The following is a 72,089-nucleotide window of genomic DNA, read 5'->3' on the forward strand; positions in this document are numbered from 1 at the left end:
AGGGCCACGCTGATAATGCCTCGACTTACGCAAGCGCCGAATCCCTGGCGCCGGCACCGTGGAAAACAACTTGTTTTTCCCATCTACTTCAGCAGCACAGCTAGGCACTGCGTGGATCTCTCCAGCGTGGCAGAAGCTGAGCGACAGGCTCTATTAGTTTAATCCATAGCCAAAGCTCTGGTCAAGGGTATTGGCGAGCGGCTGTTACTATGCCCTTGTCAGACCGTGACTTACAAGCACTTAATAGTCACACGCTCCTCTGTTAGTGATTGTAATAGTTTCTGCTTTGATCAAAGTCAATACAATTAGGTTTTTGGTTTAGGCTATAGCAGTCATATATTTATTTTCTGAATTTAAAAACATTTAAAAGCCTTGACATTCAATTCGTCGTTTACAGTCTAATGTGTGTAAAGTTATTATTGGCGTCATAAGGTACTGTATGTTTATATAGAGTGTAAATATACGTAAATCAGCGATAAAATTTCGCACCAAGGTAAAAAAATAAAAGTACTGGAATTAGCTCGCTAATGAAAATTTATAATCGGTCAAACTTAGATGTGTCCATCTCCGGGTGGTAATCTTTTAACTTGTTTGTTTTGCTCCATCTCAAACCAGTTTACTATAATCAAGAAAAACAGTCTTCACTGACCCTGGATGCACAACTGTCAGCTGGCCCCATTCACAACAGGTACGGTACCTTAGATCCTCACTTTGGCTCGAATTCTGTCATATATATATTATAGAGAACTGTTCTGAGTAATCCAAGTTTACCCAAACAGAATATAGGTCGCATGTCACCTGAAGCACGCAGCGAATTCATTGTCTACAAAAAATTAATTATTGACGCCACTACGTCATTGCATTCAAGTAAAAGTTGTCTATCGTCATTCTGACGCTTGTTTATAAATATTGTATCGTTTAATATGCGTCACACAGGTCTATCAGGTCCACTAGAATGTATCTTTTCAATGAACTTGTTTCTCAGTTTTTCTGATTCTGGATACTGGACATTTTAAAATTCATAGACTCAGTCATTTAGTTTGTGTAAGTGCTCTGTTATTTAATATTTTTCCTTGGAGAATACAGCGTTTGGGATTTTCCCCACGATACCCGCAGTGGATAATTCTTAAACCAACGTCACAAGCTGCAACACAAATAGCCTGTACGGCAGCTACGTTTTTTCTTACAATGGTTATTTTTTTATCGTTATTATATCACTGCGTTTCTTGATACCTCAAATGGTTCAAATAGATCTGAGCACTATGAGACTTTACTTCTGAGGTCATCAGTCCCCTAACTAACCTAAGAACATCACACACATCCATGCCCGAGGCAGGATTCGAACTTGCGACCGTAGCGGTCGCCCGGTTCCAGACTGTTGCACCTAGAACCCCTCGGCTACTCTGGCCGGCTCTTGATACCATAGCCATTGATTATGTCAACGTTCCGCAAATTTTTCCTAACGAGAGTGCATATAGATGTTGAACACTTCACCATCATTGTCTACAAAATATTTATACACAGTGTAAATTATGGATTTTCTTTGGCTCCGAAAATCTGTTGCCCTTTTCAGTCGCGTTCTTACTACTGTCACCGTGTGTCATGTGGGAGTTGTTTGGAAACCCGACCCACATGGCACAGGGGAAATCTCTCTGATTTTCCATTTCCAAGTTACACAAACACAACCACTCAGTAAATAAACTGCACAAATAATACCACAAGATACATTTCCTTACTTCGAGGCAAACTGCCGAAAATAATAACTCAATAAGGAATGGTAAACGAGAACTGCGCAAAAATCTACTCACCATCTCGTTGCTGACGTTCTACTAGAGTTCCAATTAGACAACTACGGACGCTCAGTGTCGCCATTTTCGAATTTTGAAAGAGGGCGCTAGGCGAGACGAGGCACAAGTGCGGCAGCAGCGCGCATGCAGCCACCCGCCAGTACACGTGGCCAGTGCTGTAGTATGGTGAAGTTTTTGCTACACTCCTGCTGCGGTGGGCGCATCATGACCCCAGTTTTTTATTACAAAAGTAGGTGAATGAAACTAAAACAGACTCTTGTAATCGCAATAATTATTAACGTTTTGGTGTGAACATACATAAAAATGTCAAATGCAATGATTTGCTAACATTTTAATGTAAAATAAATATTTTAAAGTAACAAAAGTTCAGCAAATTTATAATTGGTGCGTTTTACTAAAGAAAGTTGACATTCAGAAATTATTTCTAGTTTATAATAACAGGAAACATAGCAATAAAAAAAGATAAATTATGAACTACTTGAGCCGGTCGGAGAGGGCATGCAGTTCTAGGCGCTACAGTCTGGAGCCGAGCGACCGCTACGGTCGCAGGTTCGAATCCTGCCTCGGGCATGGGTGTGTGTGATGTCCTTAGGTTAGTTAGGTTTAATTAGTTCTAAGTTCTAAGCGACTGATGACCTCAGAAGTTAAGTCGCATAGTGCTCAGAGCCATTTGAACCATTTTGAACCATGAACTACTTGAAACAGAAAGCAAAAAGTCACACAGTTTTATACACAGTCGTTACAAACACTGCTTATTGATGCAGTGTAACTAATACAGCAAAGTCTTGTATTCATGTCTTTTGATCTAGTAACTTTTCCACCCCATTTTCATCTTCTTTTTCTCTTTCTCACCTATGAACCATTGTCATGTTTGCTTCTACTCAATAATATGGATCAAGATTTGAGGCATCACTGAAGCTGAACACAATACAATCTCTTTGTTCAACAGCTCAGAGCACACTGCCTGAATGGGACTGAGACCTGCAGTGCTACAGTGTTACAAATACTGAAACTACAAAGAAAACAGAACCCCTGGGGTCCACATGATCCCACCATATCAGTTACCGTTTAACTTTGATTTACTTTATGTAAATTGAAGGCGGAGAGGTGGGCGGTGAAAGGAAAGGAAATGCGCTGTTGATGTCAGCTGCATCAGGTCTCCAGGTGGAACCAGCGGCGACGAGTGAAAATGTGTGCTGGGCCAGGATTGAAACACGGGTCTGGCGCTTACCAGGCGCTTGGCGTTAACCACTGCGCCACCCAGACACACTGTTTATCACAATTGCGCGAACCGACTGCGCACGCCTCCTGCCTGACCCACAGTCTCACCTAGCGCCACCAACCCACAGTCCCCACCCAAGCCCTCCACGCTCACTACCTGCAGGTTCCCGCAAGAGGTCGGACGTTATTATGCATCTGCACTGAAGATGGTGGATACGTTGCCGCTCGGAGTGAATCAATTATGTGAATGCATGGTGTCGCTCATTTGTATGATTGATTTACTTCGCTTTATTAATTTCATTTTAGTTGGGGTCATCTTCTAGATGGACTACTTACCTGCGAGTGCACTAGGTCGATATTTGTTCAGTTAATCAAAAATGGTTCAAATGACTCTGAGCACTATGCGACTTAACCTCTGTGGTCATTACTCCCCTAGAACTTAGAACTATTTAAACCTAAGGACATCACACCTAAGGACATGCCAGAGGCAGGATTCGAACCTGCCACCGTAGCGGTCGCTCGGCTGCAAACTGTAGCGCCTAGAACCGCACGCCTCTCCGGCCGGCTGCAGTTAATCAATGTGTATAAAAATGCCTCGTATGTGTGCATGAGGATGGCACTTGCATGGCGCTTTTTAAAATTCTAGTGCTAGTTCTCATTTTGGTTCCATTCCGTGTGAAATTTGGGCTCAGTAGGATGAGAATAAAGCGTGCCCCTTGGCTTTCAGAATCTGAAAACCGACAAAAAAGAAACGAAGGTTTCCAGAATAAAATTTTCACTCTGCAGCGGAGTGTGCGCTGACATGAAACTTCCTGGCGGATAAAACTGTATGTCAAACCGACACTCGAACTTCGGACTTTTACCTCTCGCAGGTAAGTGCTCTACCAACTTTTTTTATAAAGACGCTGACCTTTATAAAATAAAATATTTCTGGGAAACGTAAATAAGTGGACCTTGTTTTTACATAATGGTGTAACAATAACAAACATAAACTGCTTCTATCCTTTCTTTTAGGCTATGACCTTTATAAAATAAAATGTTTCTGAGAAACGTAAATAATTGGACTTGTTTTTTACACAGTAGTGAAAAAATTCCTGCTTCTGTCAGTACAAAACAATAACTGACCACGTTCCTCTTCTTGGGTGCGTACCTCGCTAATCCCGTTATACCTTGCGTTGGTGTCGGGTACGTCTTCACGTGTGGTGGTGGATCCTCTCCACTGTCCTGGTCCTTTCTTGTTCTGATGCTTATAGGCAGTAATTACATTCTCCTACCCGGGACACCCCAACTATGTGGGGGATCAAGCAAGGCACACCCTAAAAAATTAGCGAAATATACTCCTGGAAATTGAAATAAGAACACCGTGAATTCATTGTCCCAGGAAGGGGCAACTTTATTGACACATTCCTGGGGTCAGATACAACACATGATCACACTGACAGAACCACAGGCACATAGACATAGGCAACAGAGCATGCACAATGTCGGCACTAGTACAGTGTATATCCACCTTTCGCAGCAATGCAGGCTGCTATTCTCCCATGGAGACGATCGTAGAGATGCTGGATGTAGTCCTGTGGAACGGCTTACCATGCCATTTCCACCTGGCGCCTCAGATGGACCAGCGTTCGTGCTGGACGTGCAGACCGCGTGAGACGACGCTTCATCCAGTCCCAAACATGCTCAATGGGGGACAGATCCGGAGATCTTGCTGGCCAGGGTAGTTGACTTACACCTTCTAGAGCACGTTGGGTGGCACGGGATACATGCGGACGTGCATCGTCCTGTTGGAACAGCAAGATCCCTTGCCGGTCTAGGAATGGTAGAACGATGGGTTCGATGACGGTTTGGATGTACCGTGCACTATTCAGTGTCCCCTCGACGATCACCAGAGGTGTACGGCCAGTGTAGGAGATCGCTCCCCACACCATGATGCCGGGTGTTGGCCCTGTGTGCCTCGGTCGTATGCAGTCCTGATTATGGCGCTCACCTGCACGGCGCCAAACACGCATACGACCATCATTGGCACCAAGGCAGAAGCGACTCTCATTGCTGAAGACTACACGTCTCCATTCGTCCCTCCATTCACGTCTGTCGCGACACCACTGGAGGCGGGCTGCACGATGTTGGGGCGTGACCGGAAGACGGCCTAACGGTGTGCGGGACCGTAGCCTAGCCTCATGGAGACGATTGCGAATGGTCCTCGCCGATACCCCAGGAGCAACAGTGTCCCTAATTTGCTGGGAAGTGGCGGTGCGGTCCCCTACGGCACTGCGTAGGATCCTACGGACTTGGCGTGCATCCGTGCGTCGCTGCGGTCCGGTCCCAGGTCGACAGGCACGTGCACCTTCCGCCGACCATTGGCGACAACATCGATGTACTGTGGAGACCTCACGCCCCACGTGTTGAGCAATTCGGCGGTACGTCCACCCGGCCTCCCGCATGCCCACTATACGCCCACGCTCAAAGTCCGTCAACTGCACGTCCACGCTGTCGCGGCATGCTACCAGTGTTAAAGACTGCGATGGAGCTCCGTATGCCACGGCAAATTGGCTGACACTGACGGCGGCGGTGCACAAATGCCGCGCAGCTAGCGCCATTCGACGGCCAACACCGCTGTTCCTGGTGTGTCCGCTGTGCCGTGCGTGTGATCATTGCTTGTACAGCCCTCTCGCAGTGTCCGGAGCAAGTATGGTGGGTCTGACACACCGATGTCAATGTGTTCTTTTTTCCATTTCCAGGAGTGTATGTTCGATATCTCGGATGTCTCATAAGCTGTGAGTGATGTTCTTGTAGTAAGGCCCAAAAGTCGAGTACATTCTTACTGCCATCTCTGAAAAGATTACGCACAGTCAAACCTCGAATCCAAGTCACTGCGTTTGTCTTTGTTCGGGGTTAATAGGTCATATCTGGAGAAGTAGTATCCGTGGTTCTATTCCTTGCGGCACCACCCGAAGGAGGAAGGCAATCATTTTTTGGACCAAACACCTTGGTCCGCCGAAGATGCGCATATCAGGCGATGCTCCTCTGTGTCTATAACATTGCACTGTGGACACCCTGGCTCGACCGCCATATAAATTGTATGCAACCTGATACCACAGTGCGCGCGTTCCCGTATCAAGGTGTGGGTGGTGCACTGTACGCCATACCACTGACCACGTTACTGTTGATTGGCCGCGCTCTACAGTATTATTCGGCCGTCGTCGAGTCAAGATGTGATATATATCACGTGCCGTTACCGTCCTGTTAGTCGGCAGTTCCATATGACACCGCTACCGGAGCCGAACGAGAAGGTGTAGCGAGTTCGTCTATCAAGGTGCCCGTCAGACTTGTCCGGTGTCGTGTCCACATCTTTATCATCGTGCTTACAGAAATAGCCACTGCTCGGTCGCATGCATGGACTAGTCCAAGACCTCCACGATTACGAGGAAGGGTGAGGGTTTCGTATACGACCTTGAAAAGCAGACCTGTGCTCACAAAATATCATAATGCCGCCAGGATTCGGCGCGCCAACACCACTGGCATAGGAAGAACCTGCGCCAGACGGGGGATGCGAGAAGCTAGATAAGTGTTGGCAAAGGTGACCCATTGTATCACATTCAGTGACTTCGTACATTGGGACGAATTGTTTGCAGAAGATGTGTGTTCCTACTGAGCTACCCAAGCACGACGCAGACGCCGTTCTTACAGCTATACTACCGCCATCACCTCGTGTGCTACCTTCCAGGCTTCACGGAAGCCCTCCTGCGAATCTCGCAGAACTAGCACTCATGGAAGAAAGGATATTGCGGAGAAATGGCTTTGCCACAGGTTGGGCGATGTTTCCAGAATGAAATTTTCGCTCTGCAGCGTAGTGTGCGCTGATATGGTAGAGCCCATGCCCGCGAAAGGCTGAGGTACCGGTTTCGAGTCTCGGTCCGGCACACAGTTTTAATCAACCAGGGAGTTTGAAAGGTAAGATATTTACTCAACTTTCTCAGAATTTATGGCTGTGTGAAATATCTGTGCAGTAAAGTGCCACATTTGCTATATAGTAAGTCGTTATTCACTGCGAAAAGCACGAATACTGACACAGAATTTGAGAATCTGCATAAAAATTAGGAACTTGGCTGGGTTGATTGGTTTGGAAGAGGGCATCAAACTCTGACGTTATGGGTCCCATTGGATTGGGGAAGGAAATCGGCCGTGAATTTTCAAAAGAACCATTCCTGCATTTTCCTGAAGCGATCTAGGGAAATCACGAAAAACCTAAATCGGGATGGCCGGACGGAAGTTTGAATCGTCGTCTTCCCGAATGTGAGTCCTGTGTTCTAACCACTGCGCCACCTCGCTCGGCTAAAACTTTGCAACAACCACTAAAGTAACTACGGAAATATGTTACAATATCGTCACAGGTTAATAGGCGAAAAGAAACAACTTAAAAAAAAGTTGAAGACGTAAACATTCTAATCCTTTCAAGCTTATTGCATTAAATACACCACTTTCTGTCAAAACAACGGTTGAAACGTGCGAGGCGGCAGCCTGTTTTAGGCCTTTCGCCTAGCATTTTATCCTGTTTGTACACTGAATCTGCATGCAGAGTATCTTACTCCATTCACTTTCTGATTCGGTTTCTTGTCGACTTTTCACCCTTATTGCACGTTGGTAACATGAATAGTCTGGGCGGAGCTTGTAGCAATGTACCCGGTGGTTATAATTAAACATTCCCTGTTTAACACGTTGTAACGCGGACATAATTACCGTACGAGTACCAAACTTGGTAGCATTTCTGTCCAGAGTATGGGGTGCATGATTTCTATGCCTCACAGCGCCAACGTCCACTTCCAACTACGACCACCGGGTGCCGTGATCAGTCGTCCTGATTCACCGTCTCACACGCCTGACCAGTCGCAGCGCACTTGTAGACGTGTAACATGAGCTTGGGCAAAAGGAACAGGACATTATTGGTGAAGCTCTGTTATCAAAACAGCAGTAATGCTGCATCTGCACTTCGAGAATATCGCCTGCTGAAAGGATTATGGAAGGCACCTCTTTCTCCACATGCTATGCAGAGCTTATGGAGAAGTTCGAATCAGCTGGAGAACTGGGCGTCGCTCCGGGAAGAGGCCGACAACCGGTTGCAATACAGGTGGTTGATGAAATCGCTGTTCATCCCATGTAGGCTTTCACGGCCGGCGTCTTCATCAGTAAACACTTCCGGGCTAAATTGCCGTGGTCGATCTGTAAAACTTCTTCTCCCTGACGTTTCGTTCTCTACTACGGAGAACATCTTCCGAGGTGAGTCGACTCACCTCGGAAGATGTTCTCCGTAGTTGAGAACGAAACGTCAGGGAGAAGAAGTTCTACAGATCGACCACGGCAATTTAGCCTGGAAGTGTTTACCGATGAAATCGCTGTTGCTATGGCGGACAACGCTGCGCGCAGTTCCCCATTGTCAGGCAGGGCATGTACTGTGTCACGACAGTTGAACATCCCGTGGTACACTATACGGAAGGTACTTCGAACCATTGTCAAACGGTATCCATACAAGATCTCTATCGTAGAGCAGCTTGCACTACAGGACGCCCAACTATGTGTTGACTTCGTTCTCCACTTTTTCACAAGGATTGAAGTTGTCTATGGCTGGACCTGGACAATTCTATGGACATACGGAGCTCAGTTTTCTCTGATGGTTGGGATGAACACCCAGAATTGCCGAGTGAGGGGATCTTCACGTCGAGTCAGTGTGCATCAAGTTCTTCTGTATCATGAACGTGTCACCGTATGGTATGGTTTCACGGCTGCATTCATCATTGTGTAACGCCGAAAATGCATATCCTCCCATTTCCATCTATTGTACTAAAATTTTTTCCCTTATTTTGTCACCTGAAGATATGATATTTCTGTCTCCTTATTGTAATTGTTTTACTGTTTATATATATATTTATTTCGATGTATAATTGGTTTGTTTTGTCAATATTATTTGTATTTTTACACTGGGTCTGGCCTAGGGAAAACTATGCTATCGAACGAATACATCGATAGGTCGTGTGGAGAACCAAAGTGTTTAGGATCTTTGGTAGTGTTAACTCTGCCGCGTGGAGCGCGGGCAGAGCAGAGGGGAGTCTGGCTGGGCTAGGGCAGTGGAGCAGGTGTGTTGTGTGACGCTCCCGCGAGTTGCTGCGCTTTCGGGGTTTGGGAGCATGTAATTGCGCTCGACTTGCTATGATAGTTTCTGACACGGTGTCGCGGACGGGAAGCATTGGCTGGCGCACATCAAGAGCCCGTTTCGCCTGGTGACCGTGTCGAGAAGGCGCGCCAACATCCAGCTTCTGCAACAGCGACGGCCGACAATGAGTGACTGTCGCCACCTCCTCGATCGACGGCTTCAACCTTGAATCAACCAACAAGGAAGACTGGAAGCACGTAAAGTTTTAGAACTGTATGGCAGACCTCAGCTTTTCAAACTGTTCCATTTTCGTAACCATAATTACAGCAACTTAGAATGAACATTTGTTGCTTATTGTCCCAACTGCATTACCAAGCAGGGTCCCTTCCTTTTCCGGAATGAACCCGAGTGTCGTTGAAATTCAAACGCCAGCATTAAAGTAATATCATTCGATTTCACTGCTTTAATTTCAAAGTTCAGTTCAGGTATTCATAGCTGGTTCAAATGGCTCTGAGCACTATGGGACTTAACATCTTAGGTCATCAGTCCTCTATAACTTAGAACTACTTAAACCTAACTAACCTAAGGACATCACACAACACCCAGCTATCACGAGGCAGAGAAAATCCCTGACCCCACCGGGAATCGAACCCGGGAACCCGGGCGTGGGAAGCGAGAACACTACCGCACGACCACGAGATGCGGGATTCATAGTTGGCTACAATATTTAAATTACACAAGCACAAATTAAGAGTGCGACTTTTGTTACCATATTTTAGCTTACCTGTGACTGCAGCTCAGCTTGGTACGTACTAAATTTTACTATTGCTAATTGTTCAGAATCATTTAATTCAGGTTCAAAGTTAAATCTCTTATTTCTAAGTTGCATAGATTCAAGCAGCTTTTGAAATGATTGTTGAGGTAGCCCAAGACTAACCGTATTTGACTTAATTTCGATTTGCTTCAGAAACAAAGCTCACTATTAATTTCAGTCACTAAATTAACTTCCAATTTTCTGGTTTTATTAATTCTTTTACTAAATTAAGGTAAGGTATTTTAATTAGCTTTAGTATTCTGTGATGTATCATTCTTTTGTCTAAATATTAAGCTTAACATCGTCTGTTGTAGATACAGACCACCCAAGCTGGCGGGGTGTCGTCAATTGATCATCACAATCTCAGGGTTTGAAATAGCATTTAAATGAATTGAAAGTTTGTCGCTTGATATTTGATTTTCACCCCGGACGAAAGAGGGTACATTACAATTGTGTAGCGAAATTTACTACTTCTGACAAACTTTCAGTTTTCACACAACACGTGTCAACCTTCAGTTGCCACGCTTTCAGTGCTAATTATATGTGCAATAACCTTTCTTTTTCAGTTACTGTAGTAGTTGTCCATAGGACTGGTGACCGTAATTTCCCCCAAATCTCAAATATCTAATTACCGCAAGTTAATTGTTACCGTAACGGCCGCACATTTACTTTCTTTATTAACTTTACCCCTTTTCAAAATTAATTTCCACCAGTTTCATTTGCCTTTTTCCTTTCATTTAGATGTAACCCGTTCCTCCCTCTTTACCGACAGATTAAGTTCGGTGACGATTGCTTTTCCCAAATTTCCATTAGGTATACGCGGTTTAATTTTTCACTGTCATTAAAGTCGATAAGTGAAGGGGAGGTTACAATTGCTCCATTCGTTTTAGAACAGGTTGACGCTCAAGGACCAAAGACGTGCTGCGTGACTGGCCAGCGTTACTGCGATATGCTTCGCCAGCGTGACATACCCGCCCTACAGGAGAGAGACAGATTGAACGCAACAGTTTTCATGCAAGATGGGGCCCCACCGCAGATCACTCGTGAAGTTCACATGCTTCTTCGAAAAACATTTGCAAACGATCGAATTATCAGCCGATCGCTTTCAAATGTTTGGCTGGTACGATCACCTGATCTCACTCCGTGTGATTTCTGCTTGTGGGGCTACCTGAAAGACAGGGTTTACTAGGGGAACAGCCACACATGTGATGATCTGAAATGCAGCATAACATGAGAGGTAGCCAGCATACCGTCTAACATGCTTCTTTCTGCTGTGCAGAATGCAATCCTGTGCTTTCAAACTCTTCTGGTCACTGATAGGCGCCATATTCAGCCCCTTTTGTAGCAGTAATGGTGCCGATATGTAACGGTGGGATGTACCGTAGCAGCACATCAAAAGTGTTTTAATTGAACTGATTATGCATTATTTCTCTTCCCTATGTCCTTGACATTAATGCTACCATGCTTGGTCCTCATACGGTAATTAATTTCCGTGTTATAAATGGTTAAATAGAGAAAGTTTAATTATAACCACTCACCAGATAACTCATCTCTCTGTACCCAACCTGACATTTTATTGTTGTAGTAGCTTTTCCGTTTAATGCATCTGGTCTGGATCAAGGGTACTCCTTTTCGCTGGCGACAGAAAAAGGTTTCTGATGTTCTTGACTGGCTGCCTGTCACTCAACGTGCAGGTTTTCACGTTAGGGGACGCCATGGGCAACTGAGCAAGCCTTTCAGGGATTATCCTATAGGCACCTCACACAATGGGCGGTGGAACGGTCGACTGGCGTCCTCTTTAGCACAATGAGAAACCAGTAGTGGAAAGGGTGAGAACTCCGCTTGCTAGCAAGATTTTGGTGTGATCCTCAGCTGTCCATTTGCCGCTATCCCGCTGTGTCTTGGTGAGAAGACACCGCTGTCTGAAGCTACATATATGATCGTATGTGGGTTACGAAAATTTCAAACTCTGCTCTTTCCACTGGAACAGTCGGCGAAGCTCTCCAAAATCTGCAGAATTTTACGACAAACAAATCTGATCATTGGAAGAGGCGAGACTCGGTTCTCATTTCCGCAAACAGAAATTTCGTTGGGGGATACATCCTTTACGTGATGCAGGGAACTAGTGAACGGACTTCCATGACTCATTGGAGGAGTATTTAGGAACTTTCTGGGACTGGCTAGAAAAACTATGTTTGGCGCCTTTCCAAGGTCTGAAAGAAGTCTATCAAACTTTAGAGAGAATCGCACCGTGACACCAAACACTGCGATACTTTCACCTAACTCGCATCTTTAGCCGGTAATCGGAGAGATAATGAGATCCGTGATGCGCAATGAACATGACGTAGGCGCAGACCAGCAACAATTAGCAATCAGTGTAGCATAGGGCAGAGGGACTCGTCTGGAGCCAACTCATGCAATAATCTCGCACCTGCAGTGCGCACTTCCAACTTCTGCGTTTGCGAAACAACCTAGGGCGAGGAGATGAGGTTCAGTTTCCATAATTTGACATAAGCGCTTCATGTACGTTTTATGAAATCTAAGACTAGTTTGAAAGGATATCTTTTTCCGTATCCACCCGCGTATCGTTTCAGTATGAGTTAATTAATTGAAGTTTGCCCGCCGCATGATAATTCCTTCCTATATTTATTCATCTGTTGTGTGCGCTGTTCGGATTCATACTTTTCTTTTGAATAATTATAAAGTTTTAGAATAACAGTTAGAAACGACATTCGTGCCCTTTATGTGTCAGGGCACCATCTCAGCTGTAACTGTTCTGTATCGTGCTGCTGGCGAAGTTAAATCATTCACTTTTCTGATCGTTGTTTTGTTTTATTTATGTAAAATTCATTCTAGAGTTGTTGCTAATCTCGATGTTAATGCGTTTTGTGTAAATTTGACATTGTTTCAATAAATCTTATGTTTACCTGATCATTATTCAGCAACCATTGAAGTAAATTAACCAGTTGAAATGCCCAGATCCTCCAACCACATGCAATAGGCGAAGGCCCTGACGAATTCAGGACCTTATACTATAACATTTCTTATATGCGGGCAGTTGATTTTTCAAGTAGCCTTTTATCTTCAGGGGGATAATCTATCATTTTACTTGGTCTGGGGTGATAGCGTCACCTAATCTGTGTACACTGGGGCACGTGATGAGCAAGTGCTCATGTTTACAGCACACCCTTCTTCTGGTATAATTTCCATGACGCTGCTAGTTCTTCCGTTTTAGTATTCCTTGAAGCGCTAATTTGGTGACACCTTGACATTTCTTAAAGTATTATGTTTCGGTTACATAAAACTGCAAGCCGTCGGCTATTGCGTTGTTCGTGGTGAGATGTACTGCCTGAAATTTGGTATTCTCGGCACACTCTTCATACTGTGAATCTTGGAATATTGAATTCCTGAACGACTCCCGAAATTAAATGTCTCGTGTGTGTGGCTCCAACTACCATTCCGCGTTCAAAGTCTGTTAATTCCTGTCACGCGTCCATAATCACGTCGGAAACCTTTTCACATGAATCACCCGACTACAAATGACAGCTCCACCGATGTACTGACCTTTCATACCTTGTGTACGTGACACTACAGCCATCTGTGTATGTGCATATCGCTATCTAATGAGATTCATCACCTCAATGTATACTAACGTCCCTCGTTTAAGCTGTCAGTAATCATACATGTCTTAGCGTTGCATGCGCTGACCGGCATTGTTTTACACTTTTTCCGACGAGTCAGCTGCTCATTTCAACGCAACTCTAAGGAAATATGTAGCTCACACGGAAAGATTTAGATGTTTAACATAAGCGTTTTTGCTTTGGCTGATATATATATACGCAGCAGTATCAGTACTGTGCGGTGTCAGTCCATCTGAGACCATATTTTATTCCAAAATGAGTGTCTAAGAGATTGAAATAGTGAAATATTAATGTAGTTCTCATTTCTTTTTCCTTTAACTTTTAGAAATTGCTGAGGTGCAGGATGTCATGGCATTATGGGTAGAAGTTTTGTTATTCTCCTTTGTTGCGAGTAAATGGGGAATGTTCGTAGCCCCTTGTGGGTGGGCTGACCATTGAGGAGAAGCCACCAAATGACAGACAGGTAGCCCCCCCCCCCTCCCCCCCCCCCCTATGGCAAGAGTGAGTCACGGCTTGTTTTCGCTATCATCGGCGTGTCGGATCGCCGCACTTAAGCGTCCGGCTTTGGAAGACACAAGAGTACAATGGAGCGCTGACCTCAAGATAAACACGCGGGGAGGGAAGGAGGATCCTAAATGCAGTAGGGCCAGCAGCCTGGCGCCAGTGTGCGAAGTCTCGCAAAAGATTTCATGGTCGAAGAATTCAGGAAAGAGGACTCCCGGTCGAGATAAAATCATTCCCAGCCTCGCTGGAGTAGGACACAACTTAGGGCTACATGTTCTGTTTCAGCTCCCAGTCTTGGGGAGGAGGTAATGGAAAACAAAAGTCGCACATCTTTCTCCTGCCCCCCCCCCCCCCCTCTCCCCCGCCTTCCCAATGCCGTAGCTGCACTGATGGGAGATCAAAAATTGTTTCAGAAATTTTGACTGGGCACTGTTTTTGACATCTCCCTGCTATTGGTAATGACGACGGGAATGACGCTATGCTCCGTGGCCACGAGAAGAGGCAGAGTTTCTTTTAGAGAACTTCATTCTCGGGCTCCGACTAGTGAACACTGTCGATTTGGGCTTCTAAAAGTCAACACTTCTCACGAATACTTCACGTTCATGCGTTTCTTTGCAGAACGGTGGTTTCTGGTCACCCATGACTGATCAAGTTTAATGTGATATACTTACGGAAAAAAATCGCAACATCAAGAAGGAGTTCTGTGACATAAATGAAAGTTGGAGGCGTGTTTTACATCTGAAAGATAGTGTCTATTAAAATTTGACTACAGTTGCATAAGAGTGGCCCTAGTAGTGCCTCCAAGAGGATGTAAATAAGATTAGCTTTAAATACACGCTGTAACGGTCGTGAGCGTAAGTTACCTTTGAGGTTGAACGCGGTGATTTGAAGTTATGGTTCAAATAGCTCTGAGCACTATGGGACTTAACATCTGCGGTCATCAGTCCCCTAGAACTTAGAACTACTTAAACCTAACTAACCTAAGGACATCACACACATCCATGCCCGAGGCAGGATTCGAACCTGCGACCATAGCGGTCACGCGGTTCCAGACTGAGATTTGAAGTTAGTCATGCACGCTTTTAAGGTGACATAGACCCAACTATCAACATCTCACTGAGTTTGAACGAGATCGTGTAGTAGGGCCACGGGAAGTTGGATGTTCCTTCTGCGATATTGCAGAAAGACAAGGCAGGAATGTATCCACTGTATACACTCCTGGAAATTGAAATAAGAACACCGTGAATTCATTGTCCCAGGAAGGGGAAACTTTATTGACACATTCCTGGGGTCAGATACATCACATGATCACACTGACAGAACCACAGGCACATAGACACAGGCAACAGAGCATGCACAATGTCGCCACTAGTACAGTGTATATCCACCTTTCGCAGCTATGCAGGCTGCTATCCTCCCATGGACCAGCGTTCGTGCTGGACGTGCAGACCGCGTGAGACGACGCTTCATCCAGTCCCAAACATGCTCAATGGGGGACAGATCCGGAGATCTTGCTGGCCAGGGTAGTTGACTTACACCTTCTAGAGCACGTTGGGTGGCACGGGATACAAGCGGATGTGCATTGTCCTGTTGGAACAGCAAGTTCCCTTCCCGGTCTAGGAATGGTAGAACGATGGGTTCGATGACGGTTTGGATGTACCGTGCACTATTCAGTGTACCCTCGACGATCACCAGAGGTGTACGGCTAGTGTAGGAGATCGCTCCCCACACCATGATGCCGGGTGTTGGCCCTGTGTGCCTCGGTCGTATGCAATCCTGACTGTGGCGCTCACCTGCACGGCGCCAAATACGGATACGACCATCATTGGCACCAAGGCAGAAGCGACTCTCATCGCTGAAGACGACACGTCTCCATTCGTCCCTCCATTCACGCCTGTCGCGACACCACTGGAGGCGGGCTGCACGATGTTGGGGCGTGAGCGGAAGACGGCCTAACGGTGTGCGGGACCGTAGCCCAGCTTCATGGAGACGGTTGCGAATGGTCCTCGCCGATACCCCAGGAGCAACAGTGTCCCTAATTTGCTGGGAAGTGGCGGTGCGGTCCCCTACGGCACTGCGTAGGATCCTACGGTCTTGGCGTGCATCCGTGCGTCGCTGCGGTCCGGTCCCAGGTCGACGGGCACGTGCACCTTCCGCCGACCACTGGCGACAATATCGATGTACTGTGGAGACCTCACGCCCCACGTGTTGAGCAATTCGGCGGTACGTCCACCCGGCCTCCCGCATGCCCACTATACGCCCTCGCTCAAAGTCCGTCAGCTGCACATACGGTTCACGTCCACGCTGTCGCGGCATGCTACTAGTGTTAAAGACTGCGATGGAGCTCCGTATGCCACGGCAAACTGGCTGACACTGACGGCGGCGGTGCACAAATGCTGCGCAGCTAGCGCCATTCGACGGCCAACACCGCGGTTCCTGGTGTGTCCGCTGTGCCGTGCGTGTGATCATTGCTTGTGCAGCCCTCTCGCAGTGTCCGGAGCAAGTATGGTGGGTCTGACACACCGGTGTCAATGTGTTCTTTTTTCCATTTCCAGGAGTGTATGATTGCTGGAAACAGTAATCACCAGTATGTACGGTCATACGCACGCCACATGGGGGAAGACCATCGTATTTGGGGTACAACCCTGTCGCATCGTACTGCATCTGGAGCAGCAATTTTAGCAGCATTTCGTATCACAGTGATACAACGGTTACTTCAAGAACAGGTCCGAGCCATGTCCCCTGTAACGTGCTTTCCACTGACCCAGTCTACCTAAAAAAAAATTAAACTCCTCCCGAAGAGGCCATGAAGGCCCAACGGTACCGACCGACCCTCAGCCCATAGGCGTCACTGGATGCGGATATAGAGGGGCATGTGGTCAGAACACCGCTCTCCCAGCCACAAGTCAGTTTCCGAGACCGGAGCCGCTACTTCTCAATCAAGTAGCTCCTCAGTTTGCCTCACAAGGGCTGAGTGCATCCCGCTTGCCAACAGCGCCCGGTAGACCGGATGGTCACCCACCCAAAGTACTAGCCCAGACCGACAGCTCTTAACTTCGGTGATCTGACGCGAACCGGTGTTACCACTGCGGCAAGACCATTGGCGATCCAATCTACCACCATTTGCGAATTCAGTGGTGTCAAGCGAGAGCTCATTGGTGGGCAGAGTGGAGGTCTGTTGTGTTTTCCGATTGACAGCTGGTTCTGCAACGGTGCCGGTGATGGTCGTGTATTGGTTAGAAGAAGTGCAGTTGAAGGCTATCCTGTATACTTGCTAGACGTATTGGACCTACAGCTGGAGTTACGGTGTAGGACAGCAGGAGCGCTCTCGTGGCTATCCCACGCACTCCGACTGCAAACTTATACGTCAATCTGGTGATTCGAACTGTTGTGTTGCCATTCATGAACAGCATTCCAGAGGGAGCATAACGCTCGCCCACATGCCGCCGTTATAACCAAACTTGCTCTACAGAGTGTCGACATGTTGCTTTGGATTCGATCACCACATCCGTCTCCAGTCGAACAGATATGGGATATCATCGAACGACAATTGTAGCGTCATCTACAAACAGCAGTAACTGCCCCTGTATTCAACGACCAAGTCTAAAAGGCATGGCACTCCATCCTACAAACTGACATCCGACACCTGTGCAACACAATGCATGAACGTTTGCATGCGAAGGTTACACCAGCTCGTGGTAGCCGCGTGGTCTTAGGCTCCTTGTCACGGTCCGCACGGCTCCCCCCGTCGGAGGTTCGAGTCCTCCCTCGGGCATGTGTGTGTGTGTTGTCCATAGCGTAAGTTAGTTTAAATTAGATTAAGTAGTGCGTAAGCTTAGGAAATGATGACCTCAGTAGTTTGGCCCCATAAGCCCTTACCACAAATTTCCAAATATTTACCAGTTATTAATGTACCAGCATTTCATTTCTGCGACGGCTTGTCTCACGGTTACTTCAACGTTTGGTCTCACAATGTTAATTAGTTAAATGTATTGCCTAGACAAATATATTCTCGAAATTTCATTACTTTGCATTAATTATTGTCTTAAGTTGCGATTTCTTTCCGTCAGTGTAGTTAGTCGTTGTCGCGGAGAAGACCTGCCAATTTCATCTGGCCGCACCGACGGCGTGCGGATGCAGACATCATTAGCAAGCGACTTCCACATGCTGCCTAATGACGCGCCTCTCAGCCGCAGTACGTCGGCTGCTGCATCAGCTGCAGTTTGTCACGGTAAGGACGCTGTGCTGTGCGGTGGATCGGATTCGGCTTTGGGAGAGACAATTATATTACAGTATAGTTATCGTGGTGTTAAGGGAGCAGTAAGATGTCTGTCGTGGAAGACGCAACTAGATCCTGTTGTGGTGAAACTACTCTTGGCTTCTCCTATAAATGTTACAATTCATCACTCACTGCTCGGTTAGAATTAATGTGCTTTTCGTTATCACATAACAGGAAACGTAGTGGGACTTGTTCCCTTTGTTCAAATTCTACCTTAATCTTGCCTCCTCATTTGGAATTACATGTCATAATGTACAGTTTTCTTAGGTTTAATTCTGTACTAATGCAACCTTATTTTGTCTCGGGCAGAACACTGACCAAAAGAAAATATATTTCCAGGCATGTAAGCCACTTGTGGCGACCAGAATTTTATGGTTGTACGTAATTAATAAAGCTTTCTACTGGATCCAGGTTATTAGAAAAATTGATATTGCAATGACCTAGCAATCGGAGTACAGCGTTACGGCTACTATTAATAGCAGTTTCATGTCGAAATAATCTGTGAGTAGTGCTTCCCTAACGCTCAAAGACTTACTTGTTAGTGAGCGCTAAGGTTCTTGGGAGCCCTGCATCACAGGGTACAGCATATCAGAACTGTTACGAACATAGGTTACATGCTGCTCGACTTACAGTAGCAGTAGTTTTATTCGTGTGTAGATCACCTATAAAAGGCTACTGTCAAGGTATTATAATTTAACAACAACAAAAATATTGTGACACACGTATAGAGACAGTTACGTATTCCAAGTCTAGTATGATGAGTGTGGGACAGAAGGTCGACTGGGTCCTTATGGCAGGAATGATCTTGGCACTTGCCTGAAGTAATTTAGGGAAACCACGGAAAACCTCAATCAGGATGGCTGGATGAAGACTGAAGCCTCCATCCCCCACAAATACAAGAACACTATTTGCTAGAGCGTTACCTCAATTCGTTTGTCTATAGAGGACAATACTATTTTACGAATAAATTATTTAATAACGCAAAAGGGTAATGCTAGTCTGTTCATTCATTTCTCACTCCCAGTAACTGCACACACCACACACACCATACACACATTGTTTCATAACACTACCCACTCTACACACACTATCAGACGACGTTAGTACCATTTCGTGTATCCCAGCAAAAAAGTCCAGGGCGTCTCCAAATAAGCTTTCGCCCTGGAGTTTCACTGACTGGAGCAGAATTGTCTTCAGTGATGAGTCCCGCTTCGAATAAAGATGGGATGACGTGTCTGGAGACGCCCAGGACAGCGGTGGTGTGCCAGCCCGACTGTCGCCCGCCGCATTGTATATTTCCACAATATATATAAATGACCTAGTAGATAGTGTCGGAAGTTCCGTGCGGCTTTTCGCGGATGCTGCTGTGGTATACAGAGAGGTTGCAGTATTAGAAAATTGTAGCGAAATGCAGGAAGATCTGCAGCGGATAGGCACTTGGTGCAGGGAGTGGCAACTGACCCTTAACAAAGACAAATGTAATGTAATGCGAATACATAGAAAGAAGGGTTCCTTATTGTATGATTATATGATAGCGGAACAAACACTGGTAGCAGTTACTTCTGTATAATATCTGGGAGTATGCGTACGGAACGATTTGAAGTGGAATGATCATACAAAATTAATTGTTGGTAAGGCGGGTAGCAGGTTGACGTTCATTGGGAGAGTCCTCAAAAAATGTAGTCCATCAACAAAGGAGATGGCTTACAAAACACTCGTTCGACCTATACTTGAGTATTGCTCATCAGTGTGGGATCGGTACCAGATCTTGTTGACGGAGGAGATAGAGAAGATCCAAAGAAGAGCGGCGCGTTTCGTCACAGGGTTATTTGGTAACCGTGATAGCGTTGCGGAGATGTTTAGCAAACTCAAGTTGCAGACTCTGCAAGAGAGGCGCTCTGCATCGCGGTGTAGCTTGCTCGCCAGGTTTCGAGAGGGTGCGTTTCTGGATGAGGTATCGAATATATTGCTTCCCCCTACTTATACCTCCCGAGGAGATCACGAATGTAAAATTAGAGAGATTAGAGCGCGCACGTAGGCTTTCAGACAGTCGTTCTTCCCGTGAACAATACGCGACTGGAACCGGATAGGGAGGTAATGACAGTGGCACGTAAAGTGCCCTCCGCCACACACCGTTGGGTGGCTTGCGGAGTATAAATGTAGATGTAGATGTAGATACGACAACAGGAATGACGGTCTCAGGTGTCATTTCATGTCATGGCAGGACCCATTTGGTTATCATCCTCGACACCCTTACAGCGCAGGGGGGGACGTAGAAGATATTATACTCCCTTCAAGGCAAGTCATCCTTGCTTACATTTCAGCAAGATAACGCCCGCTCCTAGACGGCGAGGGTTTCTGCTGCTTGTCTCCGTGCTTCCAAAACTCTACTTTGGCCAGTTAGGTTGCCAGATCTCTCCCACATCGAGAACGGGTGAAGCATTATCAGCAGGGCCCACCAACTGTCTCGCTATTCTGACCATCTAACTCCCCAATGGGACAGAATCTGATATGGTAACCCTCTGAAAAATCCAACGACACTCAGTGCCAAGCTGAATAAGTGCTTGCATAATGGACCATCGCGTTATTGACGTGCCCAGGTTGTGTAGCTCTTTCTCTTGAGTGAATCATTTTTTTCTGAAATTGTAATCATTGCCAGGCACTGTGGCCGACCGGTTCTAGGCGCTTCATTCCGGAACCCCGCTGCTGCTACGGTCGCAGGTTCGAATCCTGCCTCGGGTATGGATGTATGTGATGTCCTTAGGTTAGTTAGGTTTAAGTAATTCTACGTCTAGGGGACTGATGACCTCAGATGTTAAGTCCCATAGCGCTTAGAGCCATTTGAAACATTTGAACCATTTGTAATCATTTGTTTCTACGTACATGTACATCACTTCTACCGCTTTAAATGTCGAAATATGACATCACTTCCACATTGGAGCATAACAGCTATCAAATGGAACGATCATATTATCTCTAGGAAACAACAATTCTGGAGTATTGGTCCAGAGTTCAGAGCCCTAATCAAGAAGGTACGACGTTGGACATCGAATTCAGAATCGTGCTGCCAGGATCTTATCACATTGATAAAGCAGAAACGCTCATGGAAGTTAAATAGGATTCCATGAAGAAATACAACGTTCTTCTCCTGAAACTATATTGGATAAATATGGAGAAGACATTGTAACCATAGTGGTACCACTGTCATATATCTCTCATAGTGATCAAACAGAGATCATGGCACAATTTTTCCCTTGTTCGGTACGAAAACGTAATAGCTTGGGTAAAGTAATCTCTGGAGTGTAAGTTCTGATTGCATGTTAGCCGCAGACTTGGTCCTGTAGCTGCAATGTGTCTGCTATTTCTCCTACAAGGGAATGACAATGTGGCAGAAATGGGCATAATGGAAAAAAGTGGCAAGGAAGCACGGCTCACAACCAATAAATTTTGGTCAATGTCCACTTCAGCCCCTGGAAATATCTCATAGTCTAAAGCTTGGTTCCGAAATCTCTGTCTTACCATTATATAATCAATCTGAAGCCTTCCGGTGTCTCCAGGTCTCTTACATGTATACAGTCTTCTTTCATGATATTTAAACCAATGTTAGCTATGATTAAACTGTGCTCTGTGCAAAATTCTACCAGGCGGCTTCCTCTTTGTTTCATTTCCCCCCAGTCAATATTGACCTTCTACTTTTCCTTCTCTTCCTTTCTGGCTGTACTAATGGATGAACTGTCTGGGATATTGCAGCTGCTCTGTATAGACGACTACTAACTTATGGCCTTGGACGTAACGCATGATTTCGGTGGGATTTTTAACGAAATGGAGGAAATTAGTTTATTTGCAAATATTACATGTTCCTTTGTGGAAGTCCTTCTTCCATTTCAATGTACAGGATGTTGCATAATGGCCGACATATGGCTTTACTGTCCACATGCTACATTTTAAAAGTATACAGCATTTTACTCAGCATAAAATACTATATAAGAAGTATTAACAACATCTTTCAAAGAGCTTTAACATACTCTCTTGTGCAAAAATAACTTTCGGATGATGGATCACTGCCAAGTAACATATGTCGACCCCATTCCGTCTCGCACACACAAATGTGTTTATGTTTATGTCCTTGAAATATAGTAGGTATTTCATTGCCCAGGTCACAGCTGATACATATCTAAGTCACTAATTTCGGCAAAGTTATATTGCCATCTTCAGATAGTCGATACGTGAATTATAAAGCCACTTCGTATGCCACGCTCCGATCTGGCCATTGAAAACATGGAGGTAAACTCACAGAAAAGACACTACCATGCAATACTAAGTACAATGAAATAAAAGCCGTAACTGTTTGAGCAAGGCACAGAGGTGTCAAATACGTCAAATAGAGTACACACACACTGCTGTCAGATGCGTATATGTTCATAACCGGCTCAGTACTGCCGAAAGGTAGTCAAACGAACTGCATAATACTACTAGAGACACGTAACGTGTATCCACAGGACATGTGGCCTGTAGTTTAAGAAGTGTCACAATGATCTCTCCATTGGAAAAAGATTCCGGAATAGTCCCCCATTCGGATCTCCGGGTGGGGGCTGCCAAGGGGGAGGTTACCATGAGAAAAAGATTGAATAATCAACGAAAGGATAATGTTCTACGAGTTGGGGCGTGGAATGTCAGAAGCTTGAAAGGTAGGGAAGCTAGAAAATCTGAAAAGGGAAATGCAAAGTCTCAATCTAGATATAGTAGGGGTCAGTGAAGTGAAGTGGAAGGATGACAAGGATTTCTGGTCAGATGAGTATCGGGTAATACCAACAGCAGCAGAAAATGGTATAGCAGGTGTAGGATTCGTTATGAATAGGAAGGTAGGGCAGAGGGTTTGTTACTGTGAACAGTTCAGTGGCCGGGCTGTTCTAATCAGAATCGACAGCAGACCAACACCAACAACGATAGTTCAGGTATACATGCCGACGTCGCAAGCCGAAGATGAACAGATAGAGAAAGTGTATGCGGATATTGAAAGGGTAATGCAGTATGTAAAGGGCGACTGGAATGCAGTTGTAGAGGAAGGAGTAGAAGAAAAGGTTACAGGAGAATATGGGCTTGGGACAAGGAATGAAAAAGGAGAAAGACTAATTGAGTTCTGTAACAAGTTTCAGCTAGTAATAGCGAATACCCTGTTCAAGAATCACAAGAGGAGGAGGTGTACTTGGAAAAGGCCGGGAGATACGGGAAGATTTCAATTAGATTACATCATGGTCAGAGAGAGATTCCGAAATCAGATACTGGATTGTAAGGCGTACCCAGGAGCAGATCACAATATAGTAGTGATGAAGAGTAGGCTGAAGTTCAAGACAGTAGTCAAGAAGAATCAATACGCAAAGAAGTGGGATACGGAAGTTCTAAGGAATGACGAGATACGTTTGAAGTTCTCTAACGCTATAGATACAGCAATAAGGATTAGCGCAGTAGGCAGCACAGTTGAAGAGGAATGGACATCTCTAAAAAGGGCCATCACAGAAGTTGGGAAGGAAAACATAGGTACAAAGAAGGTAGCTGCGAAGAAACCATGGGTAACAGAAGAAATACACTCCTGGAAATGGAAAAAAGAACACATTGACACCGGTGTGTCAGACCCACCATACTTGCTCTGGACACTGCGAGAGGGCTGTACAAGCAATGATCACACGCACGGCACAGCGGACACACCAGGAACCGCGGTGTTGGCCGTCGAATGGCGCTAGCTGCGCAGCATTTGTGCACCGCCGCCGTCAGTGTCAGCCAGTTTGCCGTGGCATACGGAGCTCCATCGCAGTCCTTAACACTGGTAGCATGCCGCGACAGCGTGGACGTGAACCGTATGTGCAGTTGACGGACTTTGAGCGACGGCGTATAGTGGGCATGCGGGAGGCCGGGTGGACGTACCGCCGAATTGCTCAACACGTGGGGCGTGAGGTCTCCACAGTACATCGATGTTGTCGCCAGTGGTCGGCGGAAGGTGCACGTGCCCGTCGACCTGGGACCGGACCGCAGCGACGCACGGATGCACGCCAAGACCGTAGGATCCTACGCAGTGCCGTAGGGGACCGCACCGCCACTTCCCAGCAAATTAGGGACACTGTTGCTCCTGGGGTATCGGTGAGGACCATTCGCAACCGTCTCCATGAAGCTGGGCTACGGTCCCGCACACCGTTAGGCCGTCTTCCGCTCACGCCCCAACATCGTGCAGCCCGCCTCCAGTGGTGTCGCGACAGGCGTGAATGGAGGGACGAATGGAGACGTGTCGTCTTCAGCGATGAGAGTCGCTTCTGCCTTGGTGCCAATGATGGTCGTATGCGTGTTTGGCGCCGTGCAGGTGAGCGCCACAATCAGGACTGCATACGACCGAGGCACACAGGGCCAACACCTGGCATCATGGTGTGGGGAGCGATCTCCTACACTGGCCATACACCTCTGGTGATCGTCGAGGGGACAATGAATAGTGCACGGTACATCCAAACCGTCATCGAACCCATCGTTCTACCATTCCTAGACCGGGAAGGGAACTTGCTGTTCCAACAGGACAATGCACATCCGCTTGTATCCCGTGCCACCCAACGTGCTCTAGAAGGTGTAAGTCAACTACCTTGGCCAGCAAGATCTCCGGATCTGTCCCCCATTGAGCATGTTTGGGACTGGATGAAGCGTCGTCTCACGCGGTCTGCACGTCCAGCACGAACGCTGGTCCAACTGAGGCGCCAGGTGGAAATGGCATGGCAAGCCGTTCCAGAGGACTACATCCAGCATCTCTACTATCATCTCCATGGGAGAATAGCAGCCTGCATTGCTGCGAAAGGTGGATATACACTGTACTAGTGGCGACATTGTGCATGCTCTGTTGCCTGTGTCTATGTGCCTGTGGTTCTGTCAGTGTGATCATGTGATGTATCTGACCCCAGGAATGTGTCAATAAAGTTTCCCCTTCCTGGGACAATGAATTCACGGTGTTCTTATTTCAATTTCCAGAAGTGTACTTCAGTTGATTGATGAAAGGAGCAAGTACAAACATGTTCCGGGAAAATCAGGAATACAGGAATACAAGTCGCTGAGGAATGAAATAAATAGGAAGTGCAGGGGAGCTAAGACGAAATGGCTGCAGGAAAAATGTGAAGACATCGAAAAAGATATGATTGTCGGAAGGACAGACTCAGCATACAGGAATGCCAAAACAACCTTTGGTGACATTAAAAGCGACGGTGGTAACATTAAGAGTTAAATGCAGAGGAGAGAGCAGATAGGTGGAAAGAATACATTGAAAGATTTGTCTGATGTGATAGAAGAACAAACAGGAGTCGATTTAGAAGAGATAGGGGATCCAGTATTATAATCGGAATTTAAAAGAGCTTTGGAGTACTTACGGTCAAATAAGGCAGAAGGGATAGATAACATTCCATCAGAATTTCTAAAAGCGGAAGTGGCAACAAAACGACTATTCACGTTGGTGTGTAGAATATATGAGTCTGGCGACATACCATCTGACTTTCGGAAAAGCATCATCCACACAATTCCGAAGACGGCAAGAGCTGACAAGTGCGAGAATTATCGCACAATCAGCTTAACAGCTCATGCATCGAAGCTGCTTACAAGAATAATATTCAGAAGAATGGAAAAGAAAATTGATAATGCGCTAGGTGACGATCAGTTTGGCTTTAGGAAAAGTAGAGGCACGAGAGAGGGAATTCTGACGTTACGGCTAATAATGGAAGCAAGGCTAATGAAAAATCAAGACACGTTCATAGGATTTGTCGACCTGGAAAAAGCGTTCGACAATATAAAATGGTGCAAGCTGTTCGAGATTCTGAAAAAAGTAGGGGTAAGCTATAGGGAGAGACGGGTCATATACAATATGTATAACAACCAAGAGGGAATAATAGTAGTGGACGATCAAGAACGAAGTGCTCGTATTAAGAAGGGTGTAAGACAAGGCTGTAGCCTTTCGCCCCTACTCTTCAATCTGTACATCGAGGTAGCAATGATGGAAATAAAAGGAAGGTTCAGGAGTGGAATTAAAATACAAGGTGAAAGGATATCAATGATACGATTCGCTGATGACATTGCTATCCTGAGTGAAAGTGAAGAAGAATTAAATGATTTGCTGAACGGAATGAACAGTCTAATGAGTACACAGTATTGTTTGAGAGTAAATTGGAGAAAGACGAAGGTAATGAGAAGTAGTAGAAAAGAGAACAGCGAGAAACTTAACATCAGGATTGATGGTCACGAAGTCAATGAAGTTAAGGAATTCTGCTACCTAGGCAGTAAAATAACCAATGATGGACGGAGCAAGGAGGACATCAAAAGTAGACTCGCTATGGCAAAAAAGGCATTTCTGGCCAAGAGAAGTCTACTAATATCAAATTTCGGCCTTAACTTGAGGAAGAAATTTCTGAGGATGTACGTCTGGAGTACAGCATTGTATGGTAGTGAAACATGGACTGTGGGAAAACCGGAACAGAAGAGAATCGAAGTATTTGAGATGTGGTGCTATAGATGAATGTTGAAAATTAGGTGGACTGATAAGGTAAGGAATGAGGAGGTTCTACGCAGAATCGGAGAGGAAAGGAATATGTGGAAAACACTGATAAGGAGAAGGGACAGGATGATAGGACATCTGCTAAGACATGAGGGAATGACTTCCATGGTACTAGAGGGAGCTGTAGAGGGCAAAAACTGTAGAGGAAGACAGAGATTGAAATACGTCAAGCAAATAATTGAGGGCGTAGGTTGCAAGTGCTACTCTGAGATGAAGAGGTTAGCACAGGAAAGGAATTCGTGGCGGGCCGCATCAAACCAGTCAGTAGACTGATGACAAAAAAAAAAGAAGAGACAAAACCAGTTTCTGCTTCATATGACACAAACTATTAAGGAATCTTTGCGCCATCAAACATTGCAGATGCGACCAAAAACAGTTCAGAGTATGAGCAACAAATTCACAATCCAATTCAAAGAGTGCAATATGCACAAGAAGTCGTAATCAGGAACACAATGCGATGAAACCAGCTTCTTTGTCAGATTAGGTCAGATCATTCTGGGGCTTTGATTTTTTTCCAATTGATAATGGTCACGTAGTGGAGACTGTAATATGGAGTTTCAAAAATAAATAATTTTACAGTCAAAAGATGACAATGACGTCACAAAAATTTTCATGGCCGTAGCAATCTTTGTTTTTTGTTTTTCACTGAGATTTATCGAATATATTACTTTACAAGCTCACAAAAACCTTTTAGTTTCCAGGCATGTGGTTCAAAAACACCATTCACTTTCCAGGCACGCACTTTACTACTCGGCTTCTACGCCGATTTTTAAAGTACACTGCACAAAAATTTTAAGTTTCTTTAATAAAACTTAATTGTCTGCCATTGTGACGGATGTGTTTGAAATTTGGTTCAAAGTTGCCTACGATCTTCCTCTGTAATAGGGCAAAAGTGTGGTGTCCTACGCTTCACCTAAGGGGTCGGCAAAGCTTTAAACAGCAAGGTGTTGACATATGCGAAAACAACACCATAGCTCAGAAGTTCATGTGGGTTTTGAGGACCGTTAATGATGTCACATTAACACCAAATTCCATCACAATTCCTCCCTGTGCCTCCGTGGACGTGTCACACGATGGGAAGGTAGTCACGCCCCGTCTTATCCCACATTTCACCCCTTCTTTTGACTCCACTGCGATGGAGGGGAGAACCGCGACGCCGAGCGGTTGAAATCGCGAAGTTTTCTTATGGTTGGCGAAGGAAAACGTGTCGTACACGCCGCCGCTAAGAATCGACACGAGAAACCCTCAGGAGGTGGCCTAAAGGGTGTCTATGAAACCATCCCTTTCCCTGCGACACTGTTTTCCACACATTTAGCAGTCGAAAACGACAGTGCACTGTGCGTTCTTGACCGACATTCGACGTTACTGACCTCCCTCCCCCCCCCCCCCCCCCCCCCCCCAAGGACGATTCAACGCTACTCTAAGGACATCGTGGAGGTACAGCCCCCTAGATGTGATCTGACCGCTTTGAAGCGTATCACCCCTTTCCCTTTGAAGTCTAACATGGTGGCAATTTCTGCTCTGGTATACAGGGTGGAAACACTAGGGACTGTTCAAAAACATTCGATGCAATTTGAACCTGACCTACAGCCGCCAAGGTTGTTTATGCTTTTTCATCTTTTTTGCACGTTCCTATGTCGGTCCAACATTTTCAGGAACACTCTTGTTGCTACTTGACCAACTCTGTTAAGCACTTTAAAAATATACCTGTAAGGGTACACCAGTTTACCTGAGTGGTGCTTCGTTGCTGCTCTAGCGCCTGAAATCAGGCAACACAAAGCATATCGAAGGGACTGCCTGCCCTTAGGCGCTAAAGCAGTCATGAGGCACCAATCAGTCAAATGAGTGTTGAAGTTCCTGACAGGTCATTTTTCAAGCAACCAACAAAGGTGCAGGAATAGCAACGAAGGTACTGCCGCAGTGGTGGAAGTTAGAGGAACCATTTGCGCTTTATTCACTCACATGTCAATGTTGCACTCCTCCATGATCATGTCACAGAAGGGCGTGAAACAGAAGGACTGTATAACCATATACCATTTGCTGATCACCCAAAAATTTCCTCGAAGGGGTCAGATCATTCCAATGGGGCTGCTGGCTCACGATGCCCATAGAGAAGGGGTGAATCGTCCGTGGGGTGTCAGGAATATCAAACGTTGTCAATAATGTCGTCCTCACACTGTGAGCTCTCGTTTCTGACCGCGAAATGTGTGGGAATCAACGCCCCAAGCAAAGGGGTGGTTTAATTGACGCGCTTTATGCCCCCCTCCCCCCCCCCCCCCCCAAGGACCTTTTGTGTAGATCCTGAGCGCCAGACTGTCTAGAAATTTTTCCTTGGCCACTGATAGGAAAACCGCGTGATTTCAACATTGGGTCGCGCTTCTGATCCCATCTTAAGGGGCCAAAACAAGCGATGAAACGTGAAAAAGAGGAAATGTGATGATCTTCTCATTGTATGACACTTTCACAATGGCGTTGGGCAGGTTTGTGGCGAAATTTATGTCTCGCATGAGCTGACACCCGCTTCTGTGCTCTGGCCTTTTTCTGCATGTGTCGACACCTTGTCGTTTGAAGCGCCGCCAAGCCCTATGGTGACGTCACAGGCAGAACAGTTTTGCACCATTTCATAGTAAGACTGTAGGAACCAAATTTCATCGCAATGGGAGGCAATTACGAGGTTTGAAAAAGTGATTTTTTTCACATTGTTTGCTGGGTTTTATGGGTTGTATGCGACCTGCCGCACCTTCAAATAGCACGCTCATGATTTTCATGTTCTCTTGCTCACTGCGCGCAAACTATTAGTCCTACAGAAAAATTAACACGATCTTGTTATAGGAGATGTAATCAAATTTTGCACTGGGATACGTTTTCGCTAGATGCCGTGCTTTTCGAATTATTCAAGAAAAATATACAAAATTTAACTTCAAACGTGTTTTTCTTGAATAATCCGAAAACTGTGCACCAACAGAGACTTACTCTAGTACAAAATTTAACTACATTAAATTTCCTACAAAAAGTTCATGGTCATTTTTTCTGTAGGGCTAGTAGTTTGTGCGTAGGAAGCGAGGGAATACGAAAATCTCGCGCTTGGTGTTGGAAGGCTTTGTTGAGGCAGCCGATTACTCTGTACATCAAAACTATTGTCAAAGTCTCATATTACGAATTCAACATGTGGAATTTCGCGTCATATTTTCTTGTATTTCACTGCCAGGCCCCTAGGAGCGCTGTCGTCGTTATCTGCTTCCATATCGTAACACCACTTTTGTTTTGGTGTTCTGCGCTTGTGCCACTTCAGTGGCTCTGTAAGAATGGAGAGGCGGCACATGTCGGCACGTACACCCGCGCTCTCGCTGTCGATGCCGCTATGTCGGTAGCGGTGTGGAACGGTTTACCGTCGCGGTGAGTCACTGCAGGTTGGCGGTACGTCACCGTAGCTGCAGCGCTCGACTCTCACCTACCTGCCCGCCTCACGTGACGCTGAGTCGCCCGCCTGTTCGCAGAACTCGGGCGAGGCCGCAGCCGCCTCCGCCGCAGCCTCGAAACGCCTGTCGCTCCTTCCTCAAAACGCCAAGGTCACGACTACGGAGGATCTTGTTTGGTTTCAGAAGGGTGTGAAGTCACTCTTGAGCGAGAAGACGAGGGACAGAGAAGTTAAACGCGCTGTCAATGCGACCGTTGTTCTGTTTACGATAGTAACATTGATTTAATAACTTATTTAATAAACCCAGTCCCAGTCGTGATCGCATTTAAGTTGTTGCTGTTGTTGTCTTTTTTTTTTACGTGACCGGTTTTGATCGCCTAAGAGATTATCATCAGATCTACATTCCTTAATTGCAACGGCAACCGCTGGCGTGAAGCACTGCACAGACGGACCTTCTCCACGACAGCGATTCCTACTGTCATCGAGCAATGTATTTCTGATGATGGTCGCTTAGAAGATCGAAACCGGTCATAAAAAAATAAAAGTTTATTAAGAAAGTTATAATATTAATAAATCGCCGTTTTGCCTGGAACAATGTTGCAAAAAATGTTCCTCACATTGATTAGTTTGACTGTACCTTCTCTATATGTAAGATACAATTTTTAATGATATTTTCAAAAAACATTTTGTGAAAATAGCGTTCAGTTACACAATAGTACTTAGAAAAACAGTCTAGATCGCAAAAATCATGTTTATTGGTGGCCGATTTTAGTTCAAAGGCGGACCATCTTCAGACGGTGCTTCAAACTTGTTTGGAGACGAATCCACAGAGCAGGAAACGCAGAATTCTCCACATCAGAGAGATGTTGACAGCTTCTGGAGACTTCGGTCGTTCGTGCTCCGTGAATCTGTCTCCACACAAGTTTGGAGCACCGTCTGAAGATGGTCCGTCTTTGGACAGAAACTGGTCACCAAATAAATGTGATTGTGCGATCTGGACTGTTTTTCTATATACTGTTTTACACCGAAGAGCCGAAGACCGAAGAAAACTGTGCACCTGCCCAATATCGTGTAGCCGGCCGGAGTGTCCGAGCGGTTCAAGGCGCTTCAGTCTGGAACCGCCCGACCGCTACGGTCGCAGGTTCGAATCCTGCCTCGGGCATCGATGTGTGTGATGTCCTTAGGTTAGTTAGGTTTAAGTAGTTCTAAGTTCTAGGGGACTGATGACATCAGCTGTTAAGTCCCATAGTGCTCAGAGCCAATATCGTGTAGGGCACGCAGAAGTACCGTAACACGACTTGCATGGACTCGACTAATGTCCGAAGTATTGCTGGAGGGAAATGACACTATGAATCCTGCACGGCTGCCTATAAATCCCTAAGAATACAGGGGAGTCGAGATCTCCTCTGAACAGCACGATGCAAGGCATCCCTGATATGATCAATAAAGGTCATGACAGGGGAGTTCGGTGACCAGTGAAGTGTTTACACTCAGAAGAGTGTTCCTGAAGCCATTCTGTAGCAATTCTGAACCTGTGGGATGCCGCATTGTCCTACTGAAATTGCCCAAGTTCGTCGGAATGCACAATGGACATGAATGGATGCAGGTGGTCAGACAGGATGCTTCTATATGTGTCACCTGTCAGAGTCCTATCTAGACGTATCAGGGGTCCCATATCACTCTTAACTGAACACGCCCATTACAAAGCCTCCACCAGCTTGAACAATCCTCTGCTGACATGCAGGGTCCGAGGATTCATGAGGTTGTCTTCATACCCGTACACGTCCATCCGCTCGATACAATTTGAAACGAGACTCGTCAGACCAGGCAACGTGTTTCCAGTAATGAACAGTCCAATGTCTGTGTTGACGGGCCTAGGTGAGGCGTTAAGCTTTGGGTCGTGCAGTCATAAAGTGTACATGAGCGGGCCTTTGGCTCCAGAAGCCCATATCGATGATGTTTCGTTGATTGGTTCACACGCTGACATTTGTTGATGGCCCAGCAGTGAAAGATGCAGCAGTTTGCGGAAGGGTTGCATTTCTGTCACGATTGTCTTCAGTCGTCGTTGGTCCCGTTCTTACCGGATTTTTTTCTCGCAGTAGTGATGTCGGGGATCTGATGTCTTACCGGATTCGTGATATTCACGGTACACTCGTGAAATACTCGTACAGGAAAATCCCCAGTTTATCGCTACCTTGTAGATGCTGTGACCCATCACTCGTGCGCAACTATACTACCACGTTCAAACTCATTTAAATCTTGATAACCTGCCACGGTAGCAACAGTAACCGATCTAACAACTGCGCCAAGCACTTGTTGTCTTATATAGACATTGCCGACATCAGTGCCGTATTATGCCTATTAGAATATGCATAACTATACTAGTTTCTTTGGTGATAAACGGAAACGCAACGAAAAAATTGTACAGTGTCTCGGGGCGTCAAAAAACGTTCACAGAACCACTTAACAATTGAACTTAGAACTTTTCTCTCTTCATGAATTAAAAGAAAACGATGTAAAGACGTTTAGTTAGCACGAGTTGAGAAAATATCGTTCTTGTGAGACACAAGTGGCTCTTTGTTCGCATGAAGTAATGATTGCTATCGACATGGGATCTCAAGTTCAAACTATACTTCTAGATTTCCAAAAGGCTTTTGACAGCGTTCCTCGCAAGTGGCTTCGAATCAGAATGCGTGCTTCCGGAGTATCGTCCCAGTTGTGCGACTGGATTCGTAATTTCCTATCAAGAAAGGTCACAGTTGTAGTAACTGACGAACAATCATTGTGTGGAACACAAGGAAGTTTTGTAGGCTTTCAGCTATTGCTAATCATATACACGGATTAGGAGACAATCTGATCAGCCCTCTTCGACTGACTAAAGATGATGCTGTTGTTTACTGTCTACTAAAGTCAATAGATGATCAAGACCATTTGAAAAATGATTGAGACAACATATCTGAAAGGTGAAGGAAGTGGCAATTGGCTCTAAATAATGAAAATTTCAATATCGTCCACAAGAATACAAAAAGGGGTTAATTACATTTCCTTTAGACGATAAATCACTCAAATTTAAACTGTACTGTTGATCCAGCTAAATGTCTAGAGATTAGAATTACGAACTACTTAAATTGGAACCAGTCTACTAAAGAGACGCCTACACTACGCTCATACGATCTTTTCCGGAGTACTGCAGCACGGCAAGTGATTCTTACCAGTCAGCACTGGTGGAGGATATCGAAAAAGTTCAAAGACGACAGCACGTATCGAATTGTCATGATACATAAGTTGGGGCGATAATCATTAAAACAAAGGCCTTTTAGTTAAGGCGAGGTCTTTTCATGAAATTTTAATGACCAAGTTTATCTTGTTAATGTGAAACTGTTTTGTTGATACCTATCTACATAGAGAGAAATGGCCGTCCTAATAAAATAAGAGAAATTAGAGCTCGATCGGAAAGATTTAGGTTCTCATTTTCCCTACGTGCTATGCGAGATTGAATCGATACAGGAATTGTCTGAAGGCATCCACTCAAACTTGAATTGCAGAGTACAGTGCTCATGTAGATGCAGCAATTAGAAAACGACACGATACTGAAAAAATATCCAGGTAAGTACGAGCAGGAATCGTGCCATGAGGGCTCCGTGCAAACTTATTTACACATAAAGACACTTCATCCACCTTCAAAATCAGGAATTTCGACCAATTTTTCCTGTTACCGATACCTACAAATATGGTCAAAACTCTCGATTTATGGGTTGGATGAACTGTCTTTAAGTACGACTCCCGATCCCGTGCACCCGTGGCCTGTGGGCGTGACGTCCTTGACTAGTAATCAAAGTATCAACAGTCTTGGGTTCAAACCCCGTCAATGCATAAATTTTGAATAAAAATCGCCACCATTGCCAGCATAAGAAGCCACACTCTTTCTGCCAAAAGCCTAGTCAAAGAAGACGGAGGAGCGGAGAGAGATCCAGGGTAATAATCATCTACATGAATATGCAGAAGGCAATGAAAACCACTATATTAAAGACATAATGTGTATCCTTAGCACATGTGGCCTGTAACTGAAAAAGTTTCATGATGATCTATCCACTGGAAAAATATTCCGGAATCTTCCCCATTCTGATCTCCGGGAGGGGTCTACTAAGGAAGGTGAACATGAGAAAAAGTTGAATAATCAACTGACGGGTAATTCAGTACGTAAAGGGGGCTGAAATCTAATAGTCGTGGGCGACTGGAATGCGGTTTTCGGGGAGGAGTAGAATAGAGGGTTACAGTAGAATGTGGGCTTTGACTAGGAATGTGAGAGAAGAAAGACTAATTGAGTTCCGCAATAAATTCAACTAGTAATAGTGATTATTCTGTACAAGAGTCACAAGAGGGGGAGGTATATTTGGAAAAGAGAGGGAGATACAGGAAAATTCCATTTTAATTGCAGCGTGATCAGACAGAGATTCCGAAATCAGATACTGGATTGTAACGCGTACCCAGGAGCTGATACAGACTCAGGTCACAAATTAGAAATGACTAAGTGTAGGCTGAAGTTTAAGAGACTAGCCGGGAAGAACCAGTACGCAAGGAAGTGGTATACGGAAGTACTAAGGAAGGAAGAGATACGCTTGAAGTTTTCTAAGGCTACACATAATGCGACAGGGATTAGCTCAGGAGGTACTTCAGTTGAAAATGAACGGATATCTCTAAAAATGAAACTCTAACAAGTTGGAAAGAAGAATATAGGAAAAAAGAAGATAAGTGCAAAGAAACCATGAGTAACGGAAGAAATACTTCAGGTGGTCGATTAAAAAAGAGAGTACATAAATGGTCAGGGAAGTTCAGGAATACAGAAATAGAAGTCGCTCAGGAATGAAATGAACAGGAAGTGCAGGGTTGCATGAAAAATATGAAGAAATCGAAAAGGAAATGACTGTCGGAAAGACTGGCACAGAATATAGAAATGTCAAAACAACCTTCGGTGTAATTAAAAGCAAGGGTGGTAACGTTAAGTATGCAATGGGCACTGTTAAATGCAGAGGAGGGAGGGAATAGGTGGAAAGAGTACACTGAACAAGAGTACACTGAAGATATCTGTGAGAGGAAAGAATTGTCTGATCATGTGATGCAACAAGAAACAGGAGTCGCTATAAAATAGATGGGGAATTCAATATTACAGCCTGATTTTAAAAGAGCTTTGGAAGACTTAAAATTGAATAAGGCACAAGGGATAGATAATATTCCACCACAAACCTAAAATCGTTGGAGGAAGTGGCAACAAAACGACTATTCTAGTTGGTGTATAGAGTTTATGGGTCTGGCTATATACCATCTGACTTTCGGAAAAATGTCATCCACGCAATTCCGAAGGCTGCAATAACAGAAAAGTGCGGGACTTATCGCACAATCAGCGTAACAGTTCAGTCATCACAGTGCAACAACATTTATATACCGAAGACTAGAAAAGAAAATTGAGACTGTCTTAGATGACGATCAGTTTGGCTCTAGGGAAGTTAAAGCCACCAGAGACGCAGTTCTGACATTGCAGTTGATGATGGAAGCGAGACTAAACAAATATCAAGACATATTCATAGTATTTCTCGACATGGAAAAGGCGTTTAACAATGTCAAATGGTGCAAACGGTGCAAGATCGAATTTCTGAGAAAAGTAGCTATAGAAAAAGACTGATAATATACAACGTGTATAAGTGCCAAAAGGCAATAATAAGAGTGCAAGACCAAGAACGAAGTGCCCGAATTAAAAAGAGTGTAAGACAAGTATGTAGCCTTCCTCCTCTACTGTTCAATCTGCACATCGAAGAAACAATGACGGAAATAAAAGAAAGGTTAAAGAGTGGAATTAACGTTCAAGATGAAAGGATATCAATGACAAGATCCGCTGATGACGTCACTAACCTCAGTGAAAGCAAAGAAGAATTACAGAATCTGCTGAATGGAACGAACAGTGTAATGAGTACAGAATATGGACTGAGAGTAAACTGAAGAAAGGCGTAAGTAATAATAAGTAGCAGATATGAGAAAAGCGAGAAACTTAACATCAAGATTGACGGTCCCGAAGTATGTGATGTCAAGGAATTCAGCTATCTACGCAATAAAATAATCTGTGTCGGTCGGAAAAAGGAGGACATCAAAAGCAGACTAGCATTAGCAGAAAGGGCATTCTTGGCCAAGGTATGTCTGCTAGCACCACACATAGGCCTTAATTTGAGGAAGAGATTTCTGAAAATATACGTTTGAGAACGGCATTGTATGGTAGTGAAACATGGACTATTAAAAAACCGCCGGAACAGAAGTATTTGAGGTGTTGTGCTACAGATGAATATTGCAAATTAGGTAGACTGATAAGGTAAGGAATGAGGAGGTTCTGCGCCGAATTGGAGGGGAAAAGAATGTGTGGAAAACACTGACATGAAGAAGAGACAGAATGGTAGGACATCTGTTAAGACATTAGGGAATGACTTCCATGGTAGTAGAGAAAGCTATAGAAGGAGGAAAGTTCTAGAGGAAGACAGAGCTTGGAATACATCCAGCAAATAATTAAGTACATTGGTTGCAAGTGCTATTCTGAGATGATGAGGTTGCTACATGAGAGGAAAAAAAATGATATCGATAGCGGAAAGATACCAGAGTATGCGTATGACGCAAAGTAGGTAGTCGTATCTTTGGATTGCACTGACATGCACGCGTAAATTTTTATACTGCGAACTTGAGGTCTGTCGCCTTATATCGCTCCTGCCTAGAGCCTGTGTATCGGGAGAATGACTCATGAGTGCGTAGTGACAGATGGTCTGAAGCGGCTTCAGTCCTGTACATAGTTCTAATTTTCATCTGCTAGAGGACAGTGGTGCACAGAGAGATCAAGAAACAGTCATGAGAATGTTTTTGTGAATTGTTCTGTTTATTTCTTGAAGGCTTCTTCTGTTAATTTATGTTTGTACAGTTTTGTAGATGCTTTTAATAGTGTGAATGATGTGTGAATGTAGAGGAAAATATGTAGATCATTGTTCTACTGCTGAACGCTGTACGAAATAGTGTGAGAAAGTTTTAAGACAGTGTGAATGCAGACGACGGGGAATTTTGTATCATAATATGTTCAGTATGTTTATGGTAAAAGGAAAGCTAATTCGAGTGCAGATGAAAGTAGTTAATAGCATATAGTATAAATATCAGGATGTTAAATATTTATTTCGGGAAAAAGTGCAGTTCTAAAGTGTGTTATTTGTGGACTGGTTAGTCATGAAAAGCGCGGACTAACGCGGGACAATAATGTTTTTCGATTGGCCTTAAAGAAAACTGACCAATCAGATCGAGTATTCTTCGCGCGTCTTTTCTCTTGGAGATATAAAATGCTTTTAGCAGTCTAAAGTAGTCGGAGCCCAGTCTTACGATGGTACAGTATGTGTAGTATGAGCTCCGAAGAGAGTTATAATTTGCCGATTTTAGTTGTGATACATGTTTCAGAAGTGTTTTAAAGTGAAGGCATATTTATTCCGGTGTGCTTTTTAGAAAGGACGGAATTTTTAAAGTTTATGTGTATGAGAAAAGACAGTAATTACGGGTGGCATATTGATCAGATCGGTGACTAAAAACTTGATTACATTAGACACCCATAAACTACACAGTATGGCGAGCACTTTCATTTAAGAACAACCCGTGCTTAGTAGCTGTTCAGATTTTGGGAAATACGTTACCATAAACTTGCTAACGTGAATGAAAAAGTTTGTGTGTTACTGTGTTAGGATTAGCACGGGCTTGGCAGTGAACCTATACATTACCGAGGTTCAGAGTATACTGACGTTTTGCTAGCGTTTCCACTTTTCATCCAAAATTAAGACTTTTTTCCCGATTCTTGGAATAGTTACGTTGTATGCAGCCTGGTGCGAGTTGCAGTACAGTAGGTTTCTGCTCGGCTTTCCTGGCGGCGATCTGCTGCAACGAGTTCACAGGTGGGTGCCGTTAAAGGATGAAAGGGATCAGTCCCGCCGCAAAGGGACTGTAGACTGTAGTATATGATATAAATTTCAACTTGAAAGCCTACTCATTCCTGAGAAAAAGAAGTTTTCACAGACGGACGGATAGATGGATGGATAACAAATGACAATTTTTTTCGTATGATAAGATTACAAATTAACCATTTTCAGATTTTCCCCTTCCGCTTGCTGTGAAGCCATGCTTCTTGAAAAATTTCATGATTTGTGGTCAGTGGGAAATGCCCTATATATTTTGATGAGTTAGTTTGCAAGTATAAAAATATGCGACGGAAATGGCCGCATATTTTGAATGCATTGACTAGGAAGCTTAAATGTTTTACACCGGAAGTGACCGTAGCCCTTAGTGTGTGACATATATTTCAACTTCATTTATGTAACTCTTCTTAACGGTCGGACGGAAAGACACACAAACAACACAGTGATCCTCTAAAGCCTTTTACGGACTGAGGTTTGGAACCCTAAAAATGGAGAAAGATGAGAGAAGGTGCGAAGGTACTCTATTCAAATCTATTTGGTTGGAAGACGTGCAGAGAAGCGGTGTAGCTCGTTTTGCCCATTGTGTATGTTTGTTTGTGTGTGTAGGCTGGCAGTGAATGCCTGCGTAAGATATGCCACTATAATCCGGTTGTCTAATCATGGATGTCCCTCTTATTCCATTGTATATGTGAATAGATAGGCGACGTGTGTCCTCTTCAGCGGTGTCTTAGACAATTGGCTCCTAAACCCTAAATTCTCTAACTCTCCAGATAAAATAAACGAATATACTGAAGCAAATGAGGTAACGGAATTGTCAGCGGACTGAAAGAAAGAGAGAGTACTTCGGTCCGTTGGGCTCTGATTGAAGTTTCTCTTATGGAGAAAATGGAAGGAGCGATCTATATTTAACTTGAAAAACTTTTTGTAGCCAAAAACGAATTAATTATTATTTATTATTGACGGTCTGTTTCGACAGACCAAACTTCCATTCTCCGATCTTCAAAAAAATTTTCGGTTATGAATCGTGTTCCATTATGAACTCATCACTCGTGCCATGTCGACATTATGGCGGAGAATACACAGCACATCAAATATAGGTTTGTCTAAAGCAAAACCATATACAGATAAAGAGCGCCTTGTGCAAATGGGCATGTTAGCACACATAACGTTCAACAGAGCAAGGCGTTTTTATTTGTATACGGTTTTACTTTTGACAAACATGTGTATAATGTGATTTATATTCTCCACCATAATGAAATTGCGTGAGTGGTAAGCTTGTAACGGAACAGGATTTATAGCTCAAAATTTGTTAAAGATCAGAAGACGACAGTGTCAACAGTCGAAATCGGTCGTCAATAATAAATATTAATTAATGAGATCTTGGCTATAGAATATTTCTTCTCTCTGCTTATCTGTCAGACGCAAGTGTACTCGAGGTGGTGCTTTATCTGTATGTGTAAGGGGTGATTAAAAAGTTTCAGTTCGAATGCCACGCTGCAGTAACTCACTTGAAATCAAGTTTTACACACAGGTAAGGTGAGAGCATAATAGCAATTTTACAAAACTTATACTTCCTTTGCTATATCTGCGTTGAAATTTATACATAGGTAGTAGGCACAATCAAAACTAACAGTTGTTACTGATGTGTTTAACTGTGGTTGGTTGTATGGCCATGAAACCAAAAGCCAAATTAAATAAATAAAGGCCACACTGACCTTTTCCTTACATGTCGGTGCTTGTATAACAGCATCGGAACCGCACTAGGTTGCATTTACTCTGTAGCATCCTCCCCCTACCCCCCACCCCCACCCCTCCCAAACGGACACCTTTTGTTCGCCCCTTACACGGGTTTACTACCATAACCTTTATACTGATGTCCCTTCCCCCTAAATATTGTTGCCACTCAAGAATCTTTCTTGTCTTGCGTCATTGTTTCTTCGATGTTCAGACTGAGCAGTAGGAGCGAACGACTGCGTCCCTCTGTTATACGCTTCTCAATCCGAGAACTTCGTTCTTGTTCTTCCATTCTTGTTGTTCCCTCTTTGTATCTCGTACTGTGTATTCCTTATCTTTCCCTATAGCTTACCCCTATTCTTCCGAGAATTATGAGTTTTGAACATCTTGCTCCATTTTACATTCTCTAGTCGACAAATCCTACGAACGTATTCTGTTTTTTCTTAAACCTTGCTTCCATTAGCGCAACGTCAGATCTGCCAATCTGGTGCTTCTGCTTTTCCTAAGTCCAAACTGATCGTCATCTAACTGACCAATTTTCGTTTTTGTGAGGAGTACCAGCACAGAAAAAAATATAAGCACAGCGCAAGTAAGCGGTTAACTTGCCGCTCGAGGACTATTGAAAAGGAAAAAAAATAAAACCTCCGAACCACTGCTGACATAAATAGCCCAGTTTGATAGACTATGTGAGAAGGTGTAACTAATAAATGGCCCTTCGAAACTACCACAAGATTAAAGCAAATAAAATCTTCGAAACACAAATTAGTTTATTTCCAATTCATTGTCATTTCATTCCCTTCGCCCCGTATGGGCGAGAGATGGGCTGTCGGCGGGTACAAGTATCAGCTCTTCAGCCATATGGCAGTAAAAAGTTCAAAACATGTTGCAAAAGTGCACACAGCTGTTGACAAAATGAATGTTTGACAGAATAAACAGACATATGTTCAACTGCAAAGTTCAAAATGTAAAAGGCGGATTTGGGAATTAATGAAAAGATTGAAACAGACAGAATGACAAATGAATATTTCATACAAGATAAAAGACAGAGAGAAAGCTGCATAAATTAAAAAAGTAAAAGGCTGGTGTGCTGACTGATTAAGATAGAGAGAGATGAGTGAAGTGTGGATTGGGGCTAGACTGCAAGGAAGAGGGGTTTCATAGGAACGTTGCAGTTGGAGTAGTGCATAAGAGGGTGTTTGTCTGGGTAGGTGTTTGGAGGACGAAGTCTGGAGAGCGAAGAGGGATGCTGTTCCGAACAAACCCTTAAGATGTGGGTGCAGAGGAAGGGAGCCGTGAGCGGTGGAGGTAGTATCTTTTAGATCTGGCGGGATACGTAAATCTCAGGGCTTATTTCATGGTCGTGCAAGGGAAGGTGCTTAAAGTTTCGTTGAGAGAGGACGTGGAGAATGTGGAGGTGTAACGCTGGGGAAATGTGGTGGTATAGGCGATGCAGAGTACGTGGAGCAATTAGCACGGGGAAACTAGCAGGTGGGTAGTGTCGAGTTTACGGGTAACATAGGATATTCTGAGGTGCTCAGGACGGAAAAGGAAGGACGGGAATTTTATAAGGTAACAAGAGGATGCGGGTGGGGGAAGGTAAGCGGTCTGGAGATATTAGCCGTAGTGAAAGGCATTCGAGGATCTGTAGAGCATGATAAATAGATTGATGAGCGGAAACCCATGCCAAATTTGCATAACAGCACGAATTCCCCGCCGGTCGGTGTGGCCGAGAGGTTCCAGGCGCTTCAATCTGAAACCCCGCGACTGCCATGGTCGCAGGTTCGAATCCTGCCTCGGGCAGGGATGTGTGTGACGTCCTTAGGTTAGTAGGGTTTAAGTCGTTCTACGCTCTAGAGGACTGATGACCTCAGATGTTAAGTCTCATAGTGCTCAGAGCCATTTGATTTTTGAACGAATTCCTCTACGTGGCAATATTTTATCTTACTTGATTAGCTGACAGTATTACAGTGTAGGGGTTTGTTGAGAGGCAGACTTAGCTATTTTAGTCGCTATGAATTAGGTCTTGCACCAGCCGGAAATTTGAAGCCAACATCTGTGCGCTAAGTCTTGCTGTTGTCTGCACTTAGCGCAGACCTTTCCAAGGCTACGCGACACGTTGTGCAGATCTCGTACGCAGCACTGCTATCTGGCGTTTTTAATTACGCTATGTGGGTCACGCACGTCCTATAACGAGCGGCCGCAGATGGCGCCGTATCCGAGCTGATGTAAATGAAAGGTCGGGTGTCGCCGACTTGACGTGCCCCGTATCCGCAGTTGCCAAACATTCGGCGCATACGAGACGCAGCATTGTCGCACTGAATTCTATTTTGGGGCAGCTGTCGTCATGATATTCTGACACAGGACTGGATTTACGCGTAGGCCAGTGCCTTACCCGCCGAGTGAGTTGAATCGCCCTTGTATTTTCGTTAGACCTTATCAGAGAAAAGTGCTTGAAACTTGAAAAAGTGGAAGGAAAGGCAACACACAGAAGTACTGGCGATAGCGTAACTTTGCTTCATTGGTGAGCTTACACTGAGGTAACAAATGTCATGGGATACCTCCGAATATCTTGTCTGATCTCCTTTTTCCCGGCATAGTGTAGCAACTCGATATGACATGGACTTTTACAAGTCATTATAAGTCCACCGCAGAAACGTGAAGACATGTTGCCTCTGTAGCTATGCCATCCAGAATTGCGAAAGCGGTGCAGGATTTTGTGCACGAACTGACCTCTCGATCCATCATCATCATCATCATCATCATCATCATCATCATCATCTTGGACAGTTTCCAGTCTCTGGCTGGGTCTGTTTGGAGCACAGGCTTCTCCATCGGCTTCTGTCTTGCCACCGTCTCTCCGTCTTCACCTTGGTCCAGTCTTCTCCTTTCTTCTGGACGCATTCATCCAATCCTTTCAGCCATCTGTCTCTTCCTCTTGGTCTCTTTCCTTTCAGTTTCATTTCGTGTATCCTCCTGTGTATCCTCTTCTCCTCTATTCGCTTAACAAGCCCATCTCAGTGTTGATTTTTCTATCTATTCCTGTAATGGTTCATGGTTCAACCTTCAATAACTCTCTGATCCTCTCATTTCCTAATCTGTCTATCTTTGTCACTCAATACTGTTCCTCAAGAATTTCATCTCACTAGCTTGTACTTTGATCTTTTCTCTTCCTTTCATAACCGAGGTTTCGGGTGCATATGTCAGAATCGGCACATAGTATGACCGGTATAGAACTTTTTTTACTGATTTCTGACACATCCTTGCTCCCTATCAGACTTCTGACAATCTTCCGAAATGCTTCTGCTTTTCTGTCCCGCTCGTTTGTTTCTCTGTCGTTTTTTGCATCTTCCTATATCGGGCTTCCTAAGTACTTGAAACTCTCCACTTTCCTCAATCGTTCTCCATCAACTGTTATTCCAGTTGTTCCTCTCTCCTCCGTTCTTATTATGATAATCACGTCTCGATTATGTCCCATAAATGTTCACTGATTGGTCTAATCATCGCTCGAGCTGTCCAGAGTGTTCTTCAAATTAGTCACGAACAATCGTGGCCTGGTAACATGGCCTCTTGTCATCCATAAAAATTCTATCGTTGTTTCTGAAAAAATGGTCTGCAACCTACAGAACATAACCATTCCCAGTCAATGATCGGTTCCGTTGGACCAGAGGACCCAGTCCCTTTCATGCAAACAAAGTCACTACCAGCTTACGCAATGCCTTGTTGACTACTTGGGCCAATGGCTTCGCCACACTCAGACCCTACCATCAGCTCCTACCAACTGAAATCGGAACTCATCTGACCAGCCCGAAGGTTTTCAGTCGTCTGGGATCCAACCGATATGGTCACGATCGCAGGAGAGGCGCTGCAGTCAATGTCGTGCTGTTAGCAAAGACATTCGCATCGGTCGACTGCTTCCATAGTCAACTAAGGCCGAATTTCGCCTCACTATCCTAACGGATACGTTCGTTGTACGTCCCACGTTACAATCTACGGTTATTTCACGCATTGTTGCTTGTCTGTTAGCGCTGACAGCTCTACTCAAACACCGCTGGTCACGATCATTAAGCGAAGGCTACTGGCCACTGCATTATCCGTAGTGAGAGGTAATGCATATTCTGGGCGCACTCTTGACACTGTGCATCTCGGAATGTCCCATGCGTAAAGCTCCAATTACCATTCCGCGTTAAAAGTCTATTAATTACCGTCACGCTCGGAAATGTTTTCACATGAGTCACCTGAGTACAAATAGCTCCGCCAATACACTGCCCTTTTATACCTTGTGTACGCGATATTATCGGCATCCGTTATATGCATATCGCTATCCTATGACTTTTGTCACCTCAGTGAATACTTACGGTTCAAATGGTTCAAATGGCTGTGAGCACTATGGGACTTAACATCTATGGTCATCAGTCCCCTAGAACTTAGAACTACTTAAACTTAACTAACCTAAGAACATCACACAACACCCAGCCATCACGAGGCAGAGAAAATCCCTGACCCCGCCGGGAATCGAACCCAGGAACCCGGGCGTGGGAAGCGCACGACCACGAGATGCGGGCGTATACTTACGTTTCACATCGGTTCGTGTACAGGTTGACTGCTTTGGTTGAGTGTCATTGTCAGTATTAACTATTACTCTTGTTTGAAAAATAGCCTGTCCATCACGATGGTCGACATGAAGAATGTAAATGGTGCACAAAATATGAACTGAACTGTTCAATGAAAGAAAGGAGATTCCGATCAAGAGGAAATATTTGGCGGATCTTTTTTTTTAAGTTGTTGTTGTTGTGGTCTTCAGTCCAGAAAATGGTTTGATGCAGCTCTCCACCCTACTCTATCCTGTGCAAGCTTCTTGATCTCCCAGAACCTACTGCAACCTACACCCTTCTGAATCTGTTTAGTGTATTCATCTCTAGGTCTTCCTCTACGATTTTTACCTTCCACACTGCTCTCCAAAACTAAATTGGTGATCCCTTGATGCCTCAAGATATGCCCTACCAACTGATCCCATCTTCTAGTCAAGTTGTGCCACAAATTCTCTTCTCTTCAATTCTATTCAGTACCTCCTCATCAGTTATGTGATCTACCCATCTAATCTTCAGCATTCTTCTGTAGCACCACATTCCGAAAACTTCTATTCTCTTCTTGTCCAAACTATTTATCGTCCATGTTTCACTTCCATACAAGACTACACTCCATACAAATACTTTTAGAAACGACTTCCTGACACTTAAATCTATATTCGATGTTAACAAATTTCTCTTCTTCAGAAACGCTTTCCTTGCCATTGCCAGTCTACATTTTATATCCTCTCTACTTCGACCATCATCAGTTATTTTGCTCCCGAAATAGCAAAACTCCTTCACTACTTTAAGCGTCTCATTTCCTGATCTAATTCCCGCAACATCACCCGATTTAACTCAACTACATTCCATTAGCCTCGTTTTGCTTTTGTTGATGTTCATCTTATATCCTCCTTTCAAGACACTGTCTATTCCGTTCAGCTGCTCTTCCAGGTCCTTTGCTGTCTCTGACAGAGTTACAATGTCATCGGCGAACCTCAAAGTTTTTATTTCTTTTCCATGGATTTTAATTCCTACTCCGAATTTTTCTTTTGTTTCCTTTACTGCTTGCTCAATATACAGATTGAATAACATCGGGGATAGGCTACAGCTCTGTCTCACTCCCTTCCCAACCACTACTTCCCTTTCGTGCCCTTAGACTCTTATAACTGCCATCTGGTTTCTGTTTTAAATAGCCTTTCGCTCCCTGTAATGTACCCCTGCCAACTTCAGAATTTGAAAGCGGGTATTCCAGTCAACGTTGTCAAAAGCTTTCTTTAAGTCTACAAATGCCAGAAACGTAGGTTTGCCTTTCCTTAATCTATCTTCTACGATAAGCCGTAGGGTCAGTATTGCCTCTCGGGTCCCACCATTTCTACGGAATCCAAACTGATCTTCCCCGAGGTCGGCTTTTATCAGTTTTTCCATTCGTCTGTAAAGAATTTGTGTTAGTATTTTGCAGCCATGGCTTATTAAACTGATAGTTCGGCAATTTTCACATCTGTCAACACCTCCTGTCTTTGGGATTTGAATTATTATATTCTCCTTGAAGTGTGAGAGTATTTTGCCTGTCTCATACATCTTGCTTACTAGATGGCAGAGTTTTGTTAGGCCTGGCTCTCCCAAGGCCGTCAGTAGTTCTAATGGAATGTTGTCTACTCCCTGGGCCTTGTTTCGACTTATGTCTTTCACTACTCTGTGAAACTCTTCGCGTAGTATTATATCTTCCATTTCATCTTCATCTACGTTCTCTTTATTTAAGTGTGTAGATGCAAATCTGAACGTCTAGATTGGTAGTTGCAATACTAATAGTCAAAGTGAAATGTAAACACTTTTCACCGAACGTGTTGATGGTGGTGAAAGAGTTATTCTCCTTGTGGTATGTGATGTTAGAATATAAATAAAAAGGCGATGTCAGATTATTTCTTTCTTTTTCTAATCCTCAGTTTCTCTTTGTTTAATAGTTAGTGAAGATCGCAAAACATTCGGACGAGTTACACCATACACCTGCGCTGTGCAGAGTGTAACTGGGATAAGTGCTGATATTCTTATATGTGATACCTTAGTTTGTACACACATCAGTGTTTTGATTGTTTTTTCTGTGTCTAACAGTCTTCCAACAAACACGCAACAAACTTTACACCCTGAAATTTTTTGGGTGGCGGTAACTTGCACCACTATGTGGATTACACCTGTCGGTATAGACTAATCGTTTTGCGTCCTCGCATCCACATTTCAAAACTTGAGTTGCTGCCACGGAAAATAAGCATTAATAGCTTGTTCTTGCCGCACGTACTTGGAGGTATTAATGAACCTATAACTATTATTAGTCTTCAAATGACATAAATACTGTTGTAATATTGTTCAGTGCACAGCCCTCGGTCACCAATAGAAATTTCTGCTCTTATATCGGTTTCACCCTGCTTTACGAAAAATCTGGGCAAGTACGAAAGACTACCTCCACTGTCTTTTTGCTTTAAATCTTTCATTCCATAATTATCAGAGCCGCGCAAGCTGTTGTTCTTTTCAAGTAACCCATTAGGCTGTGCCTGGGACAGAGGTGTGGGCTGATGGTAATATTTAGGAGGTAATTTCCAGTTTCAGGATTTGCCTGATAACCAAGGGAAACCTCCTGAAAACCTTGGTTTACCTGCTGCAGGCTGGTCGCTACAAGGCCCTAAAACGTCGCGGGACGACATTAACCGCAGGAAACTGGACTGTACTGTGTGTGTGTGCGCTCTCTCTTCTTCCACGGTCGTTAGCAGTTTACTTAGCCTTCGCCGAGCGCAGAGATTGCGAAACGTGGGATTGAAAAGTCGGCTCGTTACCAACGATGAATCACCCGAGTGACTAACGCTAGTGTTATATACCTGCTGCGCGGAGTTGCACACCTGCAGGATAGCGGGAACAGTTTATACATTTGTCTCTTATCTATGTTTATCTTTGTTCCATATAAAGCGCCAAGGCTTTAAGCGTATAAGCTGGCATGATTCACTCTCCTAGAATGACACCTTCATGACCAATACTCGCAGGCTCTTACACAGGTTTTATCAAACACTCTCGGATGGAATTTCGCGGCATGATTCTCACTCTATAACAAGCAAGAAAATTTATCGGAAACGGTTCATGTTTAACTTGTCACTGAAAAGCACAAGCACCTACAGCATGTGCCCCACGCGAAAAAAGAAGCATTTAAAGAAACATTTGTTTTACAGAAGATATGGCTCCAGCAATTTAAGTCACACCGTATATCAGGTTTTTTATCTGAGAAACTCCTAAAAGTACAGGGTGTTTCAAAAATGACCGGTATATTTGAAACGGCAATACAAACTAAACGAGCAGCGATAGAAATACACCGTTTGTTGCAATATGCTAGGGACAACAGTACATTTTCAGGCAGTCAAACTTTCGAAATTACAGTAGTTACAATTGTCAACAACAGATGGCGCTGCGGTCTGGGAAACTCTATAGTACGATATTTTCCACATATCCACCATGCGTAGCAATAATATGGCGTAGTCTCTGAATGAAATTACCCGAAACCTTTGACAACGTGTCTGGCGGAATGGCTTCACATGCAGATGAGATGTACTGCTTCAGCTGTTCAATTGTTTCTGGATTTTGGTGGTACACCTGGTCTTTCAAGTGTCCCCACAGAAAGAAGTCACAGGGGTTCATGTCTGGCGAATAGGGAGGCCAATCCACGCCGCCTCCTGTATGTTTCGGATAGCCCAAAGCAATCACACGATCATCGAAATATTCATTCAGGAAATTAAAGACGTCGGCCGTGCGATGTGGCCGGGCACCATCTTGCATAAACCACGAGGTGTTCGCAGTGTCGTCTAAGGCAGTTTGTACCGCTACAAATTCACGAAGAATGTCCAGATAGCGTGATGCAGTAATCGTTTCGGATCTGAAAAATGGGCCAATGATTCCTTTTGAAGAAATGGCGCCCCAGACCAGTACTTTTAGAGGATGCAGGGACGATGGGATTGCAACATGGGGCTTTTCGGTTCCCCATATGCGCCAGTTCTGTTTATTGACGAAGCCGTCCAGGTGAAAATAAGCTTCGTCAGTAAACCAAATGCTGCCCACATGCATACCGCCGTCATCAATCCTGTGCACTATATCGTTAGCGAATGTCTCTCGTGCAGCAATGGTAGCGGCGCTGAGGGGTTGCCGCGTTTGAATTTTGTATGGATAGAGGTGTAAACTCTGGCGCATGAGACGATATGTGGACGTTGGCGTCATTTGGACCGCAGCTGCAACACGGTGAACGGAAACCTGAGGCCGCTGTTGGATCACCTGCTGCACTAGCTGCGCTTTGCCCTCTGTGGTTGCCATACGCGGTCGCCCTACCTTTCCAGCACGTTCATCCGTCACGTTCCCAGTCCGTTGAAATTTTTCAAACAGATCCTTTATTCTATCGCTTTTCGGTCCTTTGGTTACATTAAACCTCCGTTGAAAACTTCGTCTTGTTGCAACAACACTGTGTTCTAGGCGGTGGAATTCCAACACCAGAAAAATCCTCTGTTCTAAGGAATAAACCAAGTTGTCCACAGCACACTTGCACGTTGTGAACAGCACACGCTTACAGCAGAAAGACGACGTACAGAATGGCGCACCCACAGACTGCGTTGTCTTCTATATCTTTCACATCACTTGCAGCGCCATCTGTCGTTGAAAATTGTAACTACTGTAATTTCGAAAGTTTGTCCGTCTGAAAATGTACTGTTGTCCCAAGCATATTGCAACAAACGGTGTATTTCTATCGCTGCTCGTTTAGTTTTTATTGCCGTTCAGATATACCGGTCATTTTTGAAACACCCAGTATTAGTCTAATGTAACGGAAATATCATATCAAGAGACGCTTTACCAACTTCTGGTCATTGTCAAATTTACAATACAGTGATGCTTCACGTTGTGTCCTACCAAACAAACCCTTCTTTTAATAAAGCTTTGTTATTTTTTCTCCCCAAATCGATACAGTACCTCTTCATGAAAAGTTTATCGTCGAAGATTCACTTCCGTCCGAGGCGTCATTCCAAATAAATTAAGAAAAATATTCCTAATACTTAAATTTGTATTAGATAACAACACACGCTGCGGGAATTAGATTAGGAAATGAGACGCTTAAAGTAGTAAATGAGTTTTGCTATTTGGGGAGCAAAATAACTGATGATGGTCGAAGTAGAGAGGATATAAAATGTAGACTGGCAATGGCAAGGAAAGCGTTTCTGAAGAAGAGAAATTTGTTAACGTCGAGTATAGTTTTAAGTGTCGGGAAGTCGTTTCTGAAAGTATTTGTATGGAGTGTAGTCGTGTATGGAAGTGAAACGTGGACGATAAACAGTTTAGACAAGAATAGAATAGAAGCTTTCGAAATGTGGTGCTACAGAAGAATGGTGAAGATTAGATGGGTAGATCACATAACTAATGAAGAGGTATTTAATAGAATTGGGAAGAAGAGAAATTTGTGGCACAACTTGACTAGAAGAAGGGCATATTACGAGGCATCAAAGGATCACCAATTTAGTCTAGGAGGGCCACGTGCAGGGTAAAAATTGTAGAGAGAGACCAAGAGATTAATACACTAAACAGATTCAGAAGGATGTAGGTTGCAGTAAGTACTGGAAGATGAAGAAGCTTACACAGGATAGAGTAGTATGAGGAGCTGCATCAAACCAGTCTCTGGACTGCAGACCACAACAACAGCAACATCACATATACCTTTTGTCAGGGAAGATTTCCTTGCGAGTGTCATTCAGCCCTCTCTACTTCGTCCATCGTCTTCTATTTTGCTGCCCAGATAGCAGAACTAATGAGTTACTTTTAATGTCTAATTTCTTAATGTAATTCTTCATCTGACTGTACTGTTTTCCTCTACCCTCGTTTTTGTTTTATTGGTGTTCATTCTTTAACTTGTTTGTCAAGACACTAGCCGTGGATTGCGGTAACTTGGTCCAGTGCTCGATCTCCGCCAACGATTAGAATATGAACAAAAAATCATCAACTTTGGCTGCCGAAGACTTCTGGCATAAGAAGTCACCTTCATTCTGCTAACGGCTGTGTCAAAGAGGGAGTAGGGACGAACAGAGGTTCTGGGCGCTCTCTTGCCCTTTGGGTGGGAAACTGCCCCTAAAGGCGGAAGAATCAGCAATGATCAGTGGCATAAGGATGCAGAAAGCAATAGAAACCACTGCGTTAAAGACAAATAATGTGTATTGACAGGACATGTGGCCTGTAATTGAAAATGTGTCCTGATGATATCTCCATTGGCAAAAAATTCCGGAATAGTCCGCCTTTCGGATCCTTTCGAATGGGGACTGCCAAAGGGGAGCTGAGCACAAGAAAAAAGACTGAATAACCAACTAACGTGTAGCATTCCACGAGTCGGAGCATGGAATGTCAGAAAATTGAAACTGGTAGGGAAATTAGAAAATTTGAAAAGAGAAATGCAAAGGCTCTATGTAGATACAGTGGGGGTCAGCAATGTGAAACGCAAAGAAGGTAAGGATTTCTGTCAAAGGAGTGCAGTGTAAATCAAGAGCAGCAGAGAAAGGTATAATTGAAGTAGGATTCGTTATGAATAGCAAGAGAGTACACAGTGTGTCACTGTGAACAGTTCAATGGTAGGGTTGTTCTCATCAGAATCGGTAGCAAACCAACACCGACGGCAGTTGTTCAGATAAACGAACCAACGTCGAAAGCTGAAGATGACGAGTTACAGAAAGTACGTGAGGACATGAAACGCGTAGTTTGCGGGCTTTCAAATGTAAGCAGGCTGTTTAGGTTTTTATGTTGGTAACGCCTCGTAGCGCTCTGTATGAAAATCACTGGCTGTGCTGTGTGCACTCTGTGGCTGGTTTGCATTGTTGGAATTTTTGCTACTGTAGTACTGGGCAGATGGATGCGAACAGCGCGTAGCGTTGCGTAGTTGGAGGTGAGCCGCCAGCAGTGGTGGATGTGGGGAGAGAGATGGCGGAGTTTTGAGAGCGGACGATCTGGACCTATGTCCATCAGAAAGAGTAAGTTTGTAATAATGTATATCATGAACTGATGACTTGTGTATATTATTAAGGTAAATACATTGTTTGTTCTCTATCAAAATCTTTCATTTGCTAACTGTGCCTACCAGTAGTTAGTGCCTTCCGTAGTTAGAATCTTTTATTTAGCTGGCAGTATTGGCGCTCGATGTATTGCGGTAGTTCGAGTAACGAAGATTTTTGTGAGGTAAGTGATTCATGAAAGGTATGGGTTATTGTTAATCAGGGCTATTCTTTTGTAGGGATTATTGAAACTCAGATTGCGTTGCGCTAAAAATATTGTGTGTCAGTTTAGTGTTGGTCGGAATAAGTAAAGAGAGAAACGTCTGAGTACGTTCAGTTCTGCTCAGCGGTTTGAAAATCAAGTAACGTAAGCGGTTTACCAGCACAGTAATTCATAAATATTTCTAAGGGGAGGTTTCGCAAATAAAAAAGATGTTGTGGTGTGGTAGCCCTCAACTATGTACCCTCAGACTGAGAGATGAAATATTAAAAGTTTTGGTTGTTTTCGTTGTCTAGGGGCTGGGATACGTAGTTGCCGCATTACAAGCCAAATACTGCTGAGTCTACAGTATACAATATACACATGAATACAACGGTTGAAGGTTCCTGTCACTCGGCAACTGCGAATTTTGAATGTGACATAGAAATTTATAAATGAAAGACTGCAATTAAATAAAACCTGCAGGTACTATTTTTAACGACTTTAAATGACGAGTACAATAACAGAAGTACCTTTAAGAATGCCGTTTATTACTGCAGACGCTTATTGCTGTCGATGGTCCAGCAGTTAAATAAAATATAATTTGAATAATAGGGAAAAAATAGATTCCTACTTCGCGTAATTAGTTATGAACAACAACATAGCTCGCAAGATTTTCACTACTAAACACATACTACGTCTTGAATGCAGAAGCCGCAGAAGTCTCACAAGTGTACAAGTTGGCACTACGAAATACTTCTATCTCCTGCGACTACGTGCAAATTGCTCCACTCTCCTAGCCTTTCCCAGGACTGAACATCACTGCTTCCTGTCCAACACTCCCCACCTCCTGTCCAGCACTCTTCCCCCACTTCATCCAGTCTCCCCATTAATGAGCGCTGATATTGGCTGGAGCGTTCCCACCATTTCTTCAAGCCAACGCACACTCACAAACATATTGAAACACATACGAAATAGTGGATTTGCATTTAAATAACTTGAAATGAAATACATATTCCTACGGCTGGACCATAAACACACTCTCTAACGCACATTATTAAAAACATAAACAAATCAAATAAACATATGTCAAAGGAATGAAAACAAAAGGTAGGCCAGTACCCTAATGTCTCTCTGCTTTTTAAAACATAGTAAATATTTAACCAATTTCTTCATTAATAGTATATATCGGATATAAACAAAGACAAAGATGAATAAATATATTTATAAGCATGCTGCTGTCGTTTATTCGTGTAACTGTGGAGTACTTATAGCCTGATGCGATCAATAGTAACGGCCACTTTGACCTCCAACAACTCATGTACTATTCAAGTTACATGCCTGAAGTTCATACCAATGTAGGTTTACACTAATAACTTTCGAAAGGCACGTCGATCAACAAAATAGGACGAACCGTTTAGATTTTGGAAATTAGTTGCTGGGTGTTTCTTGTACAATTTACAGCCAGATAATGTACTTTAAACTAATAAAGATATTGAAAATCTGATTACACCATCAGTATGGTCATGCAAATAATGGTAATGTACATGTTTCTTTATAAAGTGCCATGATTCCTCTGGCTATTATTAATTTCTACATGAACTGTGAAATGGCTGCCATTATGGTTTCACAAAGTCCGCCATCTTTGGCACTCCCGGCATACACATCTCCTTCACCGACATAAAGCACAGTCCTCGACACAGCGTCAACATGGAATCCGCAGCCACGTGGTCGGCCTGGACCTCGCACTGAGGCCATCCCTCTTGCTCCGGCCTATGCACGGCACCACGCGGCTGCCAAAGAGCCGCGGTCCACCGAGAACACCTGCACGGCCACGCCAACTCCGAACTTAGAATATTTTTAAGGCGTCACAACTCGCTCGTTACCGCACAAGTTCAAAAGACTGGAATGCGGTTGTAGGATAAGAAGCAGAGGAGTGGGTTACGGGAGAATATGGGCTTGGGGTTAGCAGTGAGAAATTTTATTTAGTTCTGCAATAAACACCAGCTAGTAATAGAGAGGACTCTGGTCAAGAATCATGAGGAAGTATATTTGGAAAAGGCGAGGAGGTACAGGAAGGTCAGACAAAGGTTCCGAAATCAGATACTGATTTGTAAGGTGTACCCAGGAGCAGATATAGAATCAGACCACAATTTAGTAGTGACGTAGAAGAGGCTGAAGTTTAAGACACTAGTCAAGAAGAATCAATGTGCAAAGAAATTGAATACGGCAGTACTAGTGAATGAAGAGAGATGCTTGAGGTTCTCTGAGGCTGTAGGTACTGCAATGAAGAATAGCTCAATAAGCAATGGACGTCTCTAAAAAGGTCAATCACAGAAGTTGGAAAGAAAAAAATATAGGTACGAAGAAGGCAACTACGAAGAAACCATGAGTAACAGAAGAAATACTTCAAAAAGAAGGAGGTACAAGAGTGTTAAGGGAAATTCGGGAAAACAGAAATACGAGTCGTTTAGGGAGGAGCACAGGGAAGCTAAGGGGGCTAGCCGACGTGGCCGAGCGGTTCAGTCTGGAACCGCGCGACCGCTACGGTCGCAGGTTCGAATCCTGCCTCGGGCATGGATGTGTGTGATGTCCTTAGGTTAGTTAGGTTTAAGTACTTCTACGTTCTAGACTACTGATGACCTCAGACGTTAAGTCCCATAGTGCTCAGAGCCATTTGAAGCTAAGGCGAAATGGCCGCATGAAAAACATGGAGAAATCGAAATAGAAATTATTATCGGAAGGACTGACAAGGCATATAGAAAAGTCAAAATAGCTTTCTGTGAAATTAAAAGCAAGGAACGTGAAGAGTGCAAGAGTGCAGCGGGAATTCTACTGTTAAATGCAGATGACAGAGGGGATAGATGGCAAGGGTACATTGAAGACCTTTACGGGGTGGAAGACTCATCTGATGTGGTCGAAGAAGAAAGGAGTCGACAGAGAAGAGACAGGCAGTATTATAATCAGAATTTAAAAGAACATGCGAGGACTTAAGATCAAATAAAGCATAAGGGATAGTTCACATTTCTGCAGAATTTCTAAAATCACTAGCGGACGTGGCAACAAAGCGACTTTACACGTTGGTGTGTAGATTGTTGGAGTCTTGAGATATGCCATCCGACTTCCTGAAAAATATCACCGACACTGTTCCGAAAACTGCAAGACCTGACACGTGCGAGAATGGAAAAAAAATTGAGGATCTGTTACAAGATGATCAGTTTGGCTTTAGGAGAGTTAAAGGCACTAGAGAGGCAGCACTGAAGCTACGGTTGATAATGGAAGCAAGACTAAGGAAAACTTAAGACACGTTCATAGGATTTGTCGACCTGGAAAAAGCGTACGACAGTGTCAAATGCAAGACGAAAACAGGGTAAGCTATAGGGAGAGACGCGTAATATACAAGGCGGAATAATAAGAGTATAAGATCAAGACCGAAGTGCACGGATTAAAAAGGGTGTAAGGCAGGGACGTAGTCTTTCGCCCCTACTGTTCTGAGTATGCATCAAGGAAGCAATGATGGAGATGAAAGAAATATTAATAAGTGGAATTAAAATTCAAGGTGAAAGGATATCAGTGATAAGATCCGCTGATGACATTGCTATCCTGAGTGAAAGTGAAGAAGAATTGAAGGATCTGCTGAAAGGAATGAACACTCCACTGAGTACATAATATGGACTGAAAATAAATCGATGAAAGACGAAAGTAACCAGAATAGCAGAAATCAGAACAGAGAGAAACGTTACTATTGATGGTCACGAATAGCTGAAGTTAAGGAATTCTACTTCCTAGGCAGTAAAATAACCCGTGACGGACAGAGCAAGGAGGACGTCAAAAGCAGACTAGCAATGCCAAAAAGGGCATTTCTGGTCCAGAGAAGTCTCCTAGCATCACACAAAGGCCTTAATTTGAGGAAGAAATTTCTGAGAATAGATGTCTGGAGCACAATATTGTATGGTAGTGAAACATGGACTATGGGAATACCGGAACGGAAGAGAATGGAAGCATTTGAGATGTGGTGCTACAGACAAATGTTGAAAATTAGGTGAACTGTTAACGTAAAGCAATGAGGAGACTCTGTATAGAAACTGAGAGAAAAGAAATACACTCCTGGAAATGGAAAAAAGAACACATTGACACCGGTGTGTCAGACCCACCATACTTGCTCCGGACACTGCGAGAGGGCTGTACAAGCAATGATCACACGCACGGCACAGCGGACACACCAGGAACCGCGGTGTTGGCCGTCGAATGGCGCTAGCTGCGCAGCATTTGTGCACCGCCGCCGTCAGTGTCAGCCAGTTTGCCGTGGCATACGGAGCTCCATCGCAGTCTTTAACACTGGTAGCATGCCGCGACAGCGTGGACGTGAACCCTATGTGCAGTTGACGGACTTTGAGCGAGGGCGTATAGTGGGCATGCGGGAGGCCGGGTGGACGTACCGCTGAATTGCTCAACACGTGGGGCGTGAGGTCTCCACAGTACATCGATGTTGTCGCCAGTGGTCGGCGGAAGGTGCACGTGCCCGTCGACCTGGGACCGGACCGCAGCGACGCACGGATGCACGCCAAGACCGTAGGATCCTACGCAGTGCCGTAGGGGACCGCACCGCCACTTCCCAGCAAATTAGGGACACTGTTGCTCCTGGGGTATCGGCGAGGACCATTCGCAACCGTCTCCATGAAGCTGGGCTACAGTCCTACACACCGTTAGGCCGTCTTCCGCTCACGCCTCAACATCGTGCAGCCCGCCTCCAGTGGTGTCGCGACAGGCGTGAATGGAGGGACGAATGGAGACGTGTCGTCTTCAGCGATGAGAGTCGCTTTTGCGTTGGTGCCAATGGTGGTCGTATGCGTGTTTGGCGCCGTGCAGGTGAGCGCCACAATCAGGACTGCATACGACCGAGGCACACAGGGCCAACACCCGGCATCATGGTGTGGGGAGCGATCTCCTACACTGGCCGTACACCTCTGGTGATCGTCGAGGGGACACTGAATAGTGCACGGTACATCCAAACCGTCATCGAACCCATCGTTCTACCATTCCTAGAACGGCAAGGGAACTTGCTGTTCCAACAGGACAATGCACGTCCGCATGTATCCCGTGCCACCCAACGTGCTCTAGAAGGTGTAAGTCAACTACCCTGGCCAGCAAGATCTCCGGATCTGTCCCCCATTGAGCATGTTTGGGACTGGATGAAGCGTCGTCTCACGCGGTCTGCACGTCCAGCACGAACGCTGGTCCAACTGAGGCGCCAGGTGGAAATGGCATGGCAAGCCGTTCCACAGGACTACATCCAGCATCTCTACGATCGTCTCCATGGGAGAATAGCAGCCTGCATTGCTGCGAAAGGTGGATATACACTGTACTAGTGCCGACATTGTGCATGCTCTGTTGCCTGTGTCTATGTGCCTGTGGTTCTGTCAGTGTGATCATATGATGTATCTGACCCCAGGAATGTGTCAATAAAGTTTCCCCTTCCTGGGACAATGAATTCATGGTGTTCTTATTTCAATTTCCAGGAGTGTATATGGAAAACACTAACAAGAACAAGGCATAGAATGATAGGACATCTGTTAAAGCATTTGGGAATGACGGAGTGACTTCCATGGTACTAGAGTGAACTGTAGAGAGTAGAGGAAGACAGAGATTGGAATACATCCAGGAAATAATTGAGGACGTAGGCTGCAAGTACTACTCTGAGATGATGAAGTTGCCATAGGAGAGGCATCGCGGCGGGCCGCATCAAACCAATCCGAAGACTGGTGATATATATATTCAGCTGCTCTTCCAAGGTCATCACTGTCACAAAATTGTGAGGTCATACTCAAACCTCAGTTTTACGAGGGGCGATTAGTAAGTAATGCAATACATTATTTCTTCTGAAAGTACGCTGGTTTTATTTAGGATTATTATTCTGGCTACAAAACCCTCTTCTTCAATATAACCTCCGTTCAATACGACGGCCTTACGCGATCTTACTGGATGGTCGCACAGTACTACTCTACTGGTCGACGTCGGAGCCTCACGTTGTCATGAAGTAGGAAAAGCTTGTCTGCATTTTTCTGGTAGCACAATACACTTCAGAGTTGATCGTTGCACTATGAGGCAGGACATCATACAGAATAACCGCTTCAGAGCCCCAGATGACGGCCGCCATGACTTTACGAATTGCATGTTCGGCTTCGAATGTTTACTTCCGAGAGGTGTTACTGAGCCACTCCATTGAGTACCGTTTTATTTCCGATTCGAACGCCGGCCGTTGTGGCCGAGCGGTTCTAGGCTCTACAGCCTGGAATGGATGTGTGTGATGTCCTTAGGTTAGTTAGATTTAAGTAGTTCTCAGTTCTAGGGGACTGATGACCTCAGATGTTAAGACCCATAGTGCTCAGAGCCATTTGAACCATTTCGACATCAATGTTTCAGTTTCTACATCTACATCTACATGACTACTCTGCAATTCACATTTAAGTGCTTGGCAGAGGGTTCATCGAACCACAATCATACTATCTCTCTACTATTCCACTCCTGAACAGCGAGCGGGAAAAACGAACACCTAAACCTTTCTGTTCGAGCTCTGATTTCTCTTATTTTATTTTGATGATCATTCCTACCTATGTAGGTTGGGCTCAACAAAATATTTTCGCATTCGGAAGAGAAAGTTGGTGACTGAAATTTCGTAGAAAGGTCTCGCCGCGACGAAAAACGTCTATGCTGTAATGACTTCCATCCCAACTCGTGTATCATATCTGCCACACTCTCTCCCCTATAACGCGATAATACAAAACGAGCTGCCCTTCTTTGCACCCTCTCGATGTCCTCCGTCAATCCCACCTGGTACGGATCCCACACCGCGCAGCAATATTTTAACAGAGGACGAACGAGTGTAGTGTAAGCTGTCTCTTTAGTGGACTTGTTGCATCTTCTAAGTGTCCTGCCAATGAAACGCAACCTTTGGCTTGCCTTCCCGACAATGTTATCTATGTGGTCCTTCCAACTGAAGTTGTTAGTAATTTTAAGACCCAGGTACTTAGTTGAATTGACAGCCTTGAGAATTGTACTATTTATCGAGTAATCGAATTCCAACGGATTTCTTTTGGAACTCATGTGGATCACCTCACACTTTTCGTTATTTAGCGTCAACTGTCACCTGACACACCATACAGCAATCTTTTCTAAATCGCTTTGCAGCTGATACTGGTCTTCGGATGACCTCACTAGACGGTAAATTACAGCATCATCTGCGAATAGTCTAAGAGAACTGCTCAGATTGTCACCCAGGTCATTTATATAGATCAGGAACAGTAGAGGTCCCAGGACGCTTCCCTGGGGAACACCTGATATCACTTCAGTTTTACTCGATGATTTGCCGTCTATTACTACGAACTGCGACCTTCCTGACAGGTAATCACGAATCCAGTCGCACAACTGAGACGATACCCCATAGCTCCGCAGCTTGATTAGAAGTCGCTTGTGAGGAACGGTGTCAAAAGCTTTCCGGAAATCTAGAAATACGGAATCAACTTGAGATCCCCTGTCGATAGCGGCCATTACTTCGTGCGAATAAAGAGCTAGCTGCGTTGCACAAGAGCGATGTTTTCTGAAGCCATGCTGATTACGTGTCAATAGATCGTTCCCTTCGAGGTGATTCATAATGTTTGAATACAGTATATGCTCCAAAACCCTACTGCAAACCGACGTCAATGATATAGGTCTGTAGTTAAATGGATTACTCCTACTACCCTTCTTGAACACTGGTGCGACCTGCGTAATTTTCCAATCTGTAGGTACAGATCTATCGGTGAGCGAGCGGTTGTATATGAGTGCTAAGTAGGGAGCTATAGTATCAGCGTAATCTGAAAGGAACCTAATCGGTATACAATCTGGACCTGAAGACTTGCCCGTATCAAGCGATTTGAGTTGCTTCGCAACCCCTAAGGTATCTACTTCTAAGAGACTCATGCTAGCAGATGTTCGTGTTTCAAATTCTGGAATATTCCATTCGTCTTCCCTGGTGAAGGAATTTCGGAAAACTGTGTTCAATAACTCCGCTTTAGCGGCACAGTCGTCGATAACAGTACCATCGGCACTGCGCAGCGAAGGTATTGACTGCGTCTTGCTGCTTGTGTGCTCTACATACGACCAGAATTTCTTCGGATTTTCTACCAAATTTCGAGACAATGTTTCGTTGTGGAACCTATTAAAGGCATCTCGCATCGAAGTACGTGCCAAATTTCGCGCGTCTGTAAATTTTAGCCCATCTTCAGGATTTTGCGTTCTTCTGAACTTCGCATGCTTTTTCCGTTGCCTCTGCAACAGCGTTCGGACCTTTTTTGTGTACCACGAGGGATCCGTTCCATCTCTTACCAATTTATGAGGTATGAATATCTCAATTGCTGTTGCTACTATATCTTTGAATTTGAGCCACATCTCGTCTACATTCGCATAGTCAGTTCGGAAGGAATGGAAATGGTCTTTTAGGAAGGCTTCTAGTGGCACTTTATCCGCTTTTTTAAATAAAATTATTTTGCGTTTGTTTCTGATGGATTTGGAAGAAATGTTATTGAGCCTAGCTACAATGACCTTGTGATCACTAATTCCTGTATCAGTCATGATGCTCTCTATCAGCTCTGGATTGTTTGTGGCCAAGAGGTCAAGTGTGTTTTCGCAACCATTTACAATTCGCGTGGGTTCGTGGACTAACTGCTCGAAATAATTTTCGGAGAATGCATTTAGGTCAATCTCGGAAGACGTTTTCTGCCTACCACCGGTTTTGAACATGTATTTTTGCCAACATACCGAGGGTAGGTTGAAGTCCCCACCAACTATAACCGTATGAATGGGGTATTTATTTCTTACGAGACTCAAACTTTCTCTGAACTGTTCCGCAACTGTATCATCGGAGTCTGGGGGTCGGTAGAAGGAGCCAATTATTAACTTAATTCGGCTGTTAAGTATAACCTCCACCCACACCAATTCGTACGGAGTATCTACTTCGACTTCACTACAAGATAAACCACTACTGACAGACACAAACACTCCACCACCAATTCTGCCTAATCTATCTTTCCTGAACACCGTCTGAGACTTCGTAAAAATTTCTGCAGAACTTATTTCAGTCTTTAGCCAGCTTTCTGTACCTATAACGATATCAGCTTCTGTGCTTTCTATTAGCGCTTGAAGCTCAGGGACTTTTCCAGCGCAACTACAACAATTTACAACTAAAATTCCGACTGTTCCTTGATCCAAGCACGTCCTGTAATTGCCAAGCACCCTTTGACATTGCAGCCCATCCCGCACTTTCCCGAGGCCTTCTAACCTAAAAAACCGCCCAGTCCACGCCACACAGCCTCCGCTACCCGTGTAGCCGCCAGCTGAGTGTAGTGAACTCCTGACCTATTCAGCGGAACCCGAAACCCCACCACCCTATGGCGCAAGTCTAGGAATCTGCAGCCAATACGGTCGCAAAACCGTCTGAGCCTCTGATTCAGACCCTCCACCCGGCTCTGCACCAAATGTCCGCAGTCGGTTCTGTCAACGATGCTGCAGATGGTGAGCTCTGCCTTCATCTCGTAAGCAAGACCGGCACCCTTCACCAAATCCTTTCCCGCCTGGCTGCCATTGTCGGCCATTCTCCTTAAATTTACATTATCTGGACTGGTGCAATAAACACGAATTTCCTGCGGCAGCACTGTCGACAACTAAAAATTTAAGCCGACCGGAGTGGCCGTGCGGTTCTAGGCGCTGCAGCATGGAGCCGAGCGACCGCTACGGTCGCAGGTTCGAATCCTGCCTCGGCCATGGATGTGTGTGATGTCCTTAGGTTAGTTAGGTTTAATTAGTTCTAAGTTCTAGGCAACTGATGACCTCAGAAGTTAAGTCGCATAGTGCACAGAGCCATTTGAACTATTTTTACCAAAACTGAGGTTCAGTAGTTTTTGTATAGTACACAAACGACGTACTACATGGTAAGTGTACCGATAGTATTGGTACGTAAAGAAACAAATGAAGTATGGGAGAGAAATTGGGAGCCGACGAGTACTAGCTGCTTCTTATTTATTCGTATTACATATAATTAGAACCACATATCATTCATTATTAGTCCAGTGACTATTTTATATCCTTACAAGATATAAATTGCATTTTATAAGTAACAAAAATAATAATTTTTCCTATCTTGTACTGAACAGAACGTTCATATTTGTGATCAAAGGCAAGACTTTCCTGTTACTGATAAGTGCGAAAGTTGTTTATGAATAACAGAAACACGTTTTATATAAACCCGCCTAAGTATTGAAGCGATGTTTGATGCATTTTTGTTTTACATTTTAACTTTACTTTTTTTTAGGAATTTGAGTTTCCTTACGCTGTATGATAAAACTGTATTTTTTTTACTTTTACTACAAAACTCTCAGTTTCATGTTGACAATTTCCATTTTGCTACAAATAATGTTTATTTTTAAGTAACAGGACGATAACCATGCGGAACAAAAATTTACCTTAGGTTTCGCGGTCCTTCATACATCCGCACTCATTATCTAGACGGTTCACCGCTGCCCGTTTCTAGGGAAACCCCGTAATAGTCTGAAAGCATACGCGGACAAACCGATCGAAATGAAGCAACAGCCGATAGGTACGCAACACACACAAGGTACAGGTAATGTGACTGCGACCATAACTGACCAAAGCTACCAGGAAAACTAACACAGCCTACGCTTGTTTCTGATAATATACCGCAGTTTCACAACTCGAGCTATAGGAAAACGACAGCCGCCACATTGCATTCATTATTGTCATACGGGCCAGGCGTGATTGTGTGGAGCCATTGGGTATACAACACGACTGCCTGCAAGTCGCAGCGCGGAATTAACCGAGCGGTCTCAGGCGCTGCAGTCATGGACTGTGCGGCTGGTCCCGGCGGAGGTTCGAGTTCTGCCTCGGGCATGGGTGTGTGTGTTTGTCCTTAGGATAATTTAGGTTAAGTAGTGTGTAAGCTTTGGGACTGATGACCTTAGTAGTTAAGTCACATAAGATTTCACACACATTTGAATATTTGTAAGTCGCATAGCTGGTAATTTGGACACGAGACGTTACTTTTCAGACATGTTAAGGACGGTACTTGTATCCACCCCAATAGTCGAGGCCTTCGCGACAGCTTTCAGCAATATAACGCAAGACCGCATGGTGCCTGTGCTGTCCCGACCTACCTCGATACAGAGGGTGTTCGATTGTTTCCTGGCCAGCACTTTCTCCACATCCCTCACCCACAGGTCGCGGGTTACCGACAGCCTGGCAAGCCACCACTCGTTAGTATGATTAATGAACACTGCCACAGAGCTGAAGAAGCGTGGAATGGTCTGCCATTGGACACGATTCCCAGCCGGATTAAAGCCGCTGGTGTTGCTGGTGGTGGTGTCTCTGTGTACTACACTTCGCTTCCTGTACACTACCCTATCGCCTACAAACGTAATTGGTTCAAATGGCTCTGAGCACTATGGGACTCAACTGCTGTGGTTATTAGTCCCCTAGAACTTAGAACTACTTAAACCTAACTAACCTAAGGACATCACACACATCCATGCCCGAGGCAGGATTCGAACCTGCGACCGTAGCAATCGCACGGTTCCGGACTGCGCGCCTAGAACCGCGAGACAACCGCGGCTACAAACGTAATTCTTCATAGTATATTGTGTGCACACTTGAGTGTAATGTCGATGTTTGCTGTCCTTCCGGGTGTTGTAATTACAATAGCCAAAAGTGTACAACAAAAAGTTCCTAATAATTTTATTCTGTTGCGAGGAGTTTCCACTTAGCGTCATCACATGCCCCACTTTACACCAAAGTGACATAACCACGTGCCGATGATAGCATTGTAAGCTTTAACGTGTCTCTAATGATGACACTACATTCCTCACACACAAAGAAAGAAAATATGTTATGTGGACATGTGTCCGGAAACGCTTACTTTCCACGTTAGAGCTCATTTTATTACTTCTCTTCAAATCACATTAGTCATGGAATGGAAACACACAGCAACAGAACGTACCAGCGTGACTTCAAACACTTTGTTACAGGAAATGTCCTCCGTTAGCGAGGATAGATGCATCCACCCTCCGATGCATGGAATACCTGATGCGCTGATGCAGCCCTAGAGAATGGCGTATTGTATCACAGCCGTCCACAATACGAGCACGAAGAGTCTCTACATTTGGTACCGGGCTTGCGTAGACAAGATCTTTCAAGTGCCCCCATTAATGAAAGTCAAGATGGTTGAGGTCAGGAGAGCGTGGAGGTCATGGAATTGGTCCGCCTCTACCAATCCATCGGTCACCTAATCTATTGTTGAGGAGCGTACGAACACTTCGACTGAAATGTGCAGGAGTTCCATCGTGCATGAACCACATTTTGTGTCGTACTTGTAAAGGCACATGTTCTAGCAGCACAGGTAGAGTACCCCGTATGAAATCATGATAACGTGCTCCGTTGAGCGTACGTGGACTAAACAAAAAAGGAGCTCTAACACGGAAATTAAACGTTTCCAGACACATGTCCATATAACATCTTTTCTTTATTTGTGTGTGAGGAATGTTTCCTGAAAGTTTGGCCGTACCTTTTTGTAACACCCTGTATAAGTCGAAACTAGCCGCAGCAGCACAGTGTTTTGTTTAATTGCAGCATTTGCTGGCATACAAAAATAACTTTCAAACAAGATATAGGAGCTATTAGGCACATTTCTGTTTAGAAAATTTGCTAAGTTTAGTATCCTTGTCTTAAAAAGCACAACACTTGGTGCTTCACCCAGGGCGAATGTGGTGGCCATTTTTAGAGCGCCCGGAAAAACACGGCTCACGGGTGTTGAATATTCAGGAGGTCCTGGAAAGCGTGATGCCTGGGCGTGGCAGCCGAGGAAAGCCTACAGCGTCGAATCGAAGAAGGAAGCGAGAGAGGAAGTCGACGTGAGCAGCAGGCGGACGCCCACAACAGCGGCCTACTGATGCGGGCGCCGTGTCATCCAGATACGGCGCCTCGTGAGTCACCGGACCGGGCTGACGACCGAACGAGTCCTCCGTCGCCCTTACAGCGGGTGTCCGTGCGTCCGTGCGTCCGACCGTGTTCGGAAGCCGGCCAAAGCTCCACGACGATTTCGGTAACCCGAAGAGTCGCATGTGGGGCGTGTGCATCACACGCTGCGCGTATTTCTCTCTTAGCCACAGGCAGAATGCACAATACTACGGAGTAACACTAAACTCTGGGCAGGAATTCTGGGCAGAGATTGCAAAAGGAGTATTGCACAATTTTCAGAAGTTATGAATATTCATCTCCAGAACGATTTTTCACGAAGTCACACGATCTGTCAGATTCAGTTTTCTCTAAAAATGTTGATCTGTTTCCCGATGTGAGCTGTTCACTTAGAAACATCGTTTAACATCGGTTCACGTTGGTCGGCGTATCACATCACATTAATTCACGTAAAGAATTATGTTTCACAATACATTTCAAATGACGGCATTCACACAAGCCATCAGCGGACCGACACGCCACATCATGGTACGTCTGTATCGTCAACTGCTAACAACATAAGTTAACCTCTTTCCGCCTTTCACTTCTGTTCTAGTAGTGTATTTTTGCTTTTGTGTCTTCTTAAACTTAATTATTATACTTTGTTATCGTGGAAAACTTGCAAATGTTTCTTAACGACATAGATATTGTTTTCCACTCAGTGGTCTTACTCGAGGGAGATGAGACACATGAAAGAGAAAAATTATTTAGGTTTCACAGTAACAGAACAGAGCTGGAGCCCAGTATGTATGTAAAAAACAACATAAATTAACGAAATACTTTACACTCAATAACGTTTTAAATGAGAAGATCAGCTTTCATGAAGGAGAAAAATGCAGTTCTTTATGATGTTATCAGCTACTTAAGGGAGTAAAACATATTGCAGAAGGTAAACAGGTTCCATTTGTTCCTCTATAGCTATTGTTTGAGGTGTTTGTATATACAAAGAGTCCCTAGCAAACAAATGTCGATGTTTTGAAATGTTGTTTCGCTTCTCACCACTCAAGTAAACAAAACTGAATAAGAATATATGTTATGAAGTTTGCTCTGACCATTAATAAACTTCTTCGTTGTTAGCTCCTCAATTCTAACTTATTGTATCACGGATGATGATTCACAAGCTCACTTTTGCCGATGGGTACTAGGCTAAGCAAACTGACGTACATGATGTGACGTGACGTGACGTGACAGTCACTGTGACGGCACGCTGTCGTGACTGTGCCGTGACGTGATGCCCATCCATTCTGCTCTTCAAAGCTGAAAACCTGCTTTATTCAAGGTATCAAATGGAAATTGTTATAGCGACTACAAAACGCCTATACCAATTCCACAGCACCTACAAAGGAAATCTGTACTGCCGATATAATTACATTCAAAATTTATAGGACGCATTACAGACAAACCTACGCCGTCTTGAGATCACCTGATCGCTGTGGCAATGTATGTTCACAACACAAAATCAATTCTTTTGTATGTCCATCTCCCTCATTTGAGGTTTGAGGGACTTTGGCCGTTCACTTAAATAATACAATGGAGCGCCTACAGCCATCCTTAAGATATTTATTTTATGGCTATCAGTTTTGGTGCTTCAGCATACCATCTTCACGCCTTAACTAACGCTGAGAGATTAACTCCAATCGTGTACACGATTCATCAGTGGTCAACATCTATGAACTCTCGCAGTCTACATGTAACAACGAAGTTGTGTCTCCAATGTGATGGTGTACGATTGGAGTTAACCCTCTCAAGGTCAGTTAAGGCGTGAAGATGATGTAATGAAGCACCGAAACTAGTACTACACAATAAATAGCATCGCAAGGACGGCCACAGGTGTTCCATTTTACTACACAAAATCAATTCGGTGCATCTAAGAGCTAACTCCAGAGATGTTTCTACGCTATGCTCTAGAGGACCGAAGCTGTAAATCAAGTTGCCGTGCCATGACAGTAGACGATCGCCTGAAGTGTTGCCAGTCATAATTTATCCCTCCCAATTTATGTCCAGTTTCAGTTTCCGTCCGCCAGATGACACTTGGACATCAAAAAATCTGCATCTGCGAACTCAAATAAAACATTAAAAACCTGGTGGATTTTGGGCAACCTGGATGATTTAGTACACCGTCTGATCCAACCATGACTTTCCCAAAGATAAGGCAACAACTCGCAATGAATGTAGCCTTCACCATGGCCATTAATAAAGCACAAAGTCAAATGCTTCAAAGGGCAAGATTGTATTTACCAAAACCCGTTTTTTCTCATGGACAGCTTTACGTGGCTTTTCCACGAGTTCGCACATACATCTAAAAAGCAAACGATGATCACATTACAACTGCAACCTTTTCTTCAAAGAAGTTTTGTAAAATAAAAGTTTTAAAAATAAAAGTAATCTGCGAAAGACAAGATGTGCTACTTACATGCTTTAATTTTAATCATATTCTACCTAATATTGTCGATTTGTTTACAGTGAGATTAATATTTGTTATTGCTATTCAAACTATAATTTATTAATAAATACTTATTTCTTCAAGACTATTTTTCCTGTTCGTGAGTGATCAGAATAGTGTGCGAATTATTTGCACGGGTCAATAGTTTTACTATGATTCTCAAACACCACATTGAAGTTAACGCTACTTTTTTCTTCTCTAGTTCCAGATTTGTGACACATTCGTCTCCTGACAGCTTGTATGAACTTCGTAGACAGCAAAATTCTTTTAGTTACTCCACTATTATCTTTCTCAGCTCATTATTACGAACTTTCACGATACTTATTTTTAGAGTGGTCTTACTTTTATGCCGTAAGCGACAATCCTTTGGTAAGTAGTCCGTGTTTAATTATTTTTCTAAACCCTCCACGCGTTCAGCCAGAACAATAATGTTCACTGCAAGTCTCAATACTGGTATTTGTTGCTTTACCTCTTCGTTCATATTGTGAATATTCCCTTCACGCCCTTCCTTTACCTTTAGACATACGAGATGAACATTATTCATCGAGGCCTGAAACATAAATTTACGTTTTCTTGTAGTGAAGCTTGCCTTTCTGGATACTGAACATCACTAATGTACTTCGAAGTGAGTCTATTCTCCACCAAATTTGCTTAGTCAATGCTATCGATGCATAAGACGTTAGAGTGACTATGGAATGGTTCTGTGTTCATCTGTTGATTTATCATTCGCCAATGGAAGTTAGACCTTTTAGGGAAATCTGATGATACGTGTGTATTTTCATACCAATGAATAGTGATTAGTGCCGGCCGTTGTGGCCGAGCAGTTTTAGGCGCTTCAATCTGGAACCAGGGGACCGCTACGATCGCGGTTTCGAATCCTGTCTCGGACATGGATGTGTGTGATGTTCTTAGGTTAGTTAGGTTTAAGTAGTTCTAAGTTCTAGGGGACTGATGACCTCAGACGTTAAGTCCCATGGTGCTCAGAACTATTTGAACCATTTGAATAATGATTAGTAAACAACAATATGATTACAATTACTCAAAAGTATCGTTGAGACATTAGGTGTCTCGTTTGATGTTATTTCATTAATTAGTTTGTCAAATCCAGTGTGTGATACCTTTTTACTTCCACAATGTTCACATCTTCTGTGTACTTATTGTTTCTCTGGTTTTCCCTTTGGGCTAACCAAAGGCGGTCTATGAACAGCTCTGCTATTTATGCATTCATTTTTCACTACTGAGAACTGTTCTGTTCCTAATGGATTCAGTGTCGCTTATGAGCAAGGAACTGTAACACTGGTTTCTTCCTAAAATTTCGTTTTATCTTTGCGTTGGTTACTTCACCAACTAGTCATATATTTCTTGTTTTCGTTAAAGTTGGTAGGTGGATCAAAACAAAATGTCCAGACACTCTGTGACCAAAATGGTACTGAAACAGAGGATGACAGACTAAAGGCCGAATTACTAAATGTCTTCTTCCAAAGCTGTTTCACAGAGGAAGACTGCACTGTGCTTCCTTCTCTAGATTGTCGCACAGTTGACAAAATGGTAGATATCGAAGTAGACGACAGAGGGATAGAGAAACAATTAAAATCGCTCAAAAGAGGAAAGGCCGCTGGTCCTGATGGGATACCAGTTCGATTTTACACAGAGTACGCGAAGGAACTTGCCCCCCTTCTTGCAGCGGTGTACCGTAGGTCTCTAGAAGAGCGAAGCGTTCCAAAGGATTGGAAAAGGGCACAGGTCATCGCCGTTCTCAAGAAGGGACGTCGAACAGATGTGCAGAACTATAGACCTATATCTCTAACGTCGATCAGTTGTAGAATTTTGGAACACGTATTATGTTCGAGTATAATGTCTTTCTGGAGACTAGAAATCTACTCTGTAGGAATCAGCATGGGTTTCGAAAAAGACGATCGTGTGAAACCCAGCTCGCGATATTCGTCCACGAGACTCAGAGGGCCTTAGACACGGGTTCACAGGTAGATGCCGTGTTTCTTGACTTCCGCAAGGCGTTTGACACAGTTCCCCATAGTCGTTTAATGAACAAAGTAAGAGCATACGGACTATCAGATCAATTGTGTGATTGGATTGAGGAGTTCCTAGATAACAGAACGCAGCACGTCATTCTCAATGGAGAGAAGTCTTCCGAAGTAAGAGTGATTTCAGGTGTGCCGCAGGGGAGTGTCATAGGACCGTTGCTATTCACAATATACATAAATGACCTGGTGGATGACATCGGAAGTTCACTGAGGCTTTTTGCAGATGATGCTGTGGTGTATCGAGAGGTTGCAACAATGGAAAATTGTACTGAAATGCAGGAGGATCTGCAGCGAATTGACGCATGGTGCACGGAATGGCAATTGAATCTCAATGTAGCGAAGTGTAATGTGATGCGAATACATAGAAAGATAGGTCCCTTATCATTTAGCTACAAAATAGCAGGTCAGCAACTGGAAGCAGTTAATTCCATAAATTATCTGGGAGTACGCATTAGGAGTGATTTAAAATGGAATGATCATATAAAGTTGATCGTCGGTAAAGCAGATGCCAGACTGAGATTCATTGGAAGAATCCTAAGGAAATGCAATCCGACAACAAAGGAAGTAGGTTACAGTACGCTTGTTCGCCCAATGCTTGAATACTGCTCAGCAGTGTGGGATCCGCACCAGGTAGGGTTGATAGAAGAGATAGAGAAGATCCAACGGAGAGCAGCGCGCTTCGTTACAGGATCATTTAGTAATTGCGAAAGCGTTACGGAGATGATAGATAAACTCCAGTGGAAGACTCTGCAGGAGAGACGCTCAGTAGCTCGGTACGGGCTTTTGTTGAAGTTTCGAGAACATACCTTCACCGAAGAGTCAAGCAGTATATTGCTCCCTCCTACGTATATCTCGCGAAGAGACCATGAGGATAAAATCAGAGAGATTAGAGCCCACACAGAAGCATACCGACAATCCTTCTTTCCACGTACAATACGAGACTGGAATAGAAGGGAGAACCGATAGAGGTACTCAGGGTACCCTCCGCCACACACCGTCAGGTGGCTTGCGGAGTACGGATGTAGATGTAGATGTAGATAGATGTAGATGTAGAAAGTTATCTCGTTGCCAGCCTACGTCTAGATTTGTGCTTCCACTTTATTTTGCCATTTAAATATCCAATAAGAGAATTTGCTTATGACTTTTCTAAAAGGCTCAGAGCCTAATTGGAGACTAAGCGTGAAGTTACAGCTGATAACATATTTAGCGACGAATCATTTCTAGAAACTCTAAAAAAAAAAGGGGGGTGTGTGTTCGTTGGAGCGCTCAAGGAAAATAAGCGGCAAATCCCAGACAAACAAGAGGAGAAAAGAAACTGTGCCTTAGATTCAAGACCGCAATTAAAAAGCTTTGGTGTCCCACGAGCCGAAACAGAACTATTATCTTGACATCCAGCTTACATTTTGTTTGATTGATTGACGAAGAAATAGGAAGTAAAATGAAACTTGATATGATCACATGTCACAATAAAACAAAATGTTATGTTGGTACTGTACGTATGACATGTCCAGTGTATTGTGTTTCCATATACACACTGAACGTCGCAGAAAAAAATAGCCCATGAATCGAAAAGAAATGGTTCAAATGGCTGTGAGCACTATAGGACTTAACTTCTGAGGTCATCAGTCCCCTAGAAGTTAGAACTACTTAAACCTAACTAACCTAAGGACATCACACACGCATCTATACCCGAGGCAGGATTCGAACCTGCGACCTTAGCGGTCGTGCGATTCCAGACTGTAGCGCCTAGAACCGCTCGGCCATTCCGGCAGCCCATGAATAGAAAACAGAAACGGTATGATGCGCCGGCGAGATTTTCTCGGAGGTCTAGGACAAGAACTGGTTCAAGACCACTTGGAGGGGAAAAGAATTTCAAACCCAAGGTTACCTCTACCTTTGTCATGTAGACATGGTGAAATTCTAGGGACTGGTGAGGAAAGGAGAAAGCCAAACGCATCGAAGAGTAGTGGACGCCATCATAAATAAAGGAAATTTCGGATGACAAGATACAACCTCCGTCTCCAGCACGGTACTTTAACAAGCAGAAACCACTATGATGACAGAACGACTGGTTCACAGAAGATCATTAAGATGACGGACGTCGCTAGAGTTTTATCACGGTGAACAATTAAAAACTCACGCGGTTTCAGAAATCGCTTAGTAAGTACAAGCTTTCGTTGGACGCTGTACAGTGCGACAACTGTTGCGTTTCCCCTTTATGCGGTAGTTGGAAATCGTGCTGACAACAGTGGGCCCACAAGTGTGGCGAAACGTCGTCTTTTCAGACGAGTCTCTATCATGCCCACTGCATCACGACGGATGTACGCATGCGTAGCACCTCGGAGGAGAACGAATGTTCCCAATTTGCTTTGTCATCGTCAAGCGGACTCAGCAAAAAGTGTAATGATGTGGAATGTCTCTGCGAACACACCTTAATCATCACCTCTGGTTCGCGCAACTGATTATTTGGACAGAAATAATTACACTTCTGTTAAGGGTTGAATTGTTTCGGGAAAGGGAACCAGACAGCGAGGTCATCAGTCTCACACTTCTGTTAACGCCATTGGCTGTGTCCTGGTTTCGATTTCTCCGTGACGTGATCTTTCATCAAGACAACACA

This window comes from Schistocerca gregaria, chromosome 1 (genome assembly GCF_023897955.1).
Source record: "Schistocerca gregaria isolate iqSchGreg1 chromosome 1, iqSchGreg1.2, whole genome shotgun sequence".
Classification (NCBI taxonomy): Eukaryota; Metazoa; Arthropoda; class Insecta; order Orthoptera; family Acrididae; genus Schistocerca; species Schistocerca gregaria.